This window comes from Salmo salar, chromosome 01 (genome assembly GCF_965601325.2).
Source record: "Salmo salar chromosome 01, fSalSal1, whole genome shotgun sequence".
Taxonomy (NCBI): Eukaryota; Metazoa; Chordata; class Actinopteri; order Salmoniformes; family Salmonidae; genus Salmo; species Salmo salar.
In genome coordinates, this window is record NC_138291.1 from 107,716,889 (window position 1) to 107,777,500 (window position 60,612).

At 43.9% G+C, this 60,612-nt stretch overlaps 3 protein-coding genes across 6 annotated transcripts in view; all 3 read right to left on the reverse strand.

The window, feature by feature from the left end:
- Positions 1-1,057: 1,057 nt before the first annotated feature.
- sanbr (SANT and BTB domain regulator of CSR) lies at positions 1,058-19,364 on the reverse strand. Of its 4 annotated transcripts, none has more exons than XM_045714165.2 (21): positions 19,283-19,364; positions 18,272-18,423; positions 17,433-17,622; positions 13,948-14,038; positions 13,492-13,733; positions 13,186-13,244; positions 12,174-12,334; positions 12,007-12,093; positions 11,672-11,782; positions 8,262-8,385; positions 7,928-8,080; positions 7,266-7,420; positions 7,060-7,177; positions 6,409-6,441; positions 6,051-6,150; positions 3,302-3,390; positions 3,192-3,220; positions 3,038-3,111; positions 2,840-2,928; positions 2,061-2,152; positions 1,058-1,842 (listed from the first exon to the last, which is right to left on the reverse strand). In XM_045714165.2, the coding sequence occupies exons 2-21, from the start codon at positions 18,419-18,421 to the stop codon at positions 1,806-1,808; spliced, it is 2,184 nt and encodes a 727-aa protein (XP_045570121.2). In that variant the 5' UTR covers positions 18,422-18,423; positions 19,283-19,364; the 3' UTR covers positions 1,058-1,805. The 4 variants fall into 4 exon arrangements, with proteins under 4 accessions (XP_045570121.2, XP_045570120.2, XP_045570119.2 ...); XM_045714164.2 differs by having other exon boundaries at positions 18,815-19,348; XM_045714163.2 differs by having other exon boundaries at positions 18,805-19,348.
- Positions 19,365-19,610: 246 nt separating this feature from the next.
- On the reverse strand, positions 19,611-28,685 carry pex13 (peroxisomal biogenesis factor 13). Its single transcript, NM_001173852.1, is given in 4 exon segments — positions 19,611-21,439; positions 26,875-26,997; positions 27,292-28,046; positions 28,539-28,685. Coding segments are annotated over 4 exon segments (1,362 nt in total). The 5' UTR covers positions 28,616-28,685; the 3' UTR covers positions 19,611-21,032.
- Positions 28,686-54,481: 25,796 nt separating this feature from the next.
- Positions 54,482-60,612, reverse strand: part of LOC145881837 (uncharacterized) — a 23,831-nt gene continuing 17,700 nt past the window's right edge. Inside the window, exons 7-9 of the mRNA XM_082978749.1 lie at positions 60,312-60,527; positions 60,013-60,156; positions 54,482-57,429 (exon numbers count right to left, since the gene is read on the reverse strand). Of these exons, the coding sequence (XP_082834875.1) occupies positions 56,453-57,429; positions 60,013-60,156; positions 60,312-60,527 (1,337 nt within the window). The 3' untranslated portion in view covers positions 54,482-56,452. The remainder of the gene's footprint in view (positions 57,430-60,012; positions 60,157-60,311; positions 60,528-60,612) is intronic.

A 60,612-nucleotide genomic window follows, 5' to 3' on the forward strand; every position in this document is an offset into this window, starting at 1 on the left:
AGAATAAACCCCCATACAAACTCATGCCCAGGCGTTCCTAGTTTTACTCACCCCGTCTTTCCAAGAACAACTTTTAAAAACCCTAGTAGATCGACGCACCCGTGCGTCACATGGTGACGTCATTTAAACTACTGAACAGGTCCGGGTGTGTTTATACTAGACGTGCCGTTTCTTGTAGTGGCTGCAGCTCAATCCCCTCTTTCGGCCGATATAAGGTTTGGCCTATTCCATAACACGGGACTTTGTGACAGCAGTCTTTTTCTCAAAATTAGAGGATCCAGAAAAGAAAATCGTCACGAAATTGTCTATAAAACCCGAACCGTTTGCGTGACAAACTAATATGAACAACGTGACCAAACAGGGTTCTACTTGTTTTACTTCCCAGAGTTTTCTTTTCTCTCTCGGAGATATAGGACAGACACTTAAACCTTATTATGCATTTTCTGACTGTCTGTTTTGCCATGTACAAATGTGTTATTCATTGCGTTTCTATTGGCTATAGCAGTAAAGGCTAAATTCAATGTTTCATAAAACATTTTTATATATATATATATCCTAAAATTCCAAATCAAATGGCTAAATGATCCATTTTATGACCATCTTAAAACAATTCCATATGTTCGCTTAGTAGATATTGCAATTTAAGGGCTTAGACCTTAACTTGCCTAGTTAAATAAAAGACCTAGAGGTTTTAACAATATGCGTTACCCTTCTTATCAAAAGCCCATATTCTCCCTTTGTCTCGAATGTATCATTTTCTTTCTCCGAGGGGAAGACAGCCAGAATGAACCGCACAACCAATAGTAAAACAATGCCATGCAATCTAGGTGAGGTGGTGTCCTTGGTGGGGTCTGTGGGGTAAAGTGGATTTGACAGGCAGAAACTGTTCTGTAGTCAATGTAAAAGACAATGCTGCCATCTAATGGACAATAATGGCATTTTTAGGTTATATTAGAGTTGAATGAGTAAAGCTTATATTAGAGTAGTTGAACTGAACAAAATGCCCATGTACCTGTACCCTCATGCAAGACACTGAAAAGAAGCTCAGGCACAGATAAATGGTGGGAATGTAACTTTAATTTCTGACTGGCTAGTCCACCCATGTCCTCTTAGTCCCAGTAGTGTGAGATACGGCCAACACAGACATATAGAAATAGAAACAGCAGCAACAGGTATTTCATTCACCATCATCTACCTACTGCTAACCATTCCTATTACTCACCACAAGGTAGCTTCTATGTTAAAGTCTATTATATTCTATGGCATACAGGTTTAGAGCTAGGTGACCTATTGCATTGTAATATACAGTTAATGGGAGGTAGGAGGCGATGTGATCGTTACAAAGACACCCGAGTCAGGCTGACGGGCTGGACTGGGTTCTAAGTGGGCTAGAAAGCCCTACGGCAAAACCAGGCCTCCTGAACTAAAGACGACCAATGCAGGACCAGGGCCTGTACTTATCAAGTGTCTCAGAGTAGGAGGGCTGATCTAGGATCAGGTCTCCCCTGTCCATTCAGTATATTCTAACAAGACAAACTGATCCTAGATCAGCACTCAGCACTACTCTTAGGCTCTTTATGAATACAGGCACAAATATTAACAGGAGCACAGTGGAGCAAGCAAGGTGGGGTTGAGAGGGTTAGCTGTTGCCAGTATACATTTGGGTCAGTTTGCTCCACTGAGTTCTCACATGAGGATCTCTTCCTCCTCTTCTCTCTCCTCCTCTGCTCTCTTCCTCTCATTTCTCCCTCCTCCTCTTCTCCCTGTCTTCCTCCTCTTCTCCCTTCATCTCCTCTTTCCAATATCTATGTGGTCCGAGCTTGACTGACGCGTGGCTTCACTCTAAAAGAAGACAGAAAGGGGGGACAACTAATTCAGAAAAGGGGGAGACAGACAGAGGAGGGTAGGGGTAGACAATGTGCCTGTGTGTGTGTGTGTGTGTGTGTGTGTGTGTGTGTGTGTGTGTGTGTGTGTGTGTGTGTGTGTGTGTGTGTGTGTGTGTGTGTGTGTGTGTGTGTGTGTGTGTGCCTGTGTGTGCCTGTGTGTGTGTGTGTACGTACCTGAGGCTTTTCTCAGGGCCACTCTGTCGTCCGCTGGCCTGGGAGGAGGACTTGAACTGGGCCTCTAGCCTGGAGTAGATCCCTGCTGCACGCTGGAACAAACACAACCACGATCACACAACCACACATTATACAACCACGATTACACATTATACAACCACACATTATTCAACCACACATTATACAACCACAACCACACATTATACAACCACACATTATACAACCACAACCACACATTATACAACCACAACCACACATTATACAACCACAACTACACATTATACAACCACACCACATTATACAACCACACCACATTATACAACCACAACCACACATTATACAACTACACATTATACAACCACGACTACACATTATACAACAACATATTATACAACCACGACTACACATTATACAACCACAACCACACATTATACAACCACACATTATACAACCACACATTATACAACCACACATTATACAACCACAACCACACATTATACAACCACACATTATACAACCACAACCACACATTATACATCCACACATTATACAACCACACATTGTACAACCACACATTATACATCCACACATTATACATCCACACATTATACATCCACAACAGGGGGTGGGGGGGGGGGGGTGGGGGGGGGGGGGGGGGGTACGCCAGTGACAACTACACTATACACACACAATGTAAATGAAGACAGTTTCATGTTTCAACTTTCTAGTGTTTTATCCCCTACTAAAAACAAAGGTGTAATCGACTCAGTAAAACACACCTCTTTAGTGTCCTTGGACTTTCTCTGTTCCTGATCTCCAAACCTAATCTTAGTCAGATGGCTAATGATCTCTACCATACGCCGCTGGTCTGGGGACAGGGAGAGAGAAAGAGGGAGGGAGGGGAGAGAGAGGACAATTAGAATGCACACAACGATCATAACACAGGCACACACAAAGTTAACTGAGACCCGTGTTACCTTCCTCTCTTTGGGCATCTTGGTTGTAGCGAATGGAGCGAGAGCTGTCCCATTTACTCTTCTGGGCACTCACTCTGGAAACACAAACAATTTCAAACATAGATACAGTGATGAAATAGATGAAGAAGCATGTAGTTGATGAAGTTGAGCTCACCTGAATGGAGTGTTGTCCCTCGAAGGGGTCTGTAAACAACCAGCAGAATTTGGAAAAGTAATTAAATTGCAATTATTTAAGTGTCAGGTAAACGAGTTAAGTACACTCACTTTGTCCACTGCTTTGTCTTTGCGATGGAAATTAGGTGAAGACATCTGCCTCTTCAGAGGTTTGCTCAACTTCCTGGCCTTCTTAGCAGCTAACAGTGAACACATAGAAAACCCATATGTTGTTACAACCATAAGCAGTGTACACATACATTCATGATTCAATTACAACCGATAGCTCATAGCTGCAGACAGATATCAAAATGTATACAAACCCAATGCAATTTCAAAATGAGCAGCCCATGCACCAATAAGGTACTGCCATCTGCTGGCTATAGTGGGGATTCATCATAACATACTGTGTGGTCTTATGACATAGGGAGAATCTCGATTTGATTCCTCGCCTCCTCCTCAAAACCCATTAGATGAGGTCAGAGGTCCCTCCCCTCTGACCTTCTCATCCAATTGGTTTTCAGAAGAAAGCGAGGAATCAAATCGAGATTCTCCCTATGTCATAAGACCACACTGTATGTTATGATGAATCCCCACTGTGTTTATTGAAATAAATGAATATAAATAAATGAAGGAGGAGAGCGGACACAAGGAATCAAGAAAACGTCATTGAACCCCCCCCCCCCCCCCGTCCCGTCCCGTCCCGTTTCAAAGCCTCTTTGGTAATTGGCATTTATTAGGATCCCCATTAGCCACTGCCAAAGCATCTGCTACTCTTCCTGGGGACCACATGAAATAATACAGAACATTATCAGTCAAGGACTGAACTACATTTTAAAGGCCACACACAGCCCACATATCAGTACATACACACAATATCTAGGTCTAATACATAGTAGAGTGCAATTTACAATACAAGAAATATGAAAACGGCTGTGTCTCTTCACAGGCCCCTTTGTGATGTAAGGTGTTCTTCATCTGGTTTTTGAATCTGGTTTTATTGCTAGCTTGAGTTACCTGGGTTACCAGAGAGTTCCATGTAGTCATGGTTCTATTTAATACTGTGTGTTTCCCAGCCTCTGTTCTGGACCTGGAGACTGTTGAAGAGACCTCTGGCTGCATGTCTTATGTTGTACAGATGATTGTCTGAACTGTGTCCCAACGGCTTGAACAGACAGTTCTGTACCTTCAACACAAAGATCAATAGTGACGCAGTCAATCTCTCCTCAACTTTGAGCCAGGAGAGATTGGCATGCATGTTACTGACACTTGCCCTCCGTGTACATCGAAGTGCGATACTTGCTATTTTGTTCTGGACCAACTGCAATTTACCTACGTCCTTCTTTGCCGCACATGACCACACAGCTGGGCAGTAGTCCAGGTGCCACAAAACTAGGTCCTGTAGAACCTGTCTGGCCGACTGAGATGTCAAGGCAGAGCAACGCCCTATCACGGACAGACCTCATCCCATTTTAGCAACCATTGAGTCTATATGTTTTGATGACAGCTTGCTATCTAGAGTGACACCCAGCAGTTTAGTCTCCTTAACTTGCTAAATCGCCACATTATTCAATAACAGATCTAAATGAGGTTTAGCGTTGAGAGAGTGATGTGTCCCAAAAATGATGCTTTACATATTTTTTTATATTTATCACCAGCCTATTGCTAGTTATCCATTCTAAAACTGACTGGAGCTCTATGTTAAGGGTGTCTGTTATTTATTTTACAGTTGCAGCCGACATCTACACGGTTGAGTCGTCAGCGTACATAGACACACAGGCTTTATTCAAAATCAGTGGAAGGTCATTAGTAAAAATAGAAAACAATAATGGCCCTAGTCGGCTGCCCTGCGGAACACCACACTCAACTGCATTTTCATGAGAGAGGCTTCCATTTACAAAAACCCTCTGTGTTCTATTAGATAGGTAACTCTCAATCCATAATAAGGCAGAGGAAGCAAATCCATAACACCCATGTTTTTTTCAGCAATAGGTTACGATCAATGACATCAAAAGCTGCACTGAAGTCTAACAGAGCAGCTCGCACAATCTTCTATCAATTTATTTTAGCCAAGCATCAGTCATTTGTGTCAGTGCCAAGCATGTTGAGTGCCCTTCCTTAAAAGCATGCTGAAAGTCTGTTGTTAATTAGTTTTCTGTAAAATAACTTTGTATTTGATCAAACACAATTTTTTCCAAAGGTTTGCTAAGCACTTGTAACAGACTGATTGATTGGCTGTTTGAACCATTAAAAGGGTGCTCTGCTAATCTTGGGTAGCTGAATGACCTTTGCCCCCCCCCCTCCATGTCTGAGGGCATACCATCTTCTAGCCTTAAACTGAAGATGTGGCCAACAGGAGTCACAATGTATTCCTCTACCAACCTCAGTAATTTACCATCCAGGTTGTCGGTACCAGGTGGTTTGTCCTTATTTATAGATTAGCAGCCATTTTGTTCACCTCTTCCACATCCACTTTGTGGAACTAAAAACTACAGTGCTTGTCTTTCATTATTTGGCCCATTATGTATGTATGTCATGCCTACATTTTCTAATCTTGTCAACAAAAAAATATTCAAGTGGTTGGTATTAATATTAAAGGGTTTTGTTATGAACGAGCCATCTGCCGCAATGACAGATGAGTTTGCTTTTTTTTGTCTAGAATTTCATTAAATGTACTCCAGAGCTTCTTTTTTTCCATAGTATAGTTTCTTCTTTTAGTTTAGTGATTTCTATATTTACTGTATGTTTACCAGTCTACTTTGTTGTCAGACAGATTTGCTTTTCCCTTTGCCTCACCCCTCTCAGCCATACAGTTTTTCATATTAGAGTATAAACCAATCAGAGAGCCTAATTACTCTACCTTGTTTCTTGCTGGCCTCCTCTTCATCCCCCACCTCATCCTCAGTGACCTCTGACCCCGTGGTATACTCCTCATCCTCAGACAGCAGCGTCTGCTGCCTCTGACACAGGGCAGAGGAGGGCATATCAGGGTTTAGATAGGCTAGACACCAAACAGATCTGGGACCAGGCTAACACCACAGCTCATTAACTAAGCATGAGGAGTTGGCATGATAGCACAAACAGACTGGCTCTCAGGCTTCTGCTGGTTCAGCTGGTACAAAGGTATACTATGTCACATCATATACACACAAACATACAGACACGGACACACACACTGCAGCAAAATTACATTTGGAAACAATAAACGTTGATCATACCAGTTGCCGGCTCCAGTTTTTCAACAGGGAAAACTGCAAAGCAATAGGTTGAGTTAGTTAGACTATAGTCTATCTATTTGAAATAGGTTGAGTTAGTTAGACTATAGTCTATCTATTTGAAATAGGTTGAGTTAGTTAGACTAGAGTCTATCTATTTGAAATAGGTTGAGTTAGTTAGACTATAGTCTATCTATTTGAAATAGGTTGAATTAGACTACAGGCATATCTATGACTCCACAAATCAAGCGCAGGTCGACGTTTATTGTCATCAATCTTGCCCTGGAGGCAGACCTGAGTGATTTCCGAAGATGGGCCAGCTGCAAAGTCAAAATTGTCTATATCGTAAAAATTATTTAAAACAAAAATGGCCTTTTTGGTCTTCATTTAAGGTTTTGTTTGATTATATGCATTAGGGTTAGCAGTGTGGTTACGGTTGGGTTTAAAATCAGATGTTCTGCAGTAATGTAGCTAGTAGACAGATGTGTAGCCAGATAGGTATATCAATGAGGTCTGCTTGTCATTGTAAATAAGTTTGAGCAAGCACACTAAACTTTCTTAAAACGTATCATTCTAGTTGTGAGTATGAATTTGATCTCAATTGACTTGCCTGGATAAATAAATAAATAAATAAATAAATAGTTGTAAACTCACAGTGGTGCCCTCTACTCTCTGAAGCCCCGGGTCTACCAGGATGTCACAGTCCAGTACCCGCTCCCCTCTCTCCCCCCTCTCCCCCCTCTCTGAACCACTGGAGGGGGAGTCTACAGGCCTGGCACATAGATACACAGAGAGAGAACAGGGGATCACTAAACGCAAAACCTATCATAAGATACAAAAATACACAAACAGTTTCTTACCCTGTCTCTGGTAGGGGTGTGTTGGGTACACACACTGTCTCTCTGTGTAGTAGCAGGTCGTTGAGTAGTCTGGTCTGGGCTGAGTTTACCTGGTGGTCCCCAGTACAGTCTCCACTGTCTGACGCATTCACTATGTGGTCCTGCATCTTACAGCCCTGAGACACACACACACACACACACACCGTTTTGACAAGAATCAAGTGTGAAATGTGTAAAATATGTATTGTGTGAGATGCAAACTATTCAAAGCATGGTCACCTCACAACTCCACGTGTGTGTGAGTGTGTTCCTACCTTGGGAATGCCGGTGGGGTCAGTGTGAGTGTGTTCCTACCTTGGGAATGCCGGTGGGGTCAGTGTGAGTGTGTTCCTACCTTGGGAATGCCGGTGGGGTCAGTGTGAGTGTGTTCCTACCTTGGGATTGCCGGTGGGGTCAGTGTGTGAGTGTGCTCCTACCTTGGGATGCCGGTGGGGTCAGTGTGTGAGTGTGTTCCTACCTTGGGCGCGCCGGTGGGGTCAGTGTGTGAGTGTGTTGCTACCTTGGAGCGCCGGTGGGGTCAGTGTGTGAGTGTGCTCCTACCTTGGGAATGCCGGTGGGGTCAGTGTGTGAGTGTGTTGCTACCTTGGAGCGCCGGTGGGGTCAGTGTGTGAGTGTGCTCCTACCTTGGGCATGCCGGTGGGGTCAAAGCGTAGTGTCCTCTGGTTGCAGCAGGGGTAGATGCCCGTCCCGTGCCAGCCCTGCTCTGTCCCCATGCCCGGGTACAACACAACCTCTGGGTGATATCGACAGTGGGACAGCTCTGCACACACAAACGTCTGGAGACACAAATACACACGGTTTTGCCTTGATGCACAATGCCTGGAGTATGCATGAACACACCCAAACCTGCTCTCCTACCTGTTGGCAGTGGGAGCAGGTGAGATGGTTGACAGCCCCCCCCTCCTCCCTACCTGTTGGCAGTGGGAGCAGGTGAGATGGTTGACAGCCCCCCCCTACCTGTTGGCAGTGGGAGCAGGTGAGATGGTTGATGGTTCCCCAGATCCTCCAGTAGACCAGCACCCAGGACTTCAGCTCCTCATACAGTTCTGTCATGTAATCATGGACCTCCCATCTCTTCTGCCTACAGACCACAGGTAGTGATAGAAATGACTCTCCTTTATTCTGTCCATGTTTCTCAAAGCAGCTCCACCACAAAACAATGTTGGCCAGCCTGGTCCTTGGAACCAACTCAGTGTCCACCCTGAGATTGGAAGGTCAGGAGTTCTGCTTGGAACTCAGCATTAAGGAGATAGATTGGGGGTAAGGCCCTGTGATAGACTAGTGTCCTGTCCAGGGGGTGTACTGAGGTGATAGACTAGTGTCCTGTCCAGGGGGTGTAACAGCAGAGGGAGCACCCCCCTATCCACACTGACGGGACAGCAGTGGAGGAGGTGGAACGTTTCAAGTTCCTCTGCGTACACATCACGGACAAACTTAAAATGGTCCACCCACACAGACAGATTAGTGAGGCTGAAGGAATTAGGCTTGTCACCTAAAACCCTTACAAACTTCTAGATGCACAATCGAGAGCATCCTGTTGGGCTGTATCACTGCCTGGTACGGCAACTGCACCGCCCACAACCGCAGGGCTCTCCAGAGGGTAGTGAGGTCTGAACAACGCATCACCGGGGGCAAACTACCTGCCCTCCAGGACACCTACACCACCCAATGTCACATGAAGGCCAAAAAGATCATCAAGGACAATAACCACCCGAGCCACTGCCTGTTCACCCCGCTATCATCCAGAAGGCAAGGTCAGTACAGGTGCAACAAAGCTGGGACAGAGAGACTGAAAAACAGCTTCTATCTCAAGGCCATCAGACTGTTAAACAGCCATCACTAACACAGAGAGGCTGCTGCCTACATACAGACTTGAAATCATTGGCCACTCTAACAAATGGATCACTAGTCACTTTATTAATGCCACTTTAATAATGATGTTTACATATCTTGCATTACTCATCTCATGTATATACTGTATTTTATACCATCTATTGCATTTCGTCTATGACGCTCTGTCATAGATTTGTGTGTATTAGGTAGTTGTTGTGAATTTGTTAGATTACTTGTTAGATATTACTGCACTGTCGGAACTAGAAGCACAAGCATTTCGCTACACTCGCATTAACATCTGCTAACCATGTGTATGTGACCAATAAGATTTGATTTTACACCACGCTGCCTCGCTACAGAAACAGATTACTGGTCTCACTGGTTCTTGGAGCCGGATATCCTGTTTTACTGTGCTTTATTGCTAAGTACACTACCTGGGATATACTTTGAAATGACATGGTAAATTGTAGCTCTAATATATACTGCTCAAAAAAATTAAGGGAACACTTAAACAACACATCCTAGATCTGAATGAAAGAAATAATCTTATTAAATCCTTTTTTCATTACATAGTTGAATGTGCTGACAACAAAATCACACAAAAATAATCAATGGAAATCCAATTTATCCCCCCATGGAGGTCTGGATTTGGAGTCACACTCAAAATTAAAGTGGAAAACCACACTACAGGCTGATCCAACTTTGATGTAATGTCCTTAAAACAAGTCAAAATGAGGCTCAGTAGTGTGTGTGGCCTCCACGTGCCTGTATGACCTCCCTACAATGCCTGGGCATGCTCCTGATGAGGTGGCGGATGGTCTCCTGAGGGATCTCCTCCCAGACCTGGACTAAAGCATCCGCCAACTCCTGGACAGTCTGTGGTGCAACGTGGCGTTGGTGGATGGAGCGAGACACAATGTCCCAGATGTGCTCAATTGGATTCAGGTCTGGGGAACGGGCGGGCCAGTCCATAGCATCAATGCCTTCCTCTTGCAGGAACTGCTGACACACTCCAGCCACATGAGGTCTAGCATTGTCTTGCATTAGGAGGAACCCAGGGCCAACCGCACCAGCATATGGTCTCACAAGGGGTCTGAGGATCTCATCTCGGTACCTAATGGCAGTCAGGCTACCTCTGGCGAGCACATGGAGGGCTGTGCGGCGCCCCAAAGAAATTCCACCCCACACCATGACTGACCCACCGCCAAACCGGTCATGCTGGAGGATGTTGCAGGCAGCAGAACATTCTCCACGGCGTCTCCAGACTGTCACGTCTGTCACGTGCTCAGTGTGAACCTGCTTTCATCTGTGAAGAGCACAGGGCGCCAGTGGCGAATTTGCCAATCTTGGTGTTCTCTGGCAAATGCCAAACGTCCTGCACGGTGTTGGGCTGTAAGCACAACCCCCACCTGTGGACGTCGGGCCCTCATACCACCCTCATGGAGTCTGTTTCTGACCGTTTGAGCAGACACATGCACATTTGTGGCCTGCTGGAGGTCATTTTGCAGGGCTCTGGCAGTGCTCCTCCTTGCACAAAGGTGGAGGTAGTCCTGCTGCTGGGTTGTTGCCCTCCTACGGCCTCCTCCACGTCTCCTGATGTACTGGCCTGTCTCCTGGTAGCGCCTCCATGCTCTGGACACTACGCTGACAGACACAGCAAACCTTCTTGCCACAGCTCGCATTGATGTGCCATCCTGGATGAGCTGCACTACCTGAGCCACTTGTGTGGGTTGTAGACTCCGTCTCATGCTACCACTAGAGTGAAAGCACCGCCAGCATTCAAAAGTGACCAAAACATCAGCCAGGAAGCATAGGAACTGAGAAGTGGTCTGTGGTCCCCACCTGCAGAACCACTCCTTTATTGGGGGTGTCTTGCTAATTGCCTATAATTTCCACCTGTTGTCTATTCCATTTGCACAACAGCATGTGAAATGTATTGTCAATCAGTATTGCTTCCTAAGTGGACAGTTTGATTTCACAGAAGTGTGATTGACTTGGAGTTACATTGTGTTGTTTAAGTGTTCCCTTTATTTTTTTGAGCAGTGTATTTACCAAATAATGACATGGTTTCTTTAGCATTTATCACTATAAACATCCATAGAACAGTGATGTCTCTTGATAGAGCACAAGTATTACAAGCCATATAGCATCAGTTTTTATCCAAAGCGACTTAACCGTAAATCACAGTCCACAGACGCTGAGAGGCGTTGGTCCCATTGTGACATAGCTACGCAGCTCTGAGACCATCATCCGCGGGGCACGCACCTCCCCACAAATCCCAACCAACAACTTTCCGGTACACGTCCTCTATTCATTTGAATGTGTTGACAGTTGGAGAAATTGCTTGAGCTGCGCTGAGAAATCAAAAAGTATGAAAGCCAACGTTGCAATATTCTAGAACACTGCTGTGCATATGGCGTCCAAATATGGTACTCTGATAGACCCTTTACAGTCATGCACGCTTACATTTTACATATGGGTGGCCACAGAGGGCATCGAACCCACAACCAAGGTGTAACTGGGTGGTACAGGACCTGCTGTGAGTGTAGGTGATGTCTCCTCGAGGGTTGATGTTGATCTTCCCTGGGATGCAGGAGATCTTCCTCTCTGTGTCCTTGGTCAGCAGTTTCAGGCACAGACCACACCTGGGAAAGACAAGTTGCAGTTCGGTGGTTAGGCGAGGTTAACATGAGTCGTATTCATTGGAAACCAAACAGAAGAAAACAGACCAAACAGGTAGCAATCTACCTACACTTGTCCAGTGAGAAACGCTCATTTTCGTTTTGTGATGCAAAATGTTTTCTGTTGTGTGCCCAAATGAATAAGACCAATGACAGACAAAGCAATGCATCCCAGAGCTGCCACACACCTGTACAGAGTTGATGCGTTGCCTGGGGAGTCCTGGTTCTTATAGTCAGGATCGAAGAGACACTCAATTTTCTTCTGGAATAACTTACTGAGGAAAGGGAGAAATGAAAGGCGTTGGCTGAAGCGGAATGATCTGTCTACCAGGTCTACCAAAATCATCAGGTCTACCTTTTGAACTTGTCTTTTCTGTCCATGATGTCATCTGCCTCGTTGTGGCTGAAGAGGTCAGAGATGTCCGCTGCCAGGTTACTGTTGATGCAGTTCATGTTGCAGGGTGTGGCCACGATGGCACTCATGTGCTTGTGACAGTACTGAATACACTCCTCCACCTATGAGAGGTCAACATGTGACAGTACAGTGCTATACACTCCTCCACCTATGAGAGGTCAACATGTGACAGTACAGTGCTATACACTCCTCCACCTATGAGAGGTCAACATGTGACAGTACAGTGCTATACACTCCTCCACCTATGAGAGGTCAACATGTGACAGTACAGTGCTATACACTCCTCCACCTATGAGAGGTCAACATGTGACAGTACAGTGCTATACACTCCTCCACCTATGAGAGGTCAACATGTGACAGTACAGTGCTATACACTCCTCCAGCTATGAGAGGTCAACATGTAACAGTACAGTGCTATACACTCCTCCAGCTGAAAGACAGGTCAACTTAAATAGGTCATTGAGTTTGTTCAATGCCTTGGAAGTCATGTGTCACTTACTTACAATAAAAGTAACATGTTACAATTCTAAAAACAATTGTAATGGTAACCATGCAACAGGAAGTGAAGCGTTCCAAAGGCCCTTCGTTTTCTGTTTGAGACTAAAGTGAAGAGTGAAGCCTATTTGCCTAATAAGCTTATTGGTTTTCAGTTTTTTTCTTGAGTGCTATTTTATTCAACGACCAACAAAAGCTTGCTGGTTCATTTACTGTAGCAGAGAGGAAGAGGCGAAGCGACAAGTTTCACTCCTCGCCCCAAAAAATAAATTAATAAAAATATATATATTTTTAAATCAGTCCAAAATATTTTATTTTGTTGTAAAAGGTTCCCAAATAGCCTTTTTCCCCAATGTCAGTTCAGCCACTTTGCATTGGTTCTTCAGCTACAACAGAAAACCAGGGCCCCCGAAACGTACGCTACATGGGAACTGGTTCCCTCCATTACAACACTTACTAACGTGTCCATCTTCAAGAACTCGGAGGAGATGAGGATTGAGATCACATTGCTGGGCTCTGTAACCACACAACCAACAAACACCACGTAACCAACCAATGTTAGCACACAACCAACAAACACCACATACTGACCAAACACACTGCCAGGCCAACCAACAAGCACACCACTATTGGTGACCACAGCATTGCCGTCTCCATGGTTATCATTTGCCAGGCCCAGGTAAGTGATGGTATATAACTGTACAAGCATCAGTGTATGTAGCTACAGTACGTATGATGCAAGAGCATATATTACATTTTTTACCGAGTTTTGGTTTGTCATTGTTGCCATCGACGGCCATTTTGTGCCTCTTGACGTAGTTCATGAGCCAGTCGAAGATCTGCACGTCACAGTGTACAGAGATGTCCACCTCCTCCCAGCGCTGGGGGTCAACAGAGAGGTACTCAGCAAAGTAACGCATCTCGTTGATCAGAAGGTCACGGGGACACATGAAGTCCTGCTTCAGGTTCTTAGCCTCGTCACACACGTGGATCACCATATTGGGCCTGTGTGGGGAGAGATATACAGAGATACAGACAGGCAGGCAGACACACACAGAGACACAGAGAGGAATAACTCTTGATTTTTGTATTAGAGTACATTTGAGTATTTGTTAGCAGACTAAGTTCTTGATCCTGCTCTATGAAACTCTTTGATCACCTTGACTTGAACTGGTTAACAGTTTATTTCTGTTTGACGGTAGTTAGACCAGGCACTCACCCTTTCCCCTCCTGGGGCTTCTCGTCCTCCTCTGCAGACTCCCTGCTCTCTTTCTCCACCGAGCTACCTCTTGAAGGGTTCACCGCCAGGCCTGGAGAGTGGATACACCAAACAAGACTGTGTAGCTCACTGAACTAAAGCCTAGATATTCAGACATGAAGAGTCTTCAGGTCTTACTGCCTGCTACACTGGACGCAGAACTTTGGCATCTTGACTGGCTGCATCACCGCTTGGTATGGCAACTGCACCGCCCTCGATCACAAGGACGCTACAGAGGGTGGTGCGGACGGCCCAGTACATCACAGGGGCTGAGCTCCCTGCCATCAAGGACCTATATACCCCAGCCATAGACTGTTCTCTCTGCTACTGCATGGCAAGCGTTACCGGAGCACCAAGTCTGGGACTAAAAGGTACCTGAACAGCTTCTACCCCCAAACCATAAGACTGCTGAACAGGTAATCAAATGGTTACTTGGACTATTTGCATTGAGCCTTTTACACTGGCTTTGTGCACACTCACTGGACTCCACACACACACACATATAGACACTTATCTATCCTGATTGTCTAGTCACTTTTACCCCTACCTACATGTACATATTACCTCAACTACCTCGTACCCCTGCACATTGACTCAGTACCAGTACTCCTTGTATATAGCCTCATTATTATAATACTACAGGGGTACTGGTACTCCTTGTATATAGCCTCATTATTATAATACTACAGGGGTACTGGTACTCCTTGTATATAGTCTCATTATTATAATACTACAGGGGTACTGGTACTCCTTGTATATAGCCTCATTATTATAATACTACAGGGGTACTGGTACTCCTTGTATATAGCCTCATTATTATAATACTACAGGGGTACTGGTACTCCTTGTATATAGCCTCATTATTATAATACTACAGGAGTACTGGTACTCCTTGTATATAGCCTCATTATTATAATATTACAGGAGTACTGGTACTCCTTGTATATAGCCTCATTATTATAATACTACAGGGGTACTGGTTCTCCTTGTATATAGCCTTATTATTATAATACTACAGGGGTACTGGTACTCCTTGTATATAGCCTCATTATTATAATACTACAGGAGTACTGGTACTCCTTGTATATAGCCTCATTATTATAATACTACAGGGGTACTGGTACTCCTTGTATATAGCCTCATTATTATAATACTACAGGAGTACTGGTTCTCCTTGTATATAGCCTCATTATTATAATACTACAGGAGTACTGGTACTCCTTGTATATAGCCTCATTATTATAATACTACAGGAGTACTGGTTCTCCTTGTATATAGCCTCATTATTATAATACTACAGGGGTACTGGTACTCCTTGTATATAGTCTCATTATTATAATACTACAGGAGTACTGGTTCTCCTTGTATATAGCCTTATTATTATAATACTACAGGAGTACTGGTACTCCTTGTATATAGCCTTATTATTATAATACTACAGGAGTACTGGTACTCCTTGTATATAGCCTCATTATTATAATACTACAGGAGTACTGGTACTCCTTGTATATAGCCTCATTATTATAATACTACAGGAGTACTGGTTCTCCTTGTATATAGCCTCATTATTATAATACTACAGGAGTACTGGTTCTCCTTGTATATAGCCTCATTATTATAATACTACAGGGGTACTGGTACTCCTTGTATATAGCCTCATTATTATAATACTACAGGGGTACTGGTTCTCCTTGTATACAGCCTCATTATTATAATACTACAGGGGTACTGGTACTCCTTGTATATAGCCTTATTTTCTGTTATTTATTGTGTTACTATTTTCTACTTGCTAATTTTCTTACTTTTTAACTCTGCATTGTTGGGAAAGGGTTCGTAGGTAAGCATTTCACAGTGAAGTGTACACCTGTTGTATTCTGCGCATGTGACAAATTATATTTGATTAGATTTTTAGTTGAGACGCTCCTATTCATTTAGTGCGAGACGCTCCTATTCATTTAGTGCGAGACGCTCCTATTCATTTAGTGCGAGACGCTCCTATTCATTGAGTGCGAGACGCTCCTATTCATTTAGTGCGAGACACTCCTATTCATTTAGTGCGAGACGCTCCTATTTATTTAGTGCGAGACGCTCCTATTCATTTAGCGCGAGACGCTCCTATTCATTGAGTGCGAGACGCTCCTATTCATTGAGTGCGAGACGCTCCTATTCATTTAGTGCGAGACGCTCCTATTCATTTAGTGCGAGACGCTCCTATTCATTTAGTGCGAGACGCTCCTATTCATTTAGTGCGAGACGCTCCTATTCATTTAGTGCGAGACGCTCCTATTCATTTAGTACGAGACACTCCTATTCATTTAGTGCGAGACGCTCCTATTCATTTAGTGCGAGACGCTCCTATTTATTTAGTGCGAGACGCTCCTATTCATTTAGTGCGAGACACTCCTATTAATTTAGTGCGAGATGCTCCTATTCATTTAGTGCGAGACGCTCCTATTCATTTAGTTGAGATGCTCCTATTCATTTAGTGCGAGACACTCCTATTCATTTAGTTGAGATGCTCCTATTCATTTAGTGCGAGACACTCCTATTCATTTAAATGGAACTCTGTTTCTATTGCCAAGATGTCCAGTCGCGGCTCAAACCCAGAACACCAGGATAAAATGGCTCGCACTCTGATCACGCTGGTACATTTTTTTACTGCATTTGGGACGCCCCAGCAGCTCCTACGTTAGGCAGGCTGACCCCCAGCAGATCCTACGTTAGGCAGGCTGGCCCCCAGCAGCTCCTACGTTAGGCAGGCTGGCCCCCAGCAGCTCCTACGTTAGGCAGGCTGACCCCCAGCAGCTCCTACGTTAGGCAGGCTGACCCCCAGCAGCTCCTACGTTAGGCAGGCTGACCCCCAGCAGCTCCTACGTTAGGCAGGCTGACCCCCAGCAGCTCCTACGTTAGGCAGGCTGGCCCCCAGCAGCTCCTACGTTAGGCAGGCTGACCCCCAGCAGCTCCTACGTTAGGCAGGCTGAGCCCCAGCAGCTCCTACGTTAGGCAGGCTGACCCCCAGCAGCTCCTACGTTAGGCAGGCTGACCCCCAGCAGCTGCTTAGGCAGGCTGACCCCTAGCAGCTCCTACGTTAGGCAGGCTGACCCCCAGCAGCTCCTACGTTAGGCAGGCTGGCCCCCAGCAGCTCCTACGTTAGGCAGGCTGACCCCCAGCAGCTCCTACGTTAGGCAGGCTGACCCCCAGCAGCTCCTACGTTAGGCAGGCTGACCCCCAGCAGCTCCTACGTTAGGCAGGCTGACCCCCAGCAGCTCCTACGTTAGGCAGGCTGGCCCCCAGCAGCTCCTACGTTAGGCAGGCTGACCCCCAGCAGCTCCTACGTTAGGCAGGCTGACCCCCAGCAGCTCCTACGTTAGGCAGGCTCGTCATCACAGACATAGTTCCCCAAACCACTACATATGCACTAGCACATCAACACCAGTCAGCCTTACCCGTAACTGAGATGGAGCTCTGATTGGTCCGCGTCTCCCCCGCGTCTCCCGTGGTGTCCAATAGTGTGGATTTGATGTAGGTGGACAGCGAGTCCACAGGGGAGGACCCTCCTGCCGTCAGCGCGTTGCATTGGTCGTCCACGTGATGGGACCCTCCCGTGCTCTTCAGCTCCTCGAACCTCTGCGCACACTGAAGGTAGGCACGACAACCACCATGGCAACCATGTCACTACTACACCATGACAGCAACAACCCTCAGACCACATCATCTTGGTTCCAGTGACCCCTGTACAACATTCAACAGCAGTCCGAACTAAACTAAGCTATAGGACAGCTGACCTAATAAGACATTGGTGGACTCTTCTATTTATCATGTGACACACTTGTACAAGTGCAATGGAAATGTGTTTCTGGCATATCCCACCTCCCCCTGAAACAGACGTGGACAGTGGGGTCAAGTCTAGGGTCACCATTTTCCAGCACCCCTGGAGCAATTGCGGTTAAGTGCCTTGCTCAAGGGCACAGCGACAGATTTTTCACCTTGTCGGCTCTAGGATTCGAACTTTAGATTACTGGCTCAACACTCTTACCTCGAGGCTACCTGCCACGCCAAACAGTGACCATAGGGAGTTGGTAAGACAACACAGACAGATCTCAGACCAGGCTAATAGCCTTTTACGATCTCTCCTTAGTTGGAGCAGTGGTTAGCAAGCTTGCCTACAGACTGGGAGACCCGGGTTCGCCATCCACAAGAGGTGTTGCACTGTAGCCGTTAGCTACTATAGCTTCAATCAATCAATATGTTTATTGTCCCAATTTGCAGTGCATGTAGAGCTTACCTCCTTGGGTGTGAAGCCAGGGACCAGCATGGCCACGTTGTCCCAGTTGATGGGCTGTGGAACACTCCAGAGAGAGCTCAGCACCATGTCCAGGACCAGCAGGTTGTTGTCATTGGGAAAGTTGTTGTTCAGGGTGCAGTAACGACTCATGTCTGTCAGCAGTTAAGGGTGAGAGATGTCAAGGTTGACTCAGCGATATGACATTATCATACATTATTAGATCTGAAGGGTGAGAGAGATCAGAGCATTATTCTGTTAAAGGTAGACTCAGTGATATGACACCATCATACAAAGGTGGAGGTCACTTTATGCTCACAGAAAGCTGTGGTTTCTTCAATCAACAATAGTAATGGGACTGTCTACTTGACATAGATACATAAGAATAACAAGAGCATGTATAGAAAGCCTTGACATCCAACAGCATCTCTAAACCAAATTCTGGAATAGGCTACTCCTACTTTGTCCCACCATTGTCACTGTCATTGAAAAGCTGACTGTCAGTAGCATACGCGGTGAACAGTGCACACACATACTTTTGGCTACGTCGATGATCTTCTTGCAACAAGGATGGATTCTCCTCCCTTGGAATGCCCCTTTGTCTTTGGCTGTAGACTAACTGTCCAACGCTAATTTAATGGCATTTTTGTCAGACGCTTATTCTAGCAAGCTAGCTACCTATAGTGCACATCACTGCACTAGAAGCTAAATACGATACGTTTGTATTATAGTTCCAAAACACTTGTAGTATCTAGTTGGCTGTACGGTTATCTTGCATCTTATTGATTCAATGATGACACCTGATTCTTCTGTGGGCCGGATGAAAGGACGTTCGGTGTACAGGAGCCGTCATCCACTTCTAACGCTAATGCTACTACCTAACTAGCTATAAGTACACTCTCTCTGCAGAATCATCCCGGCAACGATTTGATGGACAGACAAGACATTCAATCAGCATTGCATACGGGATGGAAACACCCTAAAACGCTCGGTAATGACGTTTAGATAACGAACCGCCAGTCGTTGTAACGTCCCCAAATCTTCTTCTCCTGCTGCGTTGATTCCGTTTTTCTGGTGCCGCAGTGCAGCAGCGGTTCCGCGTCCCAGGGTTGCTTAGTGACAGAAGTGCGCTTTGACGAAATGAAAAGGGAAATGATTTTGTATCCAGCAGGTGTGTAACTACGTGTTTAATCTTGTTATAATGGACGCATTACATTTACAAAACAATTAACATCCAACGATATTAAACTAAACAGGTTAATTAAGTTAGCCATTTATTTTTGCCATGTGATGAGTGTATAATACATTTTTCATTTGTTAGTAAGAAAAAGCCAACGGCCACTTTTGAGGTTTTGAAAATGTTTATTTCCAAAATAATTGTATTTACATAATTACAGTTTTTCAGGAGAGTGACGACTAAAACTGCCACTGAAACACCACAAGATGAGGAGCTGCTATTTCAGTTCTTACACGAATGCATTCAACAAAACTTCTTGATTTAATACATCTTGATATTGGATGGTTAAATTTTCCAAGTTCAAAACTTCACTTTGAATATTTAGGACATTTTACAGGACATCTAATATATAGTTGGACAATTCCCGAATTTCAAACAACATTTTACAACCATATTAACACCGATTAAAAACCAAGTCAATCCTTCCATTGGAACCAAATCTGAACCTTGATAGTAATTTATCCATAGAAATAGAATGACTAGAAAGAGGGTCTCCAAGTCAATGATGACATAATAGGTGGACTGGTAGACATTGAGTGTACCCATGCCTAGGTTTAAAATATTCCCATCTTCAACCTAGACCCATGCCAGGAAGTACAAGTAGGACGTGTACCCTTCAATTGGGGCTGTGATGTCAACTCAACTGACATTACAAAAAAATATATACATTCCATTGCATGAGCCACATCAGCAAGCCTCATTTGAATAAATGTTTTACATTACCATGGCAACCCAGCAGTTGATAGAACATCCCAAAATACCATGGAAATGATTGAGTCACAATCAGGCAGCCATTGCGAGTGTACCCATGAGTTTACCAGTCAAATTGCCAGGGTTAGAGCTTCCAAGCCCGTTCTATTCCCATGAATTTATCTTTAAATATCAAACCAACGACATAACTTGGAACAAAACGATGCATTTCAGAAACATAATATTATGGCTTTGTCCTGTCAACGTCAAACGATGCAATATTCTACCAAATATTTGCATAATCTCTTAGCGTACTTAATTTGATCTTAATGTACTCATTCACTGTTAATTAAATAAATCTATATCAAAAACATTTAAATATGCATCATTATTGGGCTAAAATGTAGTGTGACCGTACTGACAAGGCTGGTACAGGATAGGTATAGGTTGGTTTGGATAACCACTGACAAGACATCCAAACCAAGACAGTGTTCTGGAAACACTCATATCCAGATAATGTTCTAGAAACACTCATATCCAGATAATGTTCTAGAAACACTCATATCCAGATAATGTTCTAGAAACACTCATATCCAGATGTCTGACAGATAACCCCTTTCTTTATCCAGGTACTCAATACCTCATATACCAACCTCACTAATTGCTTCCAGGAAGATTAAATGTCAAACCAAAGCCACTGAATTGTGAACATGAATCACCTTCTGGATGTAGATCAAGTGGTTCCCCACTGCTGGACGTGACCGAGCTATACAGAACAGCTCATCAACAAACCACGTACAGCCTCAACGGATGTGTGGGAAAACACAAAGTCAGACATCACAGGTCAATCTTCTCTGGTATGGTGAGCACTGTGCTTGAAGCTGGAGGGGTGCTGGACACTACACCCAGACCCAGGCTGCTGTAACCAGCTGGTGTTTCCCTATACACGCACTCCAGCAGCTCCTCTGGGATAGTTACTGGGACGGCTTCAGCTGGGCCTAGGCCTGAAAACAAGCCTGGGGCTACAGTTGGCACTGGACCCGTAGCCAGGTTAGGCTGGGGGGCTTGAAGGGTGGTGCCCAGTGGGTTCCCTGGCTGGGCCTGAACCTGGGCCAGCCTCTCCAGCTCAGCGTGCTTCCTGCCTCTCCTCTTCCCCAGGACCTTGACGTAGTTGGCAGGTATGAGGCCTGTGGTCTGGCCGTCTACACTGGCCAGCAGCCACCCACGCACCCTGGGTTGATGCTCTGCACACAGGGGAGAGAGAGGATAGAACATGGTCATTTAGCAGTATGTAACCCATTCTGAATGGCGTTCTGTTGACCTGCCTGCTACAGTGCTAGCTTTCTTCCTCCCAAGGCCTCCAGCACTCTTTCCCCCTGATAACACATAGTGTGGTAACCGCAGTACTTCATTTCTAAATCGGAAGGTGCCGGAACAAAAGTGAGTGCAAGAGAGAAGGAGGGGGCTTCGAGGTACCAGAGCGCATGAGAAAAAAATTAAAATAAGTAACCAACAATGCAGCAGATAAATCATACTGGTATACGCACAGCAGAAAACCCCCAAAACCCATCGATTTAAGATGTCTTTGGTAAATAATTGATCTAGGCCTACTGCAAAATTAAACAAACTCTAGTAATCGTCTCTAAGTGTGGACCCTACCTCCTTGTTATCTCGTCATTGTGGTTTTACCAGGGCTGCTGTCTACGTCAATTATCCCCCCCCCCCCCCTCCCCCATCTCGTTTCTCAAGTCTGCGTTACACACACACATACAGATATTTCCACCTGCGGTGACATCACAATGGTGACACTGTAGGAGGGATAACCCCAGAGAGAGAACCCAGAGTATAATGTTTACTGTTCATTTTCTATTGTTTATTTCATTTATTTCATTTTCATTTATTATCTATTTCACTTGCTAAGCCAAAGTAAACATGTTTCCAATGCCAATAAAGCCCCTTGAATTGGAAGAGAGAACACAGAGAGAGAGAGGCAGAAAGAGAGAAAGTGTGGGCTGATGTGAAACATGGTCACCGTACGTGTGTGTGGGGGTGTGACACATTTGGGCTGTCAAAACCGTTAATGTATGTGTATATGTGTGTGTGTGGGGGGGGGGGGGGGGGGGGGGAGACCTATATCTCTGTGTGTGGATGAGTAGGTCTAAGAGTCTGTGGGTTGAATCTGTGACGTTTCTAACCACCCTATCTAGGCACTAGCTGTGTGTGAGGCTGGGGGAACCTCCCACGTGGCCCATGTCAGAGCCCAAACACTCTGCTACTACGGACCATAGAGAAGGTGTTAAGGGTAGACGTCTTGTAAGACACGCTCTAACGCGCTACTGCGCACACCCCCCATATAAGAATGGTCCTGCCCCAGCCAAAGCAGGGGGCAGGATAATTAACGAGGAGTCAACTTGATTTCTCTTTGATCGCTCTTAATATCCTTTTTACATTGCAAACAGTGACAATTGTGTTTCATGCCATGAGAAGTACGTGGCAAGTAGGTTCCAGAACATAGGCATCCAAAATGAGGTGCCGGATCCCGTTCCTGCAGTCACGGATTGAAATGAAGGGCGTCCTGTCGTCTCAAGAACGATAAAGAAGTATGTCTGGGACGGTTCTAAACAGACGGTGGGACAGTTGCGGAACGATAGGCCAGAAAAATATCAAATGCATTCAGTGGTTCCATAGTCAAATGATTAAACACAAAGACAAGGCTGATGAAACATATCACATGTAGCTTCAAAGTTGATCTATGAATACATTTATATCACAAGCACAGCAACGTGTTCACTCGTCTCACCCATTTAAGTCAATGTTCCAAAACTCCACTACAGGAGAACACCGTTCTCAAACGCGCACCTCATGCCAGCAGTTTTTAATAAAGCGACAGAGATGGCTATTCTGTCTAATGGTAGAAACGTAGAAAGGAGGGAATATCTGAAGGTGCAACAATAGGATTGTGTCTTACTGCCTTTGGACAGTAGAAGAACAAATGCTGGTTTCACTGGCATATCAGGAAATCTTAGATTTGTTTTCTATGGTCAGATTTTTTCTGTAGGCTGTTAAAAAGCAAGGGCTATGGAAAACATCCAGGTTTCAAACAATGATATGGTTTGCTAGGCATCACATATATAAATTATTTAGGTTATGGAAATAATAGAATATCATTCCATTGTTGGGCAAATAGGCCTATTAGAATGAACATTTAAAGGTGCTGCATGGTGTGCTGGTTCATTTCTGGATTATCAAATGAGGAGAGACAAACTTAACACACAAGTCAGAGTTAAAACTAAATCTTTATTAGTGAGAGCTTTGCAATAGCTGGTCGACGAATCACCCTCAGATGATTCGTTGAGAGTCCCGAGACAAAAGTCAAGGTTTTTTACAGCTAAGATACACCCGTTTCAACCTACACAACAAACAACAGATATATAGAATGGTCACAAGGTTAACATCTGTATGAAAGATATCTATAATACATAGCAGACAGCTGTGTCAACCGTTTGTGTAGAGACCAGTGTCTGGTCCTCCTACTCCAAACTGGAACCATCTCTCCCTGGTACGGTATAGAACAGAAACATTAACTCATGCTCTGGAATGCTCTTTAGGTTTTATCACCCAAAAGACATGGTGAATCTCCTGTCAGTGTTATCTCCCAGAGGCCCATCCTCAGTAGAACACACACAATATATAGAATCCTCTATTCTGTTGAATAAAACAACCATTTGATGCAATAAAAGTATTATAACATAATCTTGCAATTTTCCACCATAATGGTCAAACCGACATCTGCATTGGCTGTGCAGCATTTACGGTGAAATGGCCTCTGCAGAAGTCAGAGCATTTATACTTCTTGCACTTCGCTAACTTGGCCGGGGACCTTAACGCAGGCAAACTTAAATCCATTCTACCTCATTTCTACCAGCACGTCAAATGTGCAACCAGACATCAAAAATTTTACTCTAGGCCTTTACTCGCCCTCTATTTGGCAAATCTGACCATAATTATATCTTCCTGATTCCTGCTTACAAGCAAAAACTAAAGCAGGAAGTACCAGTGACTCGCTCAATACGGAAGTGGTCAGATGACGCGGATGCTACAGGACTGTTTTGTTAGCACAGACTGGAATATGTTCCGGGATTCATCCAATGGCATTGAGGAGTATACCACCTCAGTCACCGGCTTCATCAAGAAGTGCAGATTACTAGGGTGTGTACTCAACGCATGCACAGACCAACTGGAAAGTGTTTCCACTGACATTTTCAACATCTCCCTGACCCAGTATATAACCTCTCCCTGACCCAGTATATAATGCCTACATGTTGCAAGCAGACCAGTCCCTGTGCCTAAGAACGCCATGGTAACCTGCCTAAATGATCATCGCCCCATAACACTCACGTCGGTAGCCATGAAGTGCTTTGAAAGGCTGGTCATGGCTCACATCAACACCATCATCATCATCATCCCGGGAAACCCTAGACCCGTTCCAATTCACATACCCCCCAACAGATCATACAATCTCTATTGCACTCCACACTGCCCTTGCCCACCTGGACAAAAGGAACACCTACGTGAGAATGCTGTTCAGTGACTACAGCTCAGCGTTCAACACCATAGTGCCCACAAAACTCATCACTAAACTAAGGACCCTGGGACTGAACACCTCCCTCTGCAACTGGATTCTGGACTTCCTGACGGGCTGCCCTGATGTGGTAAAAGTAGGCAACACCACATCTGCCACACTGCTCCTCAACACCGGGACCCCTCAAGTGCGCGACTTAGCCCCCTCCTGCACTCCCTGTTCACCCACGACTGCATGGCCAAGAACGACTCCAACACCATCAAGGTTGCTGACGACAACAGTGGTAGTGTGATCACCAACAATGATGTGAGAGCCTATAGGGAGGAGGTCAAAGTCCTGGTAGTGTAGTGCCAGTCTCCCTCAGGAGCTGATCATGGACAACGGGAAAAAGAGGGCCGATCACGCCCCCATTCACATCGACAGGGCTGTAATGGAGCGGGTCAAGCACTTTAGTGTCCACACCACCAACAAACTAACATGGTCCAAACACACCAAGACAGTTGTGAAGAGGGCACGACAACACCTATTCCCCCTCAGGAGACTGAAAAGATTTGTCATGGGTCCTCAAAAAGTTCTACAGCTGCACCATCGAGAATATCCTGATTGGTTACAACATTACTACACACAGATCATAAACGTAATGTTAGCTGGCGAGCCAGCCATCTAATGTCAGCTAGCTAGCTAACAGTAAGCTTTAACTTGCAATGAAAACAACTTTGACAAAATTAGAAAAGTATAATATCTGAAACTGTAGCTAGATGCTTATCCGTCTACATGGATGAACACTTCACGGCAGACTGCAACCCCTTTCATTAAATAAGACGTCCTGTGTCGTTTCCCTTGTCTAATTTAACAATTGTATTCGTATTTACAGATTGCATACAAGTTCGTTATTTAAAGGCACATGAAAGTTCACATGTTCGAGACTGCATTTCTGTCAAAAAAAACCATTTAGACTATTATTATTTCTTTTTTTTAAGTTTATGATCTCCTGTGAAGTAGTGACCCATAACATACATCTAGTTTCTGAAACGGGGTCACCTATAGTATTCTAGAGAATATGGTTGTATCTCACTGACCTGAACCAAACGCATTTCTGCCTCACGCTGCAACACTTCCTGTCTGGGTGTTGCGCGCACATGAAGAGCTGAATGACAGGTTCATTTTTAGAAGTGTTGCGCACAGACATAAAAGTTTGTTTAATTTACTTGAAACGAAAGTCTACCGAAGTGAGACTTGGTCCTTGTGTTTTCTTGGCTATTGACATTGTTTTGTTCACAAGCTAGGTTGTGGTCGGAGTCCAAACACAAAGTAGACAGACAGCCCTCGGCCCTAAACCCTCAGCCTTGAATGACATTTTACATCGTCACATCCAAGTGTACCTCAGCTATGTTGACTAAATAACACTTCGAGGCCACCAGAGTTTGACACGTGACTACAGTTTGCATTGAATTGTGGGTCATATCAACCCCATAAGCGATCAAAGTAGTTCACTCCCTCCCTCGAGCTAAATCGATGGCCGAAGGGGGGGGGGGGGGGGGGGGGTAACGTTTGTGAATTGGACCTCCACTTAAGATGGCAATCAAACTGCATCTGGTTTTGACAGGGATTCCCCCGAGGGAAGTGGCAAGCGCGAGGTCTGAGGGGGGTAAAATGTCCATGTTTGGACTACAGCCCTCAATCTCACAGGCACAAACAAGACAAGTCCCATTACCACTGTATTTCCGACTACATCGAGTCGCTGACAGTTGATACCTGCAAAAATGAATATTCTTAAACCCTTACCTTTATAATAAAATGTTCATCTAATACAACCACCGACCGTTTCCTCGTATCGACTAGATGTAGTCGGAGGTACCCTCCACCCACTCTCGTCTCCGCTCAACTACGTTGATGTGAAGTTACGGACAAACATAGCTGATTCAACTCATCGAAGGCTTGATGACTAGCTAACAAGTTGAATGAGGTGTCCGGGGCTACAAAAAATAAAAAAAGGTGAACTGTTGGGGGTACTGGAGGCCTGGAGTTGAGAAACACTGGGTTAGAGCATGGTGCTGGTTGTGGGTTGGATTCCCCCCTCTCCTCTTAGAGTCTTACCTTTAGGAGCCAGGTTGAGCATGTCTCCAGCATTCAGTGAGAGCTCCTCCTCCGACGCAGCTGTGAAGTCATACTCCGCCCTGGCAACCACATGGTCATCCTCCCCACTAGCCCAGTTGGTGACTGCATAGGGATTTAATCAATCAAAATGTAATATATAGTCCCTGTAGGGAATATTAATGAAGTAAAAATGTAAAAGACATCCTTTTGGTAAGGTGCTGACTAACGTAACAAACAAAAAATGTATGTAGCACACTTCTCTTTCTTATGAACATACACAGAGACAGATTAGCAGTGTATGTTCAGATTAACCCTGACCCATCTGTTTGAGGTCACGAAACTGTGGTTAACAGACAGGCAGTCAGAGAGAGAAAGGATATTCAGGAAAGCCCACACACAGACATTAAGTGGCCTCACCGCTCTCCTCGGGCCCCTGGGCGGAGCTCAGCAGCTTCCAGATGAGATAGGGCCCTCCTAGGACCACGGCCAGAAAAAGGAAGATGGGCCACGACTTGACCGCTCCGGCTCTGGGGTCTTCCATTGCAGCTCCAGCCCCTCTGGTCGCAAGAACAGCTCCTTCACTGTCTGCCCACAGGTCCTCCACCTCACCGTCCCGCCTCAGCCCCAGCATTCTCTGTATGCGGCGGTACAGGTAGCGCAGGGTGCGCACCAGGGCGAAGGCCGACAGAACCTTGGTAAAGTGCATCCGTAACCGTGTCAGGTGATTGGCTACATCCAGCACGGCTCGGAAGCTGTTGTAGACGGCCGAAAAGGTGGCGTCCATCATCATGCTGACCGAGGTGAAGGCCTGGACGATGCTCTCGATGGACTGGAAGGCGCCTCGACTGCTCTCCTCTGCCTGTTGGACAAACCGACTGGGCGCCACGTCTTCACCACCGGTTTGGCCGAAGCGGCTGTAGCCCAGGCTCCCACCGAGCCCCCCTCCCATGCCATAGCCACCACTGTAGGGGCTGTATGCTCCGCCGTAGAGGCTGGAGCTACCATAGGGGTTGTATGAAGAGCCAGGGAAGGAGCCGTAGGAGGGACGGTAGGACTGGATGGACTGGACAGGGCGAGGAGGGACGGGGGGCACCATGCGGGTCAAGACGGGAGGACCGGCGGGACCAGAGAGGCCGGAGGTGGAGGGACCTGGTGGGGCAAAGTCAGTCGACCTGGTGGATGGGAAAGAGGGCGTAACTTATAAATCAGTGTGAACATTCAATTCAATCACGTGTTCGTGTTGTCAAAATGTAAAAAATAAAACGCCTCAAAACTAGTTTCCTTTGGTTTCGTAGTTAAAGAGAAGTATGAGCAATCTAGGAGTGTTGCAATGGGTTACGTCTCTATTAGCTAACGTTAGCTAGTAACACAACAAAGGACATGCCAGTCACGGGTAACGACGTAGCTAGCTACTAACGTTATAACTACATTGGAACCCAGTGGGCACTTGTGGTTGAGTTATTATCCAATAACAGTCCAATACTAAACTATTGTCAAATATAGAAATCTAGCTAGTTCTGGCCGTTAGGCAAACGCAAAACAACAAGCTCCGACCTAGTTAGGGTCTCGGCCTAGCCCTAAATTAGAAGCTAACGCTAGCTAGCTAACTCATACATAGTTAGTCCATAGACAACAACTCGACAAGTAAGCAATATCTTGCTAACCGATAGTTAACTGGTGCACTCATGGCTGCTCCTGGAATCCGCCTTTCCCACGGTTTAGGAGGAGGCTGCGATGCCATCGTACAAATTGTCTGAAGTTACACCGTTTTTAACCGTTTTCCCTTCACTTCCCCGTAGTAACTAGCAAATTGCTAACTATCTAGCTCCATGGCTGGCTCCTGTGTGCCAGACCAAAATAATCAATTAGACGATACAGAAAACGTTTTAAACAATACATAATTGGTTTAAAAGGATAAAGCCAGAGTGGATTTCTTTTATAACGCATTTTATATTGTATTTTCATTCTTGCTTGGCAAGTTTAACGTCTCTGAAGTCAGCAACTTTGTTGTATCTTTTCGGCGTTGATTAGTAGAGCCTAGAGGGCTTTGGCTCCATTGCATTATTCCGTTCCAAGTCGTCCTGAGGCGGATGGAAATAATACTAAAGTATCAAAGATGAGGTGGGACAGTTTTTTCAACTGAGAGAACTGGGAGCGAAAATACGCAACATCATTGGTTATTTGACTGACAGAACCAATACTAATACAACATTTACCAAATGTATTGTCCATGTCAAATGATCTCAATCGTTAATTTTTTTTAAATATTAAACGAGGTCTATTTTTTGAAACATAGATCATTGTATTATTTATGATATTCTGAATGTCAGACTGCTATTTTACTTTGCTGTTAACAATGCAAAAAAATCGAGACAATACTAATACTGTCCAGAGAAGTGTATTGTTTTCCTAGACATTTAAAAAATCAAACAGAGAGAATTCACATGTAGAAATAACATTTATTTCAATAAACAGGAATCAAATTACAGAGATAAAGATTAATGACTTGCTTAGATTGAACCAATTTCAAAGATTGTTTATTTCACTTTACCTTGTTTAAGAAAACAATAAATGGGGTAGTTAAAAAAAACAAGTATGATCAAGTTATACATACTGTACATTCACCTTTCCTGTCCTCCATTAGAAAACCAAACTGATAAATGTTAAAGTGCGTATGAATAGATCATTATGTGATTTAGTACTGAAATGCATCCCTAAAGGCTTTAGTAGGTTGACATAGGGAAAAAAATAATTCTGCCGTTTCAATATCTGATTAACAAAACACACAATGGTTAAAGTCAAAGTTGAATCTCTGTCTTATGAAATCATTACATGGGTAAATGTCATTCATTGTTTTGAGATCAAGTTCTTTAGGTGATAAAGGAAAATGATCTAGTTCTTATTCTGACTTCTAGTGAAGTCTTGTAACATATTTCATTTTCAAAGGTAAAGGGAAACGCTCTGCAATAAGATTTGTTCTTCAGACTAACATTTATAAGGATAGCTAATAACTCAGCCGTAAGAATGAACAGTAATGGTGAGCTGGGACATCCTTGACGAATTCCTCTCTTCACGTCAAATCATTTAGATGTTCCATGTTGAAGAGATACTGAACTATTATTACCATCATATAACATTCCAATCACCTTTACACCGTTTTCACCCAAACCTACATATTCCAGTGTTTGTAACATACATGGGTGTTCAATCATATCAAAAGCTTTATGAAAATAAATTAAATAAAAAATAACTATAATATAATAGGTCAGATTGAGTATCACTTATTAATAATGTCATGCCCTCTTTCAGTCTGTTAATAATCACATAGGTAAACACCCCTTGTCATCTACATTAAGTTATCTACATTAAGTGATCTACATTAAAGTCACAGGGCACAGATTGTCTTTATATATCATCTTTACCAGGTTTAGGTATAATAGTTGTAAACCCTTGTTTCATAGTTGGCATCAAACCATTATTTTGTTGGGGACCCTCCCCCCGTGCTCTGTGTGCACGGTCCATAACTAGCTAGACTAACTAAACATTTTCTGTGATTATCAGTGACTGACAAAACAAGATAAAAACTGCTGATGCACAAACAAATTAAAAAGGGATTTTTAAGTATTGAGACAATTGAGACATGGATTGTGTATGTGTGCCATATCGAGGGTGAATTGGCAAGCCAAAAGATTTAAGTGCCGTTGTATGGTCGTAGGTAGCAGGCACACCGGTTTGTGTCAAGAACTGCAACGCTGCCGGGGTTTTTCACGCTCAACAGTTTCCTGTGTGTATCAAGAATGGTCCACCACCCAAAGGACATCCAGCCAACTTGACACAACTGTGGGAAGCATTGGAGTCACCATGGGCCAGCAGCCTTGTGGAATGCTTTCAACACCAATGAATTGAGGCTGTTCTGAGGGCAAAAGGGGGGAGTGGTGTTTTTAATGTTTTGTACACTCAGTGTATATATTTTTTGGGGGGGGTGCCCTATGCGACAACTTATGTCGCTTATGCCTGGAGGCTGCCCTGCGTAAAATCTTTCACTCCCAATAACCTTTCTGCTGCAGCTACTTTTATCTTCTGTGACATCTGTGCAGTAGGCTACAGTTAATTATCATAGAAATGAACGCCAAGAAACCAACCTTGCTAAAACACTTACTGTCCGGGTCACTCAGTCCTGGCCTACTTACTGATATCCTCTTATGACCCCTCACCCTTGGCCCATCATCCATGTCACGTTCTGCGCTGCTCGAACCCTGGCAACCTCAACCTGTTGTGACGACCCTCCCACTCTGTCTGCCGTATTCTCTCTTTGTTCTTGTTTCCTTATTAGGATGCCGGTGGGCGGAGTTGGGAGGGTCGTCAGCTACATGGTAAACACCTGGGCCCGGGTGTGTCCCATGATAAATAGGGACACACCCGGGGGACCAGTACATAGGAAGAAAAAAAATAAGAAAAATAAAAAAAATGGATGAAATGTATGCATTCACTACTGTAAGTCGCTCTGGATAAGAGCGTCTGCTAAATGACTAAAATGTAAATGTAAATAGACCTCTTCCACATTGATTGGAGAGACTCTCTCCATGCAGACACCTTGGTTGATTTCTGTTGTGGTAGTTTTGTGGCTTTTTGGTTATTTGCTTTGGCACCTTTCAACACCCTGCATTATTACATTCAGGCATGCAAAACACTCACTTACACTACTGATTACTGATTACACACTTCATTGTTCTTAGTTTACTTTATTTAAAAAATATATATTTTGATGTTCCTTGTCTCCACTTTGTCTCCCTTTTGTTGCGAACTCTGAGCCGGTTCGTAACACTGTCTAATAGCATAGGCAGCCAATACCTGTCTCACTCGCACAGGACATTTCTGATCCCCAGCAAAATGGTCTCCCCCACAACTACTTTCTCCTCAGAAATTACACACTCCTTTGTCCCATGCCTTCTTGCACACTTTTCACATCTAGGAATCTCCCTCTTACATACTGCTGCAACATGAGTGGCCATAACCATTGGCACCTGAAACACAGTATGGGGTTCGGAACAAACGGTCTCATGGGATAACTAGCATCTCCTAGCATGACTTTATCAGGCAAACACTCAATCAAAATTCAAAAGGATAGACATGGTCTCCTCAGTCTCGTGCTCGCCACCGGGTCTGCTTCTCACCAAACGGTGTGTATCAGACACTAGGGATCCTCAACTTCAGTTGATCCATCTCCCTACTCAAAGCCATAGAGGGATTCTTTAATAAAGCACGGATATTGTATTTGTAATCCAGCTGAGCAAGCTTCACTTCTCTGACATTAACTTTGGCTGTAGCATTTTGGTGTCAATAACAGTTTTTTTTAATCGCTTCGGGGCGTTGTTCAGATGTAAAGTAGTATATTTTCAAAACTGTAAGTAAAAAACTCTAAACTGAGAACACTAGTAATGCCCCCTGTCTTATGTTCAGAACCTTTGATTGTGCATTCATTCGAGTTGAACACATCTTTCACCCCTACATAAACCTGGTTCAGTAGCTTATCCATTTTGAGCAGTTTGATTAAGTGATAGTTAAATGTATTGTTAACAAATGACAAGAAAATTATATAAAAAATAAAGATGTTGCATTTTGAAAAGCAGATACTGAATATGTATTCAAATTGAAAGAGTGTTTTGGTGCGGTGAAGAAGTGATATTGTGAATTTGTTTTGAAATGTGAGCCATTGTGATCATGTGTTTAGATGTTTGCCCTTAGAGTTCTGAAAATGTACAAAGTGAAAATTGCACTGAAGTGATTTACCTTTTTTGTTGTTGAGGACTTCAGTTCCATCAAAGATGTGGCTCCATTGCATTATTCCATTTCAGCCAGTAGAGGTCGCCCTGAGGCTGATGGAAATTATACTAAAGTATCAAAGGTGGGGTAATTTCTTTCAACTGGGAGAGGAAAATACACAACTTAGAAAAAATTACCACTGGTGTATTTTACTGACAGAATCAATACTACGATTACCCAATTCAAAACATTTGATCAATATTTAGCAGATGTATTGTTCATGTCAAATGATCTCCATCATCACGTTTCTATAAAACAAGGTCTATTTAAAAAAAAAAACAACAGATCATTGTATTTATGGTATTCTGAATGTCAGACTGCAATTTTACTAAGTTTTCTGTAAGCAAAATCAAGACAATACTGTCCAGAGAAGTGTTTTAGTAGTTGTGCAGAAGAGCCATGGTCGTGTGTACAGTAGTTCCCCTTTAACAGTGCTCCTGTAAAAGTAAAAGCAGAAGTGAGCCATGCAGTGTGTATATGGTGTATGTCTGCTTGACTATTGTGAGAGGGGTGACTGACGCTGTAACCTCAAAGAAGTACGGCTCTTCTACAGCCTAGTGAGACGTATGATGATGTGTCATGTGTGGTTTTAGCAGGCGCCGTGTAATGTCAAAATCAAATAACATTTTATTGGTCACGTACACATATTAGCAGATGTTATTGCAAGTGCAGCAGAATGTTTGTGTTCCTAGCTTCAACAGGGCAGTAATACCTAGCTATATTTTATCTTTTTATTTAACCTTTATTTAACTAGGCAAGTCAATTAAAAGAACAAATTCTTATTTACAATGACGGCCTACCAGAAAGCAAAAGGCCTCCTGCGGGGACGGGGGCTGGGATAAAAAATTAAATAAAAAATATAGGACAAAATACACATCACGACAAGAGAGACACCACAACACTACATAAAGAGAGACCTAAGACAACAACATAGCAAGGCAGCAACACATGACAACACAGCATGGTAGCAACACAACATGACAACAACATGGTAGCAACGCAACATTGCGGCAGCACAACATGGTAGCACCACAAAACATGGTACAAACATTATTGGGAACAGACAACAGCACAAAGGGCAAGAAGGTAGAGACAATAATACATCACGCGAAGCAGCCACAACTGTCAGTTAGAGTGTCCATGATTGAGTCTTTGAATGAAGAGATTGAGATAAAACTGTCCAGTTTGAGTGTTTGTTGCAGCTCGTTCCAGTCGCTAGCTGCAGCGACCTGAAAAGAGGAGCGACCCAGGGATGTGTGTGCTTTGGGGACCTTTAACAGAATGTGACTGGGTGTTGCATGTGGAGGATGAGGGCTGCAGTAGATATTTCAGATAGGGCGGGTGAGGCCTAAGAGGGTTTTATAAATAAGCATCAACAACTGGGTCTTGCGACAGGTATAAAGAGATGACCAGTTTACAGAGGAGTATAGAGTGCAGTGATGTGTCCTAAAAGGAACATTGGTGGCAAATCTGATGGCCGAATGGTAAAGAACATCTAGCCGCTCGAGAGCACCCACCTGTGTATAAATTACGTCTCCGTAATCTAGCATGGATAGGATGGTCATCTGAATCAGGGTTAGTTTGACAGCTGTGATGAAAGAGGAGCAATTACAATAGAGGAAACCAAGTCTAGATTTAACCTTAGCTGCAGCTTTGATATGTGCTGAGAGAAGGACAGTGCACCGTCTAGCCATACTCCCAAGTACTTGTATGAGGTGACTACCTCAAGCTCTTAACCCTCAGAGGTAGTAATCACACCTGTGGGGGAACCAAACTATATGACCTTTGTTTTGGAGGTGTTCAGAACAAGGTTAAGGGCAGAGAAAGCTTGTTGGACACTAAGAAAGCTTAGTTGTAGAGCGTTTAACATAAAATTCGGGCTGGGGCCAGCTGAGACTGTATCATCTGCATATAAATGGATGAGAGAGCTTCCTACTGCTTGAGCCATGTTATTGATGTAAATTGAGAATAGCGTGGAGCCTAGGATCGAGAGTTGGGGTACTCCCTTGGTGACAGTGGCTGGGACAGCAGATGTTCTAACTTTATAAACTGCACTCTTTGAGAGAGGTAGTTAGCAAACCAGGCCAAAGACCCCTCAGAGACACCAATACTCCTTAGCCGGCCCACAACAATGGAATGGTCTACCATATCAATATATTTGGTCAAGTCAATAAAAATACCTAACTAAATACCTAACTAAATGCTTGTGTTTCTAGCTCCAACAGTGCAATAATACCTAACTAAATGCTTGTGTTTCTAGCTCCAACAGTGCAATAATACCAAACTAAATGCTTGTGTTTCTAGCTCCAACAGTGCAATAATACCTAACTAAATGCTTGTGTTTCTAGCTCTAACAGTGCAATAATACCAAACTAAATGCGTGTTTCTAGCTCTAACAGTGCAATAATACCAAACTAAATGCTTGTGTTTCTAGCTCCAACAGTGCAATTATACCTAACTAAATGCTTGTGTTTCTAGCTCTAACAGTGCAATAATACCAAACTAAATGCTTGTGTTTCTAACTCTAACAGTGCAATAATACCTAACTAAATTCTTGTGTTTCTAGCTCTAACAGTGCAATAATACCTAACTAAATGCGTGTGTTTATAGCTCCAACAGTGCAATAATACCTAACAATACAAAACAATACACAAAAATCCCCAAAATAAAAAGAAAGGAATTAAGAAATATCAGAAAGAGCAACGTCAGAGTCCAGAATTTAAATATATATGTATGATGATGGTGTGTATAGACAGTATATGAATCGAAAATGTGTACAGCAGGAGTTGTTTTGGATGAGCCTTGACTAGAATACAGTATATACATATGAAGTGGGTAAAACACTATGTAAACATTATTAAAGTGACCAGTGTTCAATAGCTATGTACACAGGGCAGCAGTCTCTAAAACTGGTGGACACTACATAACTTAAAAAATCTAACATTACTGAGCGTCTCACTTTAAACTACCGTCTTTCCTGTAGTTTGTTGTGTTGTTGCCAACGTAGTGGTGCTAACCGATGTGACACTAACCGATGTGACACAGATGGTGGGCAAATACTACAAGATTTTTCACTTGAATGTGATGATTCTTGATACCACGCTGTCTCGCGAAAAACAATGTTGTGATTAGATTTTAACGTGCCTACGAGCTGTGGCTCACAGCAGACTCATAAACGTTCAATCAGACATTCACGCTTGCCATACACATGTCACGTCCTGACCAGTAAAAAGGCTTATTTGTCATTATAGTTGGTCAGGGCGTGGCAGGGGGGTGTTTGTTTTGTGTGTTTGGGTATTGTGGGTTTAGGTTCTAGTTTTCCTATTTCTATGTTTAATCTAGCTTTTCTATTTCTATGTGAGTATTGGCAATGACCTCCAATTAGAGGCAGCTGGTTGTTGTTGGCTCTAACTGGAGGCTATATTTAGTTGTGTTTGTTTTCACTTGTGGTTGTTTCTAGTATAGTCTGTGCACCTTACTGGACTGTTTTTGTCGTTTGTTTATTTTGATTAAGTGATTTCTTTAATAAAATAAGAAGATGGGCATTTTACCCGCAGTGCCTTGGTCTGTCCTTTACGACGCATGTGACAACAGTTGAAATATCAAATAATTTTGAAATGAAAAACAATGCTTGCAAAATTCAGAGCTGTAAGGGTTTTACACCTTAGCTTTGGTTAAAGGCAAGTACAAACGCATACCAGTAGTCCTGCTCTAGTCTATATATTCATACCAGTAGTAGTCATTAGTCCTGCTTTAATCTATATATTCATACTAGTAGTAGTCATTAGTCCTGCTCTAGTCTATATATTCATAGTAGTAGTCATTAGTCCTGCTCTAGTCTATATATTCATACCAGTAGTAGTCATTAGTCCTGCTGTAGTCTATATATTCATACCAGTAGTAGTCATTAGTCCTGCTCTAGTCTATATATTCATACCAGTAGTAGTCATTAGTCCTGCTCTAGTCTATGTATTCATACCAGTAGTAGTCATTAGTCCTGCTCTAGTCTATATATTCTGGTTGATGTGAAACAACGTCATCATCTCACTGGCTTCTTCTCTGATGAGCTCTCATTGGCTGTTGCTGATTACTGTTCTCAAAACGTGTCGTACACATCTCACACCTCAAGAGCATTCCAGATTTTGTGCCGATAAAATCAAACGTTTGAAAATATCGGGGACGTCCTAGACTGCTCAAAGACGAGATCGGTAGCCCTCAGTTTGTGTCTTTGACCCTCTCACATCATCAGTGACAGCCATGCGCCCCGAGTAGGCACCAACATGGGGGATTTTGTCTCCGATCTCAAAAACTTGTCTGGGACAGCTAAATCGTGGCCAAAGTCGTGTCGTGTACACCCGGCTTAAGGTGCAGGGTAGAGTACCGGGTGGTAGCCAGCTAATGACAGTTTCTAAGTTCAGGGTAGGGTATTGGGTGGAGACCGGCTAGTGACAGTGACTAAGTTCAGGACTAAGGTACTGGGTGGAGGCCGGCTAGTGACAGTGACTAAGTTCAGGGCAGGGTACTAGGTGGAGGCCGGCTTGTGGTGGTGGCTGTTTAACAGTCTGATGGCCTGGAGATAGAAGCTGTTTCTCAGTCTTTCCGTCCCAGATTTGATGCACCTGTACTGTCTCTGCCTTCTAGATGGTAGTGGGGTGAACAGGCCGTGGCTCGGGTGGCTGAGGTCCTTGATGATATTCTTGGCCTTCCTGTGACACCGAGTGCTGTAGGTGTCCTGGAGGACAGGCAGTGTGAACCCGGTGATGTGTTGGGCTGACCACACCACCCTCTGGAGAGCCCTGCGGTTGCAGATGGTGCAATTGCCGCACCAGGCGGTGATACAGCCCGATAGGATGCTCTCAATGGTGCATCTGTCTTAGGGACCAAGCCAAATTTCTTCAGCCTCCTGAGTTTGAAGAGGCGCTGTTGCACCTTCTTCACCACACTGTCTGTGTGGATGGACCATTTCAGGTTGTCTGTGATGTGCACGCCGAGGAACTTGAAGCTTTTCACCTTCTCCACCATCGATTTAGATGGGGGCGTGCTTTCTCTGTTGTCTCCTGAAGTCCACCATCAGCTCCTTTGTTTTGTTGACATTGAGGGAGAGGTTATTTTCCTGGCACCACTCCGCTGGGGCCCTCACCTCCTCCCTGTAGGCTGTCTCATCATTGTTGGTAATCAAGCCTACCACTGCTGTGTCGTCTGTAAACTTGATGATTGAGTTGGAGGTGTGCAAGGCCACACAGCCATGGGTGAACAGGGAGCACAGGAGGGGCTGTGTGGGGCCCCTGTGTTGAGGGTCAGCATAATGTAAGTGTTGTTGCCTACCTTCACCACCTGGGGTCGGCTCGTCAGGACGTCCAGGACCCAGTTGCACAGGGCGGGGTGTGCAGAAAGAGCCATCTTTTTTGGTTGTTAAGTATTTGATAAAAGGTGTGAATCTTGAAAGTGCTTTCTGATGTCACTGTTTATGTATATGTGTGTGAAAGGGAGAGGGGGAGGGAGAGAGAGAGAGAGAGAGAGAGAGGTTAGATAGGTAGGTGTGTGTGTTGGTGATGTGTTCTGTATCTATCCCTGGGTTTAACAGGACTGTATCCTTTATGGTGCAGACTGTAGCTGCTGGCCATGCATTTCCGTCTTGTTGGGATCCCAATGTAAGGTGGGATTCTAGACTGTGATGTCACTGTGTGGGGGTGTATGAGAATACTGGTGGTGGTCGTGGTGTTCGCGGTTTGGTTGGAAATGGGACCTTTGGGCTCTGTTGGCTTGTCATCCACCCCTTTCCAACTCCTCCTCACCCCTCCTCCTCTCACCCACAGCCAAGAGGTATAGCTGCACATTCACATTCTGCAAAGTGGTTCAAGAGGACCACAATGGAAATAGAAAAGAAAAACTGTTATCCTTGATGATTTAAAATACGTTGCATCTACATGTGTGGTGGAATTGTGTTTTTAAATGATCAAATAAATCAAATAAAATTAAAAAAGTTTTGTTCACACAGTTTCAGCAGCTGAAGACAAAGCCTAACATTATTGCTACACCAAACAATGGGGAACCTAACATTATTGCTACACCAAACAATGGGGAACCTAACATTACTGCTACACCAAACAATGGGGAATCTAACATTACTGCTACACCAAACAATGGGGAGCCTAACATTACTGCTACACCAAACAATGGGGAATCTAATATTACTGCTACACCAAACAATGGGGAACCTAACATTACTGCTACACCAAACAATGGGGAACCTAACATTACTGCTACACCAAACAATGGGGAACCTAACATTACTGCTACACCAAACAATGGGGAGCCTAACATTACTGCTACACCAAACAATAGGGACAAAGCCTAACATTACTGCTACACCAAACAATGGGGAGCCTAACATTACTGCTACACCAAACAATGGGGAATCTAATATTACTGCTACACCAAACAATGGGGAGTCTAACATTACTGCTACACCAAACAATGGGGAATCTAATATTACTGCTACACCAAACAATGGGGAGTCTAACATTACTGCTACAACGAACAATGGGGAATCTAATATTACTGCTACACCAAACAATGGGGACAAGGCCTAACATTACCGCTACACCAAACAATGGGGAATCTAACATTACTGCTACACCAAACAATGGGGACAAAGCCTAACATTACTGCTACACCAAACAATGGGGAGTCTAACATTACTGCTACACCAAACAATGGGGAATCTAATATTACTGCTACACCAAACAATGGGGACAAGGCCTAACATTACCGCTACACCAAACAATGGGGAATCTAACATTACTGCTACACCAAACAATGGGGACAAAGCCTAACATTACTGCTACACCAAACAATGGGGACAAAGCCTAACATTACTGCTACACCAAACAATGGGGACAAAGCCTAACATTACTGCTACACCAAACAATGGGGACAAAGCCTAACATTACTGCTACACCAAACAATGGGGACAAGCAGGAAATATAATCTTAGTGTTTCAAGCATGAGCGGCACCTGAGACAAATTGAAAAGACAGAGAAACTTTAGACATTCCCCTTCTATTCACCATCTCTGTCTCTGTGTGACCATCTCTGTCCCTGTGTGACCATCTCTGTCTCTGTGTGACCATCTCTGTCCCTGTGTGACCATCTCTGTCTCTGTGTGACCATCTCTGTCTCTGTGTGACCATCTCTGTCCCTGTGTGACCATCTCTGTCTCTGTGTGACCATCTCTGTCCCTGTGTGACCATCTCTGTCTCTGTGTGACCATCTCTGTCCCTGTGTGACCATCTCTGTCTCTGTGTGACCATCTCTGTCTCTGTGTGACCATCTCTGTCCCTGTGTGACCATCTCTGTCTCTGTGTGACCATCTCTGTCCCTGTGTGACCATCTCTGTCCCTGTGTGACCATCTCTGTCCCTGTGTGACCATCTCTGTCTCTGTGTGACCATCTCTGTCCCTGTGTGACCATCTCTGTCTCTGTGTGACCATCTCTGTCCCTGTGTGACCATCTCTGTCTCTGTGTGACCATCTCTGTCCCTGTGTGACCATCTCTGTCCCTGTGTGACCATCTCTGTCCCTGTGTGACCATCTCTGTCCCTGTGTGACCATCTCTGTCTCTGTGTGACCATCTCTGTCCCTGTGTGACCATCTCTGTCTCTGTGTGACCATCTCTGTCCCTGTGTGACCATCTCTGTCTCTGTGTGACCATCTCTGTCCCTGTGTGACCATCTCTGTCTCTGTGTGACCATCTCTGTCCCTGTGTGACCATCTCTGTCCCTGTGTGACCATCTCTGTCCCTGTGTGACCATCTCTGTCTCTGTGTGACCATCTCTGTCCCTGTGTGACCATCTCTGTCTCTGTGTGACCATCTCTGTCCCTGTGTGACCATCTCTGTCCCTGTGTGACCATCTCTGTCCCTGTGTGACCATCTCTGTCCCTGTGTGACCATCTCTGTCTCTGTGTGACCATCTCTGTCTCTGTGTGACCATCTCTGTCTCTGTGTGACCATCTCTGTCCCTGTGTGACCATCTCTGTCCCTGTGTGACCATTGCTCAATGACAGTCAAGGCCTAGATTCAATATGGAGTGGGGAGGGTCTGCGCTAACACGTAATTTAAATTTAAAGGAAATGTTCCCACGTTCCTGCATCCAGGAGATATTTCTTCTTTTTAAAGGTTGTATGGGACTCAGTTCCTATACAGTTCCTGCCCAGAGAAATGATTGTGTTCCTGTGATGTTGCGTCATGTTATTTGCCGGGCAGCACATCTGAGCGGCTTGAGGCTTCTATGGGTACTTTCCATCTCACTCCCTGAATGTGTGTGAGTTAGAGTGTGGTGTGTGTGTGTGTGTGTGTGTGTGTGTGTGTGTGTGTGTGTGTGTGTGTGTGTGTGTGTGTGTGTGTGTGTGTGTGTGTGTGTGTGTGTGTGTGTGTGTGTGTGAGAGAGCTATGTGTGTTTGTTTGTGTGTGTGTGAGCACGCGTATGTGTGTGACTCAAGGCGTGTTGTTGACATGAACCTGTATGCCTGCCCGTCAGAAGAGGAAGTGAAATGTTTGACTGCATTGCAAATCACATAATGCCTCTGAATGGAACATCACACCAGGGACCAGGTCTCTGACTAATTATTATTCTGATTGTCTGGGTGTGTTAATCAAACAGAATTTTCATTATGTTTTAATAGATAAAAAAAAGTATTTTAGTTTTTTCATGTTTTCTAATACAATGCATTCTTATGATGTTATAACTAATGTATCGTTAAGTCATATCAGGTCAGACCGATAAACAATGGGGGGAAACGTTTCTGGTAAACTACACACATTAAACTACATACTACAATTACTGTTCCCTTGCCACTGTCTCCAGTCCTGGCCTCGCAAGCATCTAGAAGATCATAACGGTTAAAACTGTGTCCCAAATGGCACCCTATTTCTTATATAGTGCACTACTTTTGACCAGGGCCCTATGCTCCTATGATCCCTATGCTATAGGGCTTTGGTCAAAAGTAGTGCACTATACAGAGAATAGGGTTCCATTGGGAACACACACTGTACCTGGTGCCACATGAATGGGATTTCCCCCATGCTCTGAAATCTGAGATAAATGTTGTGTGAGCTATACTTAAAATGTACTGCAAGAAGACTGGAAAGGGCAGGAACACACACATTATAATAATCACTTTCCATTTCAGATTAAGAATTTTGACCTCGTCATATTTTCCAGGCAGTGCTCATTGAAAATAAATGTTGATCTATATTATTGTTGATATTGGAATATTTTGGCTTGTTTTCAAGTCATAAGTACTTTAAAAAAAAGATTTTCAGATTCCCTTTTCATGCAAATAAATCAGAATAATAACTTTTCTGGATAAAGTGCCATCCAGATGCACTGATTCGTGGAGGAAAACAATTGTAAATCCACCTGATAATGTGACTGATTGTCTAGAGACTATTGTGTTGGAGAGATACTATAGTGTTATGGATACAGGTATCCTGTGTGTATTTCGTTTTTATTTAGTTTTCTCTCCTTCTGTCCTAGTCACAGGTGGCAGCAATCAGTCGCCAATCAGTCATCAATCTGAAGACACACCTCCTCCTGTTTCCATTACCCAATCACATCCCCTTTCCCTTGGTTTAAAAACCCATTCAGTTGTTTTCCCAATCTCTCTTTCTTTCTCTCTCTCCCTCTTTTGATAGAGCAATCTCTCTCTCTGCCTCTTTTGATAGAGCAATCTCTCTCTCTCCCTCTTTTGATAGAGCAATCTCTCTCTCTCCCTCTTTTGATAGAGCAATCTCTCTCTCTGCCTCTTTTGATAGAGCAATCTCTCTCTCTCCCTCTTTTGATAGAGCAATCTCTCTTTCTCTCTCTCCCTCTTGATAGAGCAATCTCTCTTTCTTTCTTTCTCTCCCTCTTTTGATAGAGCAATCTCTCTTTTTGTGTTTTGGTGCCTACATCTCACATTATCCTGTGAGTATGTGCTGTTGTGGTGTATGACTGTTTGTTTGTTGGTGGGAAAAGGGGATACCAAGTCGCCCATGGGCCTACATTACCCGTAGGAAAACATTGTCTAACCCTAGTTAGAACTGGGTGGACCACCCACTGTATTTTATTGGTTAGTTAGCTAGCTGTGCTTGAAGCAGGTAGACTAGCTTAGGTTTTTTTTTATATTTATTATTTCTTTCCTTGGGTCCAGCTCAGCCCCTTTTTCCCACACCCCCATTACCGTGTGTTTAAAATAAACCTAAAGTGTTTGACGGTAGGTTTAAGCTGTCTGTGGATTTCTTCTAGTTCTCACTGTTCCTTTTCACTGTTATGATTTGCATGAAATATGTTACGGGTCTCGTTTCCATCCCCCCTAGACTGCAGGGCCAAAGGGGTTCGTAACATATAGCTTGAATCATACAAGTCTTTGCCCTGCTTCTGTTATAATGTTCAGTGAGGAGAGATGCTCGAGGAAACTTCCTGATCTGATGTGATTGGGATATGTTGGGGGGGGTGAGGAAGACAGGAAGAGGGAGGAGAGAAAGCAGAGGAGGAGGAGTGTTACTGGAAATAGGTGGAGGAGCAGGTCAGTCAGGTATATTACATCCCCTCTGGTTGTGTTCCAGGAAATGGGGAACACACACACACACAGGCAGACACACACACACACACACACACACACACACACACACACACACACACAGGCAGAGACACACACACAGGCAGACACACACACACACACAGGCAGACACACACACACACACAGGCAGACACACACACACACACAGGCAGACACACACACACAGGCAGAGACACACACACACACACACACACACACACACACACACACACACACACACACACAGGCAGAGACACACACACACAGGCAGAGACACACACACACACACACACACACACACACACACACACAGGCAGAGACACACACACACACAGGCAGAGACACACACACACACAGGCAGAGACACACACACACACAGGCAGATATAAACACACACACACAGGCAGAAACACACACACACACACAGGCAGAGACACACACACACAGGCAGAGACACACACACACACACAGGCAGAGACACACACACAGGCAGACACACACACACACACAGGCACACACACACACACAGGCAGACACACACACAGGCAGACACACACACAGGCAAACACACACACAGGCAAACACACACACAGGCAAACACACACACAAGAAAGCGCGCGCACCTACATACATACACACACATACAAAGAACGCACTTACCAACACACCTACACACACACCTATGAGTGGGCTGGCCTAATGACATAGTTACATAACAAACTGAAATATTTGCATCAGAACTGTGATGCAACAATTCATGCCTCATGTTTCCCTGTGTATACCCTGACCTTCTCTGTAAGGAGATCACAGAGGAACGGACTAGATTCTTTCATGTTGTAGTACAACTTCCTGCTGCTGATGACATGTTGTAATGTGTGAGCCATATACAGTATGTCTCACCTATCCACCTCATTACACTACTTTTGATTAGTGATTACATTACGCTGGTAGTTAAATGGAAATAGACAGGTCTCACCTATCCACCTCATTACACTACTTTTGATTAGTGATTACATTACGCTGGTAGTTAAATGGAAATAGACAGGTCTCACCTGTCCACCTCATTACACTACTTTTGATTAGGGATTACATTACGCTGGTAGTTAAATGGAAATAGACAGGTCTCACCTATCCACCTCATTACACTACTTTTGATTAGTGATTACATAATGCTGGTAGTCAAATGGAAATAGACAGGTCTCACCTATCCACGTCATTGAGTTGTTATTTGAATTTAATTAAGAGGGAAGACAAAACATCCAAACTGAATTCATGTTAAGTTGACTGCCTGATGTTCACACTGTAGTGTACAGTTGTAAACAACCTGGTTTCAAACCCAAATGTTATCCCACTGAGCTAAAGCCTGATCGTAGCTCTTGAAGCTGCCATGAGTCGTCAAGTCTCAGAGGCAGGGTTACATTACCGTGAGTTGTAGTGTACACATGAACCAAAAGCAAAAGCCTTGGTGCAGGATGCTAGTTCAGTATCCTCTCTGTGAGGTTAGCTAGCTTTAGCCTGCCCTGTCACCACAGTGCGTAGTGGTGTGTTACAGAGAGACAGGCAGGATGCTACGTTTTTCTACAGCATTTCATCTCAGGTGTTGATAAGAAAGAACAACACACGCATCCAGAAAACATGTCCTGTATTCACAGGTAATGACGTCCCTGTGTTTCTGATATGGACCAGCAGAAAGTACCTTATCCATGCGTTAAAGCCATCCTTTATGTGAAAAGAATCTCAGGTGTGGTGTATGTCATTTAGCAGAAACTGTCATTCATGTTAGGATCGGTGCGAGGGGAGGGCTTTGCTGTCATGTATGCAACACAACCTCCAAAGAGTTCAAATGGAGACTTTTGCCATAACTTCAGGCAACAGAGATTATGAAGTGTGTTGCCCTTTTAATTATGGAATGTGTTGCCTTTTTAATTACAGAGTATTTTGCATCTGTTAGCTGTCAGTCAAACTGAGCAAAAAGGGAAATCGAAACGTACTTTTGGCATTAATACCGAGTGGTTAAGGTTAGGGTTTGGGATGGGGTTTGGGATGGGGTTAAACTTAAGGTTAAGGTTAGGGTTTGGGATGGGGTTAAACTTAAGGTTAGGCATTAATTCCAAGTGTTTAAGGTTAGGATTAAGGGTTGCTAGATTGAACCTGCGATGCTCGGAGCCGTAGCTAGCAGTTTAAGCCCATCTTCAACAGATAACAGGTAACAGGCACTCTTGTTGCCCCTAATGGATGGTTGGAAATTGCCATGAAAAGACCATGCCATAACTTCACTATTCCAGAAATGGCTAGACAGTGTATAATCCACTGGTGTTTGGGCTGCATATACATTCTGTAAGAACCATATTTTCTATGTAGGCTACTTACAATTCTGAACCCTAGGCTAGCTGTTGAAACATTTGCAAAAACACTAGCGCAAATGCTTTTTGAGGGCCAAGTATAGCCTTTTTGAGAAGGAAAAGTATCATTTTGCATCAAAAGGAACCAGAGAGGAGACAGTTAATAACAGGTATTGTGCTTTGCATAGATACAATCTGATTCAATTCTCTCTCTCGCTCTCTTTCTCTTCCCCTCCCCTCATGTTGTTTATTGATACAGTAGTGTCTCTGAAAAGCTGTGACACAGACCTGAGGAGATAGGAGTGGAGACTCCCGTCAGACAGACAGCTCTTGATGAGAGCCACAGACTCAGGTAGCATCGCAGAATTTCTCAGCAACTCAATCTTCAAAGAGAAAGCGAAAAAGAGTGAAGAGGAGTGCTGATCTAGGATCAGGTCCCCCCTGTTCATATCATCTTATTCATTATGATCTAAAGGACACAATTGATCCTAGATCAGTACACAACTTTAATTAAGACTCTTTGTGAATATGGGTAAACACATTATAATAGTAATGATTTAAAAGGCAAAACTGATCCCAAATCAGCTACTCTGAGCTTTGTGAATACAGGCCCTGACCTGACTCAACCTCTCCTCAGGGGAAGGGGTAGGCGAGGGAGTGTGACACAAGGGAAAGAACACAACTTTGTGTTGACATCATCACAATCGTGATGTGTTTGAATCATCACTCTAGGCCCTACAAATAAAACCTTTTGTGACATTAGCCAGGTTTTCATACAATTGGCAACAGATTTTCTTTCAAATATTAAAAAATATGCATAAAGAAAATATGCGCATTTCCACCAAACGGACTTCTTGCAGATAAAAAACAGTGCGTGATGATGTAGTGCACACACAATGTACTTTTTCGCTTAAGTTTTCATGTACCGAATAACAATCTATTGTTCAATGTGTTTCCATCACATTTTGTTACAAAAAAACAGCTAAGTAAAATATCAAATGTGCTTCTGCCTACTCTGTCTGGGCTTGGTATGCGAGTTCTAGCCAGGGTAGGCTCTGTGGGTAGGTTAGTCTACATGAAGACATTATGGATAAGAGCAAGAATTTTTATTTGTCTAAACGGCAATCAAGCATTGATCATCATGCCACCAGTATAAGAACCTCAGAATTTATTGGAAAGGCGCATCAAGCTCCTACTATGCCCTTTCACCACCCTTTGAAGTTCATCATAACTTATTCCATATGTAGCCTAATTTAAACTGCATGGTTTCCAGAGTGGTAGTGGGACAATGTCATCACATGACTCCAAGTTTACTTCAACATGATGGTAATTATATCAATATTTGCGTATAAAAACCTTTCCACTGCCAATTCCCGCATAATACATTTTACCTATACAAAAAGATCCCACCATGTCAATCGAACTAATTATTTGTTGGTATTTATATAATTGTACTGAAAATTCATGTTTCCATCACAGCTGTCCTGATTGTTTTTTATAAGGTATGACTTTAGTCGCATAAAAACTGTGGCTGTAAACGTCGTTACAGTTGACGATGACAAAATAACATTAGGGAACTGAGGCTAGCCTAGGGGATGACTTTGGCAACAGTATTTAATAGAAAGCATTATGGGAAAGCTTTATGTTGAGTCATTACATTTGATTATGGTACCTCATTTTTTACGTAATTTAGATTTTTTTTTACCTTTATTTAATATAGGCAAGTCAGTTAAGAACAAATTCTTATTTACAATGACAGCCTAGTAACAGTGGGTTAACTGCCTTGTTCAGGGGCAGAACCACAGATTTTTACCTTGTCAGCTGGAGATTCGATTCAGCAACCGTTCGGTTACTGGTCCAACGCTCTAACTTTTAGGCTACCTGCTGGTTACTGGCCCAACGCTCTAACCACTAGGCTTCCTGCTGGTTACTGGTCCAACGCTCTAACCACTAGGCTACCTGCTGGTTACTAGTCCAACACTCTAACCACTAGGCTACCTGCTGGTTACTGGCCCAACGCTCTAACCACTAGGCTACCTGCTGGTTACTGGCCCAACCCTCTAACCACTAGGCTTCCTGCTGGTTACTGGTCCAACGCTCTAACTTCTAGGCTACCTGCTGGTTACTGGCCCAACGCTCTAACCACTAGGCTACCTGCTGGTTACTAGTCCAACGCTCTAACCACTAGGCTACCTGCTGGTTACTGGTTCAACGCTCTAACCACTAGGCTACCTGCTGGTTACTGGCCCAACGCTCTAACCACTAGGCTACCTGCTGGTTACTGGTCCAACGCTCTAACTTCTAGGCTACCTGCTGGTTACTGGCCCAATGCTCTAACCACTAGGCTACCTGCTGGTTACTGGCCCAACGCTCTAACCACTAGGCTACCTGCTGGTTACTGGTCCAACGCTCTAACCACTAGGCTACCTGCTGGTTACTGGTCCAACGCTCTAACCACTAGGCTACCTGCTGGTTACTGGTCCAACGCTCTAACCACTAGGCTACCTGCTGGTTACTGGTCCAACGCTCTAACCACTAGGCTACCTGCTGGTTACTGGTCCAACGCTCTAACCACTAGGCTACCTGCTGGTTACTGGTCCAACGCTCTAACCACTAGGCTACCTGCTGGTTACTGGTCCAACGCTCTAACCACTAGGCTACCTGCTGGTTACTGGTCCAACGCTCTAACCACTAGGCTACCTGCTGGTTACTGGTCCAACGCTCTAACCACTAGGCTACCTGCTGGTTACTGGTCCAACGCTCTAACCACTAGGCTACCTGCTGGTTACTGGTCCAACGCTCTAACCACTAGGCTACCTGCTGGTTACTGGCCCAACTCTCTAACCACTAGGCTACCTGCTGGTTACTGGTCCAACGCTCTAACCACTAGGCTACCTGCTGGTTACTGGTCCAACGCTCTAACCACTAGGCTACCTGCTGGTTACTGGTCCAACGCTCTAACCACTAGGCTACCTGCCGCCGGTCGATGAACCTTCCAGTAACATTAGTTAGGCAATAATTGATTGGATGTTAAGATATTTAATCTGTTCATTAGTGGGAAATAGCCTCTTATCACATAGACAGAGGTTCTGACTTATGATCGATTACACTATTTCAGCCTGACAACAACAACAACTGTAAAATTATATATTAAATGAATGTCCTGTGTCTTCAAAAGGTCACATACAGTCACATCTAATAAAAACAAAACACTAAACTTTCAGAACTGTTTTGTAATTGTTCTTCAATATTAGCTACCAGAATAGAGGAACCTCTATGCCTAAGTCTTGAATCAACCCACAACCACAATGTGGAAGCCAGACAGCTACATCATGAACAAGTTTGTGTTGTAAATTGCACCCTATTCCGTATCAGTGGTGCAAAGTACTTAAGTAAAAATACTTTAAAGTACTACTTAAGTCATTTTTTGGGGTATCTGTACTTTATTATTTATATTTTTGACAAGTTTTACTTTTACTTCACTACATTCCTAAAGAAAATGATGTACTTTTTATTCCATACATTTTCCCTGACACCCAAAAGTACTTGTTGTGTTTGAAATGCTCAGCAGGACAGAAATGGACCAATTCACGCACATATCAAGAGAACATCCCTGGTCATCCCTACTACCTCTGATCACCGAGGTAAAGATAGTTTCAAATTGGATATTCGCCTGTCGTTTTCCTTATGTTCACCAACAGCAGTTAGGGACCGTCAATATAGTGACAAACACATTTTTCAAATTTCAATAGCTCTTTCACCATTATTCCTAAAACTTTAAAAACTGGGTCTAGCTAACCCGATGGCATAGACACACACTGCACTCTATTTTGTCGATTTACATCTCGCATAATTTTAAATTATTTATTACAATTTTTTAATTTCAATAGCTCTTTCGTCATATGATCTACTGACTTCAAACAAGGTTCAGAATGTCCACTCAGTGGGCCTACACATTGCACACCCTTTAGTTTGTCCATTTTCATTTCACACGTTTTTACATGAATTTTTCAAACTTTCATATTTCAATAGCTACTTGGTCATGTGACCTACTGACTTCAAACAAGGTTCATAATGTCCACCGACTACCCTTCTATATTGCACATGCTTTAGTTTGTCCATTTTCATCTCTCATGATTTTACATGAATTTTTCAAACATTTGAATGTCAACAGCTCCTTGGTCATGTGACCTAACTTCAAACATGGTTCAGAATGTACAGTCAATGGGCCTACACATTGCACACCCTTTAGTTTGTCCATTTTCATCTCACTCAATTTTACATATATATTTTTTTATTTTAAATTTCAATAGCTCCTTGGTCATGTGACCTACTGACTTCAAACAAGGTTCAGAATGTCCACTGACTACCCTTATATAGTCAGTGGACTATAGTTATTCCATTGTACTGGATCTAATACATATTAGCATTTTACATACATTCATAAGTGTAATAATTTGTTATGACATACTGTCACGTCCTGACCATAGAAAGCTGTTATTTTCTATGGTAGAGTAGGTCAGGGCGTGACGGGGGGTGTTCAAGTTTAGTTTTTCTGTTGTCAGGTTCTAGTTTTGTATTTCTATGTTGGGTTTTGTTTGGGATGATCTCCAATTAGAGGCAGCTGGTCATCGTTGTCTCTAATTGGAGATCATACTTAAGTAGGGCTTTTTCCACCTGGGTTTGTGGGAGATTGTTTTTGAGTACGTGTATGTTAACTCTGCGTCACGGTTTGTTGTTTTTGTTATTCAGTTTATTTATATGTATTGCATAGTTTCACAGTGTAAATAAAATGTGGAATGACACACACACTGCACTTTGGTCCGTTCATTCCTACGACAACCGTGACAGAATCTCCCACCACCAAAGGACCAAGCAGCGTGGTATGGACCAGTGGACTATTGAGGAGAAAAGGAGGAGTATATCCAGGGCTTTGGAGGATTTAGGGGCAGGAGAAAAGCGCCTCCCATGGGAACAGGTGGAGGCAGCGAGAGCACGGCAACAAGGGAAGCACGAGAGGCAGCCCCCAAATTTATTTTGAGAGGGGGGGGGGGGGGGGGGGGGACGACACACGGGGAGATTGGCAGAGTCAGGTTGGAGACCTGAGCCAACTCCTCGTGCTTACCGTGAGGTGCGTGTCACCAGTCTGGCACCACCTGTGCCAGCCCCACGCATCAGGTCTCTAGTGCGCCTGCTCAGTCCGGTGGGTCCTGTTCCTGCTCCTCGCACTCGCCCTGAGGTGCGTGTTACCAGTCTGGCGCCACCTGTGCCAGCCCCACGCATCAGGCCTCCAGTGTGTCTTCCCAGTCCGGAGCTTCTGGCGACGTCCCCCAGTCCGGAGCCTCTGGCGACGTTCCCCAGTCCGGTGAGACCTGTTCCGGCTCCACGTAAGAAGCCTCCAGTGATGATCCATGGTCCGAAGCCTCCAGTGATGATCTATGGCACGAAGTCTGTAGGGATGATCTATGGCACGAAGCCTGTAGGGATGATCCATGGCCCGGAGCCTGTAGGGATGATCCATGGCACAAAGCCTCCAGTGGTGATCCATGGCGCGGAGCCTGCAGTGATGATCCATGGCATGGAGCCTGCAGCGACGGTCCCCAGTCCGGAACCTCCTGAGGCGGTCCGCAGCCCGGAATCTCCTGAGGCGGTCCGCAGCCCGGAACCTCCTGAGGCGGTCCGCAGCCGGAACCTCCTGAGGCGGTCCGCAGCCCGGAACCTCCAGCGGCGGTCCGCAGTACAGAGCCTCCGGCGATGATCTACGGTACGGTGGCACAAAAGCAGAGGGATCAGTGGGCGGCGCGGGGGTTACGCCCCGAACCGGAGCCACCGCCTCTGTTGGAGGATCTGCGGGATGTGAAGGTTCTGCTTGCTGCACCATTTGTCACCCTCCCTAACCCTCCCTTTTTTTTGTTCTTTTGTTGTGTAGGTGAGTACGTGTATGTTAACTCTGCGTCACGGTTTGTTGTTTTTGTTATTCAGTTTATTTATATGTCTTGCATAGTTTCACAGTGTAAATAAAATGTGGAACGACACACACGCTGCACTTTGGTCCGCTCATCCTTTCGACAACCATGACACATACTGTGAAAAACACTCTTGGCTGCTGGCTCTGTCACTTCAGACATGCGCAGAGCAGACTGAAAGGGGAAGGGTAGCTCTTGAATTGAACCACAGGGGTTCTCTGTAAAGAGAGAGTAATCCAAAAGGCACAGACACACCCTTTGACTTTCAATTGGCACCCTTGACCTGTATTTATTCTCTCCTGATTGGTCTACGTGGTGCTTAGTCAATGGGACGGCCCCATCATAACGTTTTTACACAGTCTGGCAGTCTGACTAAAGTGCCAGAGATTTGAGGAGAGACTAGAGGTCGACCGATTAATTGGCATGGCCTATCAACTCCCGAGATTAGGCTGGCAATATAGTGCCTATAGGAACATCCAATAGTCAAAGGTATATGAAATACAAATGGTATTGAGAGAAATAGTCGATGCGTTATAATTCCTATAATAACTACAACCTAAAACTTAACTGGGCATATTGAAGAACTGGGAATATTGAACCACCAGCTTTCATATGTTCTGATCAAGGAACTTAAACATTAGCTTTTTTACATGGCACATACTGCACTTTTACATTCTTCTCCAACACTGTGGTTTTGCATTATTTAAACCAAATTGAACATGTTTCATTATTTATTTCAGACTAAATAGATTTTATGTATTATATTAAGTTAAAATAAAAGTGTTCGTTGTTCATTCAGTATTGTTGTACTTGTCATTATTACATATATATATAAAAATCTCCTGATTAATCGGTATCGGCTTTTTTTGGTCCTCCTATAATCTGTATCGGCGTTGAAAAATCATAATCGGTTGACCTCTAGGAGACACATCCTCCTTTGTATTTATGGGAACAAATGTTTCCTAACACTTTGGATCCTATTCTTGGACAGTTAGAAGACACAATGCATCAATACTTTGCCTTTTTCCTTTATGATTGATATTAATGATGAAAGGAGATATTATCTCTCTCTCTCCTATTGTTGTTGCTGAATAATGGCAAAATAAAAAAACAGGGGAAATAATTACTTAGAACTACTAATTATTATGGATAAATATTAAAGAAAAGGGTAAACACAACACTGGACTGAACCCCCTAATTGTCAAACTAATATTAATGTACAACAATATAGAAGATTCATGACTAGAGGTTATGCAATATGGGTGTATATCCACTGCACGCTTCTTAGGTGTGTAATTGACATGACCAAGGAGCAATTGAAATGTAAAACTATGAAAAATGTACGTTACACTGCATGATTTTACAGCACACAAACAAGAGTGTGCAATATATAAGGCTAGTCTGTGGACATTCTGAAGTTTGTTTGAGTCCAGTAGGTCGCATGACCAAGGAGCTATTGACATTTTTAAGTTTGAGAAAGTCATGTAAAAATGTGTGAGATGAAAATGAACAAACCAAAGGGTGTGCAATATAGAAGGGTAGTCAGTGGACATTCTGAACCTTGTTTGAGTCAAGTAGCTCACATGACCAAGGAGCTATTGAAATTCAAATGTAAAAAAAAGTTTGTACTTTGTTTACGCTCCCTAACTAATTCAACTAGGAATACAAAATGCTGCTCACATTTCCACATGTTTATTAGCTTTGGAAAGTGAATAAATGTCCAAATCGTGAAAATAAGACTTGTGCAATGTTGTGCACAATTTTTCCAACATTATAACACTTATTTGGTGTCTGTGGCTCAAGTGGTTTGAAAGCTATTGAGGTTTGAAAGTGCGACTATCTGTTGAATATCCAACTTCAACTGTCTTTACCTCGGTCCTCTGATCTGACTCGCTAAACACAAATGCTTTGTTTATAAGTTATGTCTGAGTGTTGGAGTGTGTTCCTGCCTATCCGTAAATTAAAAAAAATAAACAAGAATGGTGCCGTCTGGTTTGCTTAATATAAGGAATTTGAAATGATTTCTACGTTTACTTTTGACACTTAAGAACATTTTAGCAATTACATTTACTTTTGATACTTAAGTATATTTAAAAGCAAATATGTTTAGACTTTTACTCAAGTAGTATTTTACTGGGTGACTTTCACTTTTACTTGAGTCATTTTCTACTAAGGTATCTTTATTTTTACTCAAATATGACAATTGGGTACTTTTCCCACCACTATGCACTACTTTTGACCAGAGCCCAACTAGGCTTCAACTCTATAAGCCCTGGTCAAATGTAGTGCACTACATAGGGAATAGGGTACCATTTGGGATGCATTACAAGAAAATAAAAAAAGTGTTTTAAAAAGCATGACTGGAAATTTGGACAGTGGGGTGGTTAAAAACACTGTATCCATTTACCAAAACATCCAGCATTGCATCACCACGGATGACTATTGCCCCATCCAAAGACAGGAATGGTGAACACTGGTTTACTGTAAATCATGCAATAGGCAACTTTAAGGCAACCAAAAAAAAGTGAGCATGAATATAACCACAGTAGAGCTACGGGATTGGCTGTCCGGCCTCCAGAAAGAACCTGTGTCTAACAAGGACAGACTCACGAGGACAACATCTTGCTATTGGTAAAAGATATTGTGAACATTGTTACATTAGAGCCGCCCTGTAATGATCTTTCATATGTTAGATCAAAGGAGAAGTTGCACTTTAAATTATTAGGCTAAAATGTCATTAAAAAGTTACAAGAATATGTCGCCTGACACAATTATGTAAAGTTTTAGTTTCAGAGAATATGAAATACTGATTATTTCGTCCGCTGGAAATGAGTACTAAGTATGTTGTTTCCCATTCGATACAATCAATTGCAAACTTGTCTGGAAAAAAATAAAGATTTTTATTAAGAATTAATTGCATAAAACATTTAGGAAAAACCACAGAAACATCATCAGCTTACAAAATGTTGTTCATGAAAATAATACAACTTTTTAAGACAAAAACCCATCAACATTTATAAACCATGAATAATGTATTAAACCATACATACAGTATTTATAAACCCTACATACAGTATTTGGGTAAATTATGACATGAAAAGTAACTGATGCATTTGATGTGGAACCACGGTCAGCATCCCAAGGTGCACCTTATCCCCTATACCGTGCACTAGTTTTGATCAGAGCCCTAATATAGTGCACAAGGGAATAGGGTGCCATTTGGGATTTTCCATAGTGTTGATCACATCACAATGCTCTGAGAACTCTGGGATAGATAGCCCACGTGATAATTAATATGACATAGCCATTACCAGGGAATACCACAGTGCTACCTACCACTGGTCCTGTTGAAATACTTTAGAAATGCATCCTTCTTTCCTACCTCACCTGAAGTCATCATGGATCTCAATTGGTTGGATTGGTGGAAGTAATAAGGTGATCACTTTGCTTTCAGCTATACTATCACTTGTAGCTCAGTGAGTGATAGGATAGGTAAAGGAAACAAGGACGCATCTCTGAAGTATTCCAACAGTGACTGACTGGACACTCCCAGAATCTTCCTCTGAGGGAATCTGAGTACCTCGCCACTCTTCAGAGCTATAGCATTTGTAGAGATTTAACATGCTAAACTCTCAACTGGCTTTATTGTAGATGTACAGGACATAGAACACTTTACCCAAAGTGGACTTGTCATAATACCTCTATAATGCTGTTATAACAGCTGACGTAACAGGTCATGACAGTTTTTTATGATCAACTTTTATAAATGTTTTAATATTTTTTGTATTTTTACCCCTTTTTCTCCCCAATTTCATGGTTTCCAATTGGTAGTTACAGTCTTGTCCCATCGCTGCAACTCCCGTATGGACTCGGGAGAGGCGAAGGTCGAGAGCCGAGTGTCCTCCTAAACACAACCCAGCCAAGCCACACTGGGTCTTGACACAATGTCCGCTTTACCCAGAAGCCAGCCGCACCAATGTGTCGGAGAAAACACAGCCTCACCTGGCGACCATGTCAGCGTGCACAGCGCCCGGCCCGCCACAGGAGTCGCTAGAGCGCGATGGGACAAGAACATCCCACCCGGCCAAACCCTCCCCTAACCCGGACGACACTGGGCCAATTGTGCGTAGCCCCATGGGTCTCCCGGTCGCGGCCGGCTGCGACAGAGCCTGGACTCAAACCAGGATCTCTAGTGGCACAGCTAGAACAGTGTCAGACCACCGGGCCACTCTGGAGGCTCTATGATCAACATTACACTGCAACATAACACTGTCATGGAACATGGAACAGTAGACAGTTGAATCCGGACATTAGAACCACAAAGTTCTATCTGATAAAAGTTCATTCTGAGATAATTGGATTTAAAGTTCCAAACCCTCATTGGTTTGAATGGTGTGAACAATTTTAATCGTGTGTTCTTTTTAACTTAAGAACATGATTTGGGGTCATTTCATGGGAGGTGTAACCACATTCTTACAGCTGTATGCGCTAGTAAGGCCATTATAACAGCCCACTTCAAGTAAAGTGTTGACAAAAACATACTATCACCTGTTTATCTTAACCTTTATCCACCTTTTCCTCAAAAGCATATTCATCATGTTAAAACCACAAAGCATTGATTACTTCTGTTGGCAGAGAACTCAACCCATCTAACTCTGAGACTGATTGAGTGATAAAAAAAGTACATTCATATCGTATTCATATAGCCAGTTGAGTTACCTTTGCCCTGAAAATATCTCTATATCTGTTCACAAGTTCTGACCACATTCTTGCACAGACAAAATGACTAGAGCGCTTGCTCACTGAGACTGCCCGAAGCATTTTTCACAGGCTGAAAATGTGCCGAGTCACTGAGGTGGAGTGGAAAAGGCCCAGGCAGCCAAGGAGTCAAAATGGACACCTTCTTGCCCCATTCCATTGGCTGGGGTGAAGGGGTTCTGTAAGTTCTTGAGGGCCTGGATGTTGTTGGAGTTGCTTTCATGCCTTGCTGTCTCCATGGCGATGCCGTTGCTGTTACTCATAGGCCGGGGAAGGAGGTTGGCGTACGACTGCTGTTGCTGGCCGTCCGAGGCGGAGAAGGAACAAGAGGCGGTCATCTGGCCCTCTTGTCCCCCAGTTAGGGGCTCCTGCTTCAGTTGGAAGGTGGTCTGAGGGCCCCCTCCTCCCACCAGGCCCTGGATGATCTCATCACTCTCCACGCTATCCAGGAGGAAGCCGAACCCCGCTTCGCCACCGCTGTTCCAGGGTGCCTGGAGGCCCAGGGTCTGGGTCTGACTCCCCTGGATCTGCCCTTCCTGGCTCCCCATGCCCTGGGAGAAGGATGACACTTTCCTCTGGTGGAGCTGCTGGTGTATATGCGATTGGTGGTGGAAGTGCTGCTGCTGGTGGAGGTGCTGCTGGTGAGGGTGCTGGTGGTGCTGGAGATCAGGCCCACCGGACTGGGCTTGGCTGGCTGAAGGACCCTGGAGATTGGACTCCAGACCCAGACATTGCAGGTCCCCCATGGTGAGTTGGGGCAGGATGTTACCACCACCGCTACCGCTGCTCTCCCCTCCATGAAGGTACCCAGAGGTAACACGGTGGTTCCCCTGCTGTTGCTGCATACAGTTACCCTGGCTACTACCGGTGCTCGAGGGGTTAATTCTAATGGTCTCCAGGGACAAAGTCGGGTTGGGTTGGGGCCACATCTGGTTGATGGCTGTCATCATTGTGCGCTGCTGAGGGCTATGTTGTTGGTAATGTTGGTTGCCGTGGTTGTACATGGTCGGAGGGGTTTGGCGCATCATAGCGGGAGAGGGCTGTTTCATGTATATGTTGTTGATGTCTGGCAAAGAGGAGGTTTGGAGATTAGTGTTGTTGTGTATATAGAAATACATCTCTACAACAATGCTTAAATACAGCCTGGTCTCAGAGCGAAACAATACATCTCTGCAACAAGGCTTAAATACACCCTGGTCTCAGAGCAAAACAATACATCTCTGCAACAAGGCTTAAATAAAGCCTGGTCTCAGAGCAAAACAATACACCTCTACAACAAGGCTTAAATACAGCCTGGTCTCAGGGCAAAAACGTCAAATATTTTCCTAAAATCCAAGCCTCTCTATTTAGTATGATACAGTGAGGGGAAAAAAGTATTTGATCCCCTGCTGATTTTGTAGGTTTGCCCACTGACAAAGAAATGATCAGTCTATAATTTTAATGGTCGGTTTATTTGAACAGTGAGAGACAGAATAACAACAAAAAATCCAGAAAAACGCATGTCAAAAATGTTATAAAAGGATTTGCATTTTAACGAGGGAAATAAGTAATTGACCCCCTCTCAATCAGAAAGATTTTTGGCTCCCAGGTGTCTTTTATACATGTAACGAGCTGAGATAAGGAGCACACTCTTAAAGGGAGTGCTCCTAATCTCAGCTTGTTACCTGTATAAAAGACACCTGTCCACAGAAACAATCAATCAATCAGATTCCAAACTCTCCACCATGGCCAAGACCAAAGAGCTCTCCAAGGATGTCAGGGACAAGATTGTAGACCTACACAAGGCTGGAATGGGCTACAAGATCATCGCCAAGCAGCTTGGTGAGAAGGTGACAACAGTTGGTGCGATTATTCGGAGGAATGCTGCCTATGACCCCAAGAACACCATCCCCACCATCAAACAGGGAGGTGGAAACATTATGCTTTGGGGGTATTTTTCTGCTAAGGGGACAGGACAACTTCACCGCATCAAAGGGACGATGGACTGGGCCATGTACCGTCAAATCTTGGGTGAGAACCTCCTTCCCTCAGCCAGGGTATTGAAAATGGGTCGTGGATGGGTATTCCAGCATGACAGTGACCCAAAACATATGACCAAGGCAACAAAGGAGTGGCTCAAGAAGAAGCACATTAAGGTCCTGGAGTGGCCTAGCCATTCTCCAGACCTTAATCCCATAGATAATCTGTGGAGGGAGCTGAAGGTTCGAGTTGCCAAACGTCAGCCTCGAAACCTTAATGACTTGGAGAAGATCTGCAAAGAGGAGTGGGACAAAATCCCTCCTGAGATGTGTGCAAACCTGGTGGCCAACTACAAGAAACGTCTGACCTGTGTGATTGCCAACAAGGGTTTTGCCACCAAGTACTAAGTCATGTTTTGCAGAGGGGTCAAATACTTGTTTCCCTCATTAAAATGCAAATAATTTTATAACATTTTTGACATGCATTCATCTGGATTTTTTTGTTGTTATTCTGTCTCTCTCTGTTCAAATAAACCTACCATTAAAATTATAGACTGATCATTTCTTTGTCAGTGGGCAAACGTACAAAATCAACAGGGGATCAAATACTTTTCCCCCCCACTGTATGTATAACGTGAACGTGGAGCTAGCAACTCAAATGTTGTCCGTTCGAATCTCATCACAGACAACTTTAGTGTTTTAGCTAATTATCAATTTTGCAACTACTTACTACTTTTTAGCTACTTTGCAACAACTTAACATGTTAGCTAACCCTTCCGCTAACCCTAACCTTTACCATTTAACCTAACTCCTAACACTAACCTTAACCCTAACCTAACGTAATATATCATACTAAACTAGTCATACATAATATATCATAATAAACTATTTGAACATAATATATCATACTAAAGCAGTTGAATGTAATATATCACACTAAACTAGTCGAACTTCATACTTAAAAAAATAAATATTATTTAACTAGGCAAGTCAGTTAAGAACAAATTCTTATTTACAATGATTGCCTACCCCGGCCAAACCCTCCCCTTACCCGGATGATGCTGGGCCAATTGTGAGCCACCCTATGGGACTCCCGATCACGGGCCGGTTGTGATACAGCCCGGGATCGAACCAGGGTCTGTAGTGATGCCTCTAGCACAACGATGCAGTGCCTTAGACCACTGCACCACTCGGGAGCCCAAAAACACTAAACTAGTCGAATGTACATTTACATTTACGTCATTTAGCAGACGCTCTTATCCAGAGCGACTTACAAATTGGTGCATTCACCTTATATGTAATACATCATACTAAACGGGTCAAATGCGATCAAGGTGTAGGATACTATACGTCCTGCAATTCGTATTATATTGTACGACCGCTATTACATTGGTAGGCCAATGTTATGTAACCTAATGTAAAGTAACATATCATGCTAAATAGAGTGGCATGGATTTCGTAAAATATAATATGTTTTGCTCTGAGACCAGGTTGTTAAGTAAAGTTTATTTCAGTGGGAGATTTTATGTGTGTGTGTGTGAGTGTGTGTGTGTGAGTGTGTGCGTTCCACAGACAGCCACAGAAAGACAAACACAGATAAAGAGAGGTAGCAGGTGGTTTAAGATAAGAGGGTCAGTGTCTGGGTCTTGGTCGGGGTTGGATACGTGGTTTGTGTGTGTGTGTTCTCTTACCTTTTCTCATGGACTGGGCCATGGGACTGTGTGGTACTGCCTTCGGTCTGTTCATCGGATTCATTCCACCTAAAGGTAGGAACCCGGGTAAGGTTTTCATCAGGTGCTCTCTTCTCCTCTTCTTCTCCTGGCAACCATAGGGATCTGTAGACAACACACAGATACTTTGTTAAAGTGTCAGCCAGTGGAAACCAACATTCATATGGTATGTTCCTGATTAATAGAGCAGTCAACATGAATGAGTAAACTATTATTACAACAGGGAGAGAATGAATATAAAAATGATATGACTTCCTCACCCTTGTCGTCGGGTAGATATCTGAACTCCATGGGCTCGCTGACTTCCTGGTCGGTGGGACGGCGTAACTGCATGTGCACAGTGACTGGGCCGGTGATGGACGTGTCGTAGTAGGGCGGGCTCTTAAAGACGATGGCCACCTGGCGGTGAACGTCAGCCTGGGAGAAGGAGCCCTTAGCCTCCCAGCCAGGAGAGAAGAAACGCACCTCAATGTCATCTGGACAGGAGCAGAGAAGAGAGGGATGGAGGGATGAGGAAATGAAGGAGTGGGTGAATAGGAGAGGCGAGACAAGGACTATGAC

Bases quoted from the DNA above. Each gene is read 5' to 3' on its own strand.
- sanbr (XM_045714165.2), bottom strand. From the start codon at position 18,421: ATGAGTCGTTACTGCACCCTGAACAACAACTTTCCCAATGACAACAAC. The intron at 13,734-13,947 runs GTGAGTGCCTGG...CTCCCCACACAG, and splicing joins AAGCCCCAGGAGGGGAAAGG to GCCCAATATGGTGATCCACG. The intron at 6,442-7,059 runs GTGAGTTTACAA...ATTGCTTTGCAG, and splicing joins AGAGAGTAGAGGGCACCACT to TTTTCCCTGTTGAAAAACTG.